A 72,089-nucleotide genomic window follows, 5' to 3' on the forward strand; every position below is an offset into this window, starting at 1 on the left:
GTTTCGGTTAGGGTAGCAAGCCGCCTCCGGATCAACATTTCGGCCGACGCCTTCGTTGTTAGACGTGCTTTTCCGTTCAAGGCATTGGTCATCCACCGATGCATACACGTGGAATCCGTGATGATGTGAAGGATTCTAGCCTGCCACTGAAGCGCTAGATTAACTCCTTTCAGTGTAGCATCGAGTTCAGCTAGGTTTATATGCTTGGCGTCATTCTCCGGCCGAAGCCAGCAGGCATCTTCTATTATCCTTCCGTCGACCGCCAGAGCAACGCCAAGGGCAAGTGAGCTGGCGTCTACCCAAACTGTAAATTCACTCCCATCGATGCACCAGCTCCCCCGTACAGGGTCATAGTTGGTCACTCTGGCCACAACTTCCACCAGCATGCTTCGCAGGGCAGGATCATGCACCTCATCGTCCCATCCAGTTGACATAGAAGTTGCCCGTCGCTTTATGGCCACTACAGCCACTCGGAGCCACCCACACACAGGGAAGTGACCCACCAATTTTCCGCGAATGGAAAACGTGCTCCGACGTGTGATGGTAGATGGGATTTCCGGGATTTCACCACTCCTTCCCCATTGAAGGCCATCTGCACTTCCGCTCACCTGCAGTCCGAGCACTTTCGCCCCATCCTGTGGCCGCTCCGGCTCCTTGCACGACAATCCGAAGTGCTCGAAGTGTTCTTTGACCGCCTGGGCAGACAGGAGGCTCTCATTGACAAAAATGTCGTCTATATACGACGATGTCGCATGTTGCACCGCTTCATCTTGACGCCGGATCGCCTGCATGATTGCTGTCATGATGTTAGGGGCTACATTCAGGCCGAATCCTAGCCTGGTCAAGCAATAGCGAGTTCCTTTGATCACCACCGTCTGGAACGGCCACAGCGATTTCTCAACACGTATTTGCAAGTACGCTCTTCACAAGTCCAGTATGGCTGCTTCAGCACCCTGCCGCCGCCACTCCCGTAGTTCATGAGCACAGACATCAGCCCCCGCAGTGTGTGGGTCAACGTATTCATTAAGTTCCCAGTAATCAAGAACAGGTCGAACTTTCTGCTTGTTCTCTTGTCTGACAGCCATCAGGGGAATTAGCCCCCGCGGGGGCCCGAGCTCATCCTCTGGGTATGGAGCTAACCAGCCATTATCCAGCCACACTTGAAGTTCTGCCTCATACTGCCCCCTAAGTCACGCAGGAGGGGGATACTCTGTAAGTCGATTCCGTAGTGACACTGGTGGCTGGTCGCCTGCCCATTTCCAGGACGCTGTCCAAGTGTTTGTGCCCTTATCGTATTCTGCATGGAAGTCGGGCTCATCGAGAGTGATTGCTGCACACATTTGTTTGTTTGGTCGAGAGAAGCTCACATCACCGGCGCCGTTCACAGTAATTCCGCCTAGCTGTGTGATAGCGTCCATTCCAAGGAGAAGGTCATATCCGAGCAGCTCCCCATCGACTACTAACACCGTCACAGCAACCGGAGAGCCATTGCCAATGCTGATATGAACAACGCTGACCCCACAACACACCAATGAGCCTTGGCCGACAGTAAGTACAGGGATCCTTCGTTTCTTCCATGTGGCGCAATATTCCTTTCGAAAAAGGGTTTGGGTACAGCCGGTGTCAACCAGCGCTGAACGTTCACATCCATCAACTTGAACTGTTACTGCAGGCAGCGCTTTGTTCAATGCCTTGAATGGAAAAGCACGTCTGACAACGAAGGCGTCGGCCGAAATGTTGATCCGGAGGCGGCTTGCTACCCTAACCGAAACCACTAAGGAATACGACTTGGTCATAGATGTGACACTGGTGCAGTCCTGTTTGAATCAGGCGGATCGTCTGACCAGAGTGCCACGCCGAGGTGTGTGCGGTTTTGAGTAAATCGAAACAGACAGAAAAAAAAAGTCTGATTACAAGCTATTTCGGCTTTGGTATGGAGAAATTTGACATCAGATTAATTCCGGAATTCGATGGCTCCCCCACTGGTCCCTCGGTGGCCGAAATAGCTTGTAATCAGAGTTTTTTTTTCTGTCTGTTTCGATTTACTCAAAACCGCACACACCTCGTCTTCTCATGTATCGTTCTCTTCTTCCTCTTCTACTTCTTGCTCTTTTTCTTCTTTTTTCTTCTCAATCGTCAGAAGCGTCGTCGTTGTCTTGACTACGTTTTTCCTTCTCCCTTCTTGCTCACAGTGACCCGTTTTTATGCTAAGCTGAACTCTCGTGTGTGCGAGAGCACGAGATTTTGCGTGATTACTTGGCAATATTAACCGGCCGCCGCCATCTTGCCATTTTTCTTTGGACGTGCCCGCTTTGCAGAGTGCACACCTCGAGCGTATGTCAGGTAAGCCCGTCTGGTCGCAATTTATTACACACTCCCCCCTGATCTCATTATCACAGAAAGAGCAGGGAGGCGGTGGCCTTTTTCTTCGAGTGCTTCTTCGGAAAGGGGGATTCGGGGCTTCATCATCGTCTGCGCTGTCTTCCGTGACACGAAGGTCGGCGAATCTAAAGCTGAGCATCGCAGTATCACTGTCCGGGTCTTCATCATCAGCAGGAGGGTCAGTACTTTGAAGGCTACCACTCTCAGTGTCGCTGTGCGTTGAAGCCGTCATGAGCCAGAATGATGGGTCGCTGGTGATGGATTCAATTTCACTATCTTCGTCAAGTGGCAGCTGCGTTTGGAATACTGATCTTAAGTCTTTAATATGACGAGGTACTCCATCAACTCGCACCGCCTGCGGGCTGAGCACTTCAGTGACATGACCGGTTCCGTAGTGAGTCGTGCACTGGCCTCGGGGTTTTTTAACCCAGACGACATCTCCCTCTTTTATGTTCTTTTGTGGTGGCTCCGGTTCGGGTAGTGAGCTGCTCTCCAAACCTCTCACCCTGACATGGTATGTATGTAGCGCGTTGGCTGGCATGGTGGAGGGTGAAACATCATCCTTAGGGGTGACGTTGTACCAATAGACTGCTTCAGGTACCGTACACCCCTTCCGCGCTGCGATTGTCTTAACAGTTCTGTGATTGCGCTTAATAATCCCGTTTCCACTGGGAACATGGGCACACCGAAAACGCAGATGGACACCCCAGCCATCTGCAAACTGTTTAAACGGCTCACTAACAAAAGCGGGGCCATTGTCGGTGAGTATCTTAGAAGGAGGGCCACGCTCGAGGAACACACCTTCCAACTCATGGATAATGGCAGTCGCGTCCTGCCGGCGAAGGGGCCGCCACAATGAAAACCTAGATGGTCCACAGTCGATAAGCGTCAAAAAATGCCTCCCGTTGTAGTGCGTTATGTCCATCGCAATCCTATCCCAATTACGCTTCACACTGAGTATTCCCTTCTTCCACCGGACAGGTGCTGGGTCGATCGATCGGCAGGTGTTGCAGCTTCCCACAACAGATTTCACAGCCCTCCGAGACACAGAGGGGTCAACCAATCTGGCGAAGTAAAGCGTTCGGTTTACACCGGGGTGCCCGCTTTGGCAATGGACATCATTAATATGCTCCGGGCTGAGTCTATGTCCCACTGCAGCGCAATTTACAGGTGCTGACTCGTTCACTTCTTTTGGCAGGTCTAGCCAACGGCGTGGCACTCTGGTCAGACGATCCACCTGATTCAAACAGGACTGCACCAGTGTCACATCTATGACCAAGTTGTATTCCTTAGTGGTTTCGGTTAGGGTAGCAAGCCGCCTCCGGATCAACATTTCGGCCGACGCCTTCGTTGTCAGACGTGCTTTTCCGTTCAAGGCATTGGTCATCCACCGATGCATACACGTGGAATCCGTGATGATGTGAAGGATTCTAGCCTGCCACTGAAGCGCTAGATTAACTCCTTTCAGTGTAGCATCGAGTTCAGCTAGGTTTATATGCAATATGTTATATGTAAGCCCGTCTGTTCGCAATTTATTACACAATTTCACTTATCAATTTTTGCCGTTTAAAAATATTCCACTCGATCAATTTTCCATTTTTTTTTATTCTCTTAAAGAAATACATGAGTTTTTGATTTAATATATTTTATTTCTTCTTTATGGAGTGATTTTTTTTTTTAATCTAAAAAAAAAAAAATATTGAATGACGCAGAAAAAATTGTTGTAGGTATTAAATCTTTTCAGGACAAAATTTTAAAAATGTGAGGTTTCACTTAAAAAAAAATCAACGTGTTTTTTTTTAAAAAAAAAGGTTTTAAACTTTTGACTTTACAGGTAAATTTGCAGAAAAGTATTCTTTTTTACAATTAGATTATCTTATTTATTGATCTTTTATTTTCAATTTGTGATTTATAAATCTGAGGTGAGAAAATTAATTATTTTCATTTTAATAGACATTTCAATATGGAGGGGGGTGAATAAAATAAACAACGTTTGTCTAGAATATTATATTCAGTTTATTAGAAAGAGTATAAAATTTAGCATTAAACTTGCAGATATTGTAACAATTCACTAAGCGAAAAATTTGATAGATTTTTACATTGAAAAATTTGAAAAAAATTTAACTCATAAAATTCAATTCATTTTATTACGTAGAAAAAATGGCTGCGTGAGCAGGCACTTTGTAAGCATTGTTTTTTAAAAAATGAAAAAATAATATTTCTATTATTTTTCAAAAAAACTTGAATAGTTTATTTTGGAAGTATATTACATAAAGAAATTAAACAAACCACTCTAAAAAGAGAAATGACGAGTTTTCTATATTTCATTCGCAGTTTTGTGTTAAGGGTGTCAAAAATTCCCCCAAAATTCTGACACACTTAGTCAGGCAGATATTAACGGTATTGATGATGGAAGATGGCGAAAGTCGTTTGTGATGGTTTTTAAATTCGATTTTTCAAATTTATAGGCCAAAATCTTGACTCCCCTTGAGGTACAATTGTTTGGTCGATTTTTGATCGACCAATCAATTTTCACCACGATCACTAAAAGGGAAATGGTGTAAGATGCCCGCGGGTGTGAGTATGCGAGAAAATAGAACAGAACACAAATTAAGTAACTCGCATTTTTCCCCCTTTCATATATCGTTTAAAGAGTAGGTAACTCTTTTGGGAATTATGTCCCTTTGATGGCAACATTAGAGGATGATGAGACTCAGCTGAACTCTTAACAAATTTCAACAAACAAAGCATAACTTTAAATTGCCGTGATAATAATTATACGAAACATCGTTGCTACGAGTACATTAATAAAAAAAAAACAAAAAAAAACATACTACACTTACATTTCAGAGTAAATATTTGTCTCAATATTAATAAACGTTTCTTAAAAACGTGTGCAAACTTTGACAATCAAGCTAATTTCAATTTAGTCTAAAATTTGGGGGGGGGAGTTGCGTCCCTTTAATCGCAACATCAGCGGTTGTGAACGCATGTGACTTAGTTGGACTCTAACAAATTTCAACAAGCAGAGCATGCCTTTTTATAACCGTGATAATGTGAAACATGGTTGCTATGAATACATAAATCAGAAACATATACTACTCTTGCATTTTACAGTACTGTCTTCGGATTCATAAACATTTCATGAAAACATGTGCAAACTTCGACATTCAAATAAACTAATTTGAAAACAATTGAAACACCAAGTTTATTTTACACACAAGTTTATTAACCATGAAAAAAGCTAAACCTAAAAAAAAACAAAAAAAAAACAGCAACCATAAACAAGTGGTTTTTACTAGATTATAATTTTCCGAAGGGTACTTCTACAGTTTATTGCCGAAAATGGAGACGTCATTAGAAACAGAGAAAAATCAGTAATTTTAAACTATGACCGAAGTAGGAAATAAGTAACATAATAATAATAATAATAATAATAATAATAATAATAATAATAATAATAATAATAAATAAATGAATAAATAAATAAATAAACTAGATTAAAGAGATTCGTTCATTTTTCCATAATTTTGGACGCTAAATGAATTTTATAGATTTTCGGTGGTGCTGAAAACGAATATCACATTGAAGTTTTGGGTAGATAAGTAATTTTCATATGAAGAAATTACTTCTTCAAAATGTGGAGGACACTTCCCTATATAAATTTAACGTAAAATGAGCACCCACTAAAATAGTTTTCATGATATGAAGAAATTTTACAAAAAGTGGGGGATCACTTTCTTATATAAATTCAATGTAAAATGAGCACCCACTTTCTGGCCAGCTAGTAATTTCTTCATATAATAAAACAAATTTAACTGTGATATTCGTTTTCAGCACCTTTGAAAACCGGCGCTGTTTTTTTGTTGTTTTTTTTTTACTAAGAGATTCATTCATCTCATAATTTATGATGCTAATTATGCTGTCAGTACGTTTACAAAAAAAACATATTTTTGTTTTTCGTTCTTTTTTTTATTATAGGACTTGTATAGTTGTTAACAGGTGCTTCTGCAGTTTAATATTTCACAAAAATTCTGTTTACATTGGGGGCGGTGAAGGGGCAGGTGGTGTTGTGGTGGTGGCATTCTCTCTACTGCCTAGGTGTATCAAAATTTTTTGGGACTTTTTTACACCCCTAACACGAAACTGCGAATAAAATATAAAAAAAACTCGTAATTTCTCTTTTAAAAGTGGGTTGTTTAATTTCTTTATTGAATATACTTCCAAAATAAACTATTAAAGTTGGTTAAAAAATAATAGAAAAATTATTTTTTATTTAAAAGAAAAAACAGTGTGTACAAAGTGCCTGCGCGCCTTCATGCAGCCATTTTTTTATGTAATGAAATCAATTGAATTTTACAAGTTAATTCTTTTTCAATTTTTAAACTTTAAAAATCTATCAAATTTTTCTATTTTCACGAGATTTTCAAGGTCAATGTGAAATTTTATACTCTTTCCAATAAACCGAATATAATAATTTAGACAAAAGTTTTTTTAATCCCCACATTTTAAAATCTCTTAATTTTTTTTCTATTTCATTCAATGTCTTCTTTTTTTAGATATTGAAAAAAAAATCACTCGATAAAGTAGAATTAAAATATATTAAATAAAAAATTTATGTATTTCTCTGAGAAAAGAAAAAAAATCCTCGAATGTTATTTTTTTAAGGCAAAAACTTATAAATAAAATTTGACTATTTTTCACCTATGGGAACACACATTTCTTCACGGCTAACGCGAACATGTGGGTTTTACTTCCTTCTGTCCATTCGTAGTTCTAAACAAGAACAAACCAGTACTTCTGTTGTTTCGATAAGAACGTAAAAATGCTTACGTACTGTCGCCTTTTTCAAATAGTCGTTTAAAAAATTATTTTATTTAAAACATAAATGGAATTTAAAATATAGATATGGATAAATTCTTAACAATGAAAAATGGAACTACACATTGAATAGTATTTTTATTTTGGGGAATTTATATCGATTTTTTTATAATCGAAGTAAGTAAAATTTCGTTGATTTTCTTCAAATCTTTTTTAAAGAAAACTGCTTTAAAAAAACAAATATTGCATAATTTGCTATTAAACCTGTTATGTTTTAAAATTTAGTCTTTGCTCCTTTAATTGAAAAAAAAATTAGGGTTTGAATTACATTTTTCAAGTAGTTATAAGCTTGTAAAGATAGGAGGTCGAATTACTCAATTTTTTTCACGCATTCTTAAGGTTGGTTTCTGACACTGCTATCTACCGCCCTCAATGTAAACAGAATTTTTGTGAAATATTAAACGATTCTTCTGCTCGGTTAGTGTTGGCATGTTGTTACTTACCGAAAACGGTTAATTAAACTACAGAAGCACCTGTTAAGAACTATACAAGTTCTATAATTGAATACCAACCTCTGGAACAAAAAAAAAGTATATTTTTGTTAATCGCTTGTATAAGCTTACTGACAGCATAATTAGCATCCTAAATAAGGAATAAATGAACGCATCTCTTAGTAAAAAAACAGCGCCGGTTTTCGGGGGTGGTGAAAACGAATATCACAGTTAAATTTGTTTTATGATATGAATAAATTACTGGGTGGTTCGAAAGTGAATGCTCATTTTACGTTAAATTTATATAGGAAAGTGACCCCCATATTTTGAAAAAGTAATTTCTTCATATCATAAAATTACTTATCTGCCCCAAATTTAAATGCGATATTCGTTTTCAGCACCATCGAAAAACTATAAAAGTCGTCATTTTAAAGTTTTTTTGAGTAGTTGGAAAGAAACTTGACATTAACCATATATTTCTATTATTAAAAACAGAAAATGACATATTCATTATTATTTGAACTGCACGAGCGCCATTTTGAAAACGAAAACATTTATTGTATAAAAATTGCATCAAAATATAATTGTAAAGACATTTATTGAAAAGTCTGTGTAAGAAAATATAATTTAAATAAAACAATTTTGTAATTTTTTTTTCATTTATTTCCTACTTTTTCATCGTTTAAAATACTGATTTCTCTCTGTGATTTTACCGACAGGTGTCCGAAAAAATGGCGTCTCTATTTTCGGCGATAAACTGTAGAAGTACCCTGCGAAGAATTTAACCATTTAACGTTTGATATGGAAAAACAGCTCGAAAGCGTCACTCTTTAGGTGTGTTCGAACATCTTTTTCCTCACATACACACACCCGCATGCACACATGCACACATACACACGTACATATATTCACGTTCACGTGCATACACACATACACACGCTAATGTACACACATGTACACACACATATGCACACATGGGCAACATCACTTCCCTTTAAAGGAAATCCAGACATGCGCAGTTAAAACACTGACCCCAGTATAAAAGTCAACAACAACGTTCAACTTCCTCTTTCTTCCCTTTTGCATTGGTTCGTCCACCAGACAAATTCGCGTCCACAGCTTGTGGCCTGAAGACACTTCCACGTGGACGATTGCTACCATGCACACGCGGTTTTACTGAGGTCAACACCCTCTCTCTTCCTTTTCTACATGCTGGACTGCCATTTCTCTTTCCCCTACTTTATTCCTCTTTTTTTCACACACGTAGTCGTCAACGACTGAACTAAACACGCGTTCCACCTAAATCATGTTTATCTTATCAATTGAGTTTTTTCCTTTCCTTCCATTCATTTCATTATTTTCTTTTGTAGCGAGTTAGGATTATTATATCCTGGTCTGCAACAAAAGATGGTGACCCCTTAATTTAAAATAAAATGAATGTGTTTTAACGAAACATGTGGTGTAAACTAAACTCTTCCACACAAATCCATGGCACGCACTAAAAATAATTTTTCTCTAAAAAAACGAAAAAAAAACAAACAAACTTGTCGACCACGTGGAGGAACATTTTCAAACTGCGCACAAAAAATTGAAATATAAAAATTTCAACAAGAAAACAAAGCAAAACAAAATGGAACTTCAACAGATGGACTCCTATAATGAAACGATGGCATTAAACATTCGGCAACCTGACCAAAGCCAAGACAAAGAATTAGCCAAATTAAAGTCTACGGTTGAAAAGCTTTCAAGGCAGCTAACCAACGTACTTCAAACACATTAACATTATTCAGAAACTACAACGACATGCAACAAAGTTACAGGCAAAGAAGTTTAAGCAGGAACCGGTCCGCGTCACGAGATAGACAAGATGTTTGCTTCTACCACAGGAGATTTGGCGTCGATGCGAGAAAATGCACTACACCCTGCACGTTAAAATAACCAGTGCCGGGAAACGAACCTTCCAGCCAATAACGACGACGACTGTAGCTGGAGCACAGAAAAAAGGTTGTCTGTTTTATATCCGTGACAAAATTCACGGATGTAACTTTTTAATAGACACCGGAGCGGAAATCAGCGTCATACCGACACCACATGGCCACCCAACAGGGACCCAATCTTTCAGTCTACAAGCCGCCAACAATACAAAAATACTCACTTTTGGCGAGAAAACTTTAAACTTAAACCTGGGAATGCGAAGGAATTTTTTCTGGAATTTCACCATAGCCAGCGTGACCACTCCAATTTTGGGGGCAGACTTTTTAGCCCATTTAACCTGTCTGTCGACATGACTCATCACACATTGACAGATAACGAAACGAAAATTTCGGTGAGAGGAACTACCTCGAAATTTTTAGCCACCAGAATCAGCGCTGCCCTACCCGAAGATTTACACGCCCGCCAGTTACTCCAAAAATTTCCTCAACTTTCCCAGCCGTTTAAAAACACGGACCCCATCAAACATAGCGCTAAGCAGTAAGCACTATATTAAGACCACAGGACCGCCCATCTATTCAACCCCCAGACGCTTGAAACCGGATAAATACAAATTGGCAAAATCCGAGTTTCAAAACCTACCCCACATGGGGATAATACGGCCCTCAAAAAGTGCTTGGTTATCACCACTCCACATGGTGCAGAAAGCTGACAACACCACATGGCGCCCGTGCGGAGATTTTAGATGCTTAAACACAAAAACAGTTCCGGATAGATATCCTATCCCCCATATCCATAACTTTTCCAATGGACTCCAAGGCGCCATAATTTTCTCCAAACTGGACCTCGTAAAGGCATATTTTCAAATTCCAGTTGCAGAAGAAGACATTCATAAAACTGCACTGACCACACCATTTGGCCTTTATGAGTTCCTAAGGATGCCTTTCGGGTTGAGAAACGCCTGTAAAACTTTCCAACGTTTGAGTGCCAAAGTTTTCAGAGGTCTGCCGTTCATATACGCATATGTGGACGACATTTTAATCGCCAGCAGAAACCTCAAAGAACACCGGCTACACCTGGAACAAATTTTGAAAGACTGTCACATTTTGGTCTGAAACTAAACACAGATAAATGTGTTTTTTGCCATCAGGAAGTTCAATTTCTCAGACATTTAATCAACAAGGATGGAATGTTCCCTTTGCCTAAAAAAGTAAGTGCCACTTCAAATTTCCTTCTACCGACATCTGTCAGACAAGTACGCCGTTTTGTAGGCATAATTAACTATTACCGACGCTTTTTGCCTAACTTTTCCGCGTTACTCACACCTTTAACGGACTTGTTCAAAAACCGAACCAAAAACCAACAGTTAGTTTTGGAAGGACCTGCACTACATGCCTTCGAACAATCGAAAACTACTTTGGCAAACTTCACCAAACTTATGTATATCAAAAATAGCGATACAACGGAACTTACACTTATGACGGATGCATCGGAAATAGCAGTAGGAGCTGTCATTCACCAAATTTCTGACAACAAAGTGATCCCTTTTTTATTCTTCTCTGCCAAGTTAAACAAAGCACAGACTAAATATAGCACTTTCTCGAGAGAGTTACTTGCAATTTACCTTGCAATTAAGCACTTTAAACATCTCCTTGAAGGCAGAAAATTTTCCATTTATACGGATCATAAACCTCTAACATTTGCTTTACACACACATGTCGACAAATACGGTCCATGAGAAATTCAACATCTTGACTATATAGCCTAATATTCTACCGATATACGGTACGTAAAAGGACAAGAAAACATTGCAGCTGATGCTTTATCTCGCGCAACAATTGCATCTTTAAATTCCACTCCACTAAGTATGGAATTAATAGCACAAGAGAAATTAGCCGATACCACGCTCCCAGCTATAATGGAGAAAACTTCACTGAAACTGAAAGAAATGCTGATACTATTTGGAACAATAAATTTCTATTGCGATGTTTCACAAACACACCCTCGCCCTTGTATTTCACCCAGTCTCAGACGACAAGTTTTCCAGCACTTCCACAATTTGTCTACCCAGGAAAACGTGCCACCGTGAAATTAATAGGGGAACGTTTTGTTTGGCCAAATATGAATACGGACATCCGTAATTGGACTAAAACTTGCATTCCTTGCCAAAAAAACAAAGTTCACAGGCACACAAAATCACCTTCAGGAACTTTCAGTGTACCAGACGCTAGGTTTACTCATGTTCATATCGACTTGGTTGGACCCTTGTCCACTTCAAAAGGACATACCCACATCCTTACCATACTCGATAGATTCAGCAGATGGCCGACAGCAATACCAGTGAAAGACATATCAGCCGCAACAATAGCCAGACCGATTTTACAAGATTGGATAGCAATTTTCGGAGTGCCTTCCGCAATAACAACGGACAGGGGCTCACAGTTCCAATCAACTCTTTTCGCTGAATTCAACCATTTGTTGGGAACAAAGCTCATTAAAGCTACTAGACAAGTTTTTTTTTTAATTCACCCCTCCTCCCATTTTGAAATATCTATTAAAATGAAAATAATTAATTTTCTCACCTCAAGTTTATATATCACAAATTGAAGATAACAGATCAATAAATAAAAGAAGCTAATTTAAAACAAAAAAAGAAGTTATTAGCAAATTTACCTGTAAAGTCGAAAGTTTAAAACCTATTTTTTTTAACCATGTTGATTTTTTTGTTTTTGTTTTTTTTTAAGTGAAACCTTATAATCTTGTTATATTACCCAGAAAATTTCGTAGAATTACGATGATTTTTTCTATTTCATTCAATGTTTTTTTTAGATATTAAAAAATAATTCACTCCATAAAGAAGAAATAAATGTATTCAATCAAAAACTCATGTATTTCTTTGAGAAAATAAAAAAAAATAAAAAATTCCTCGAGTGTTTTTTTTTTTCAAGCAAAAACAGATAAGTAAAATGTGATTATTTTTCATCTATGGTGACACATATTTTTCACGCACAAGGCTAGACGGCTAATGCAAACGTGCTGTTTGTACATCCTTCTATCCATTCGTATTTCAAAACAGGAAGAAACACCGATTCGGCGCTTTGCTAACACCGTAAAAATGCTTACATAATGGCGGTCATTTCAAATATTGTTTAAAAAATTCTTTTATTTAAAAAATACATGGAATATAAAATATAAATATGGATGAATTCTCATAAATGAAGAATGGAAGCATCCATTGATTAGCATTTAAGGTAAGTGATTTTGGGAATTTATATATATTTATTATTTTTAGATTAAGTTAAAATATGTTGAATTTCGTGAAATATTTCTTAAAGGAAACCGATTTAAGAAAATATTGTATATTTTTCAATAATTTTGTTATTATTTTAAAGTTTGGTCTTCGTTCCTTTTATTGAAAACAAAAATTAGGGTTTAACTTACATTATTCATATTGCTATAAGCTTCGAAAGATATGTAGTCTAATTAATCACTCTTTTTTTAATGGCGAATTCTGACTCTCCTTGTCACTCTTACCTGAAAAAATAAAAAAATGAAATAAAAATAAATGTTCGGGAAAGCCAAACTGGGATGACTTTGTGTCGGCGTCTCAGCCATTTTAAATTAAAATTAGTTACTTCCCTTTCAAAGGAGAAGTTAATGTCTTTTATTAGTTTAAGATTTCGCGAAGAGTTTAGCCAATGAACGTTAAATATGGAAACATGGATGATATGAATATAAAAGCCAGGAACAGCTACCGTAGTTTTATTGTTGTTCGCTGGGTGCTTACTGCTTGTTGGTACGGGTTTAGGTTCTTCCAAGTCCCAAAACTACCGACCAGCTTTAATAATTACTAAACGTACAACAAGTATAAACGACAAGAATTTATTAACAAACATGAAAACATGACAACACTGCAATTCAGAACATTAAGGTAAAAAGATTACTCACTTCAATAGTGGGGTTTACGGGAGGAGTGAGGACTGTATTCTAGAGTTGTACTCTGCCTGTCCAACATTGTCTTTTAGGAGAAGAACTTTTTGCGTCCGTGCCTCATGTGTACGGACTCTCCTCTGCTTTTCTCAAGGGACCTCACTCCTTACCCTACACCGGTAATCCGGTGCTCTTATTTATTCCCCTACATGCTGATTGTATGTGTAATAGGTCGGCTAATTAGCAAATTACGTCTGAAATATTTAGGAAAGGTCATCGTAAGTTTAATCAAATCTGTTTTGATAACAATAACTTACAAATTTCATCATTTAATCATATGTTTACAGTTTTATTTTCTTGGTTCAAATCTACTTTTTTTCATTTGACTGATTTCGTCGTTTGTGCAATTCCTTCCTCGACATTAATTTATTTATGTGAAATATTCAGTTTTACATTTTTTTTTATGAGGATTATTTGAATTATTCAGAATACTGTTCCCATCTTGGATGTTAACAGTAGTACTTCGACTTGGCCTTCGGGTCAAGATCAAAGTGTAGTATCTGTTCTTCAGATGCTGCACTTCAATTTCTTGTTCTCTGTCAGTGAAGGAGAAATCCTTCACGACTGAAACAATTTTTATTTTTGTTCCTTTTCTCCACATTAAAAAAACGACCCTGGTGTCTAACTCTGTCCCGTGGGGAGACATTGTAAAATAGGAACAGTAGTTCGACTAATCCAAATAATAATGAAATGTTTAGCCTTAAGCCCCCCTCCCCTCTGGTTTTTATATCTTTACGAATCTTATTTATTTTAATGAATTAGACATGAAAAGTAGCTGACATATAAAAAAGGAAAAAAGAGAATTTTTATCAAGAAATCCTTACAAACCACTGACAAATATAATCTAAATTTGATATGAAAACAATTTAGCACACTTCAACGGGGATTTTTACACAAGGAACGAAATAATGATTACACCGTGTTACGATGACCTTAAATTCATTGTTGCTTAGCAATTGATTTTCTCTATAAATAATTTCACGTTGTTCACGTCGTGTTGTTCATCTTTTCATTTTGATTCTTTTATATTTTCATATATTTTCTTTCTTACTGCATTGGACACATATCAAAAGTTGTAACGTTTTACTACAGAAATCCTAACAAAAAAAACAACAAATTTTCTATTTTTGAACACAAATTCATCCCGATCTTTTGTTTCTGTATTGAATTGCTGGAAAAAAGGTAAGTTTGTATTTTTTTTAAACAAAAATTCTGTTCAGTAAATTTAAAAATAATCTTAAATATTAAAATAAATTTATTTTATTGCAATCAAATAAAAAAAAAAATAATGATTCTGCCATAATTTATAACAAACTTGAGTTAAGAAAGTATGAAGACGCTCCGCTGGCGCTCCGCTCCGCTGGCGCTCCGCTCCGATTAAAAAAAAAAAAGAAGGTATTTTTTTAGATTAGGTCCACCTCCACAATGTTCTTTTAAATGACGACTTATATGAGTTTTCGACTATGCTGAATACGAAAATCACATTGAAATTTTGCAGAAATAAGTTGTTATCGAGATATAAAAAGTTGTATTATACATTGTGTTCTTTGGCGGCCATCTTTGTTATGCGTGCGCGCACGCACGCCACAAACAAATCTGAGACTGCCACCTACCTGAAACACTTTTCTGGAATTGACCCCCCCTCCCCCACTTAATGGAAAAATAAACTTTTCTGAAACTGAGAATGCCTCCCCTCTCCCCGTTAGGTATGTGTTACTAAATAATATTTCAGGTTCGCAAGGAAATAAAAATAAAAAAGATAAATAAATAAAAGAATAAAGTAACAAACAAAAAAATTGTTGGAGTTTAAACAACATTGAATTTTTATAAAAAATAACTTTTGTTTGTTTGTATTTTTTTTCGAACAAATAAATAATTAAAATGAAATATTGAAAATATAAATTTAATCAAAAAATGTTGGAGTTAAAACAACATTGAATTTTTATAAAAAATAACTTTTGTTTGTTTGTATTTTGTTTTCGAACAAATAAATAATTTAAATGAAATATTGAAAATATAAATTTAATCAAAAAATGTTGGAGTTAAAACAACATTGAATTTTTATAAAAAATAACTTTTGTTCGTTTGTATTTTTTTTTTTTCGAACAAATAAATAATTTAAATGAAATATTGAAAATATAAATTTAATAAAAAAATGTTGGAATTAAAACAACATTGGATTTTTATGAAATTGAACTGTTTTTGGGGATTTTTTCCTAAAAAATAAATAATTTAAATGATATATTGAAAATATAAATTTAATAAACTTTTGGAATTAAAGCAACATTGGATTTTTATGAAATTGAACTGTTTTTGGGAGGATTTTTTCCCAACAAATAATTTAAATGATATATTGAAAATATAAATTTAATAAAATTTTGGAATTAAAGCAACATCGGTATTTTATGAAATTGAACTGGTTGTGGGGGATCTTTTCCCAAACAAATAAATAATTTAAATGATATATTGAACATATAAATTTAATAAAATTTTGGAATTAAAGCAACATTGGATTTTTATGAAATTGAACTGTTTTGTGGGGATTTTTCCCCAATTTTTTGGATTTTTTCCCCCAACAAATAAATAATTTAAATGATATTTAATAAAATTTTGGAATTAAAGCAACATCGGATTTTTATGAAATCGAACTGTTTCTTGCTGATTTTGTGCCCAACAAATAAATATTTTAAAGGATATATTGAAAATATAAATTTAATAAAATTTTGGAATTAACGCAACATTGGATTTTTATGAAATTGAACTGTTTTGGGGGATTTATTTTCCAACAAATAAATAATTTAAATGATATATTGAAAATATAAATTTAATAAAATTTTGGAATTAAAGCAACATCAGATTTTTATAAAATCGAACTGTTTCTTGCGGATTTTGTTCCCAACAAATAAATATTTTAAATGATATATTGAAAATATAAATTTAATAAAATTTTGGAATTATAGCAACATCGGATTTTTATGAAATTGAACTGTTTTTGGGGGATTTTTTCCCAAACAAATAAATAATTTAAATGATATATTGAACATATAAGTTTAATAAAATTTTGGAATTAAAGCAACATCGGTATTTTATGAAATTGAACTGGTTGTGGGGGATCTTTTCCCAAACAAATAAATAATTTAAATGATATATTGAACATATAAATTTAATAAAATTTTGGAATTAAAGCAACATTGGATTTTTATGAAATTGAACTGTTTTTGGGTATTTATTTTCCAACAAATAAATAATTTAAATGATGTATTGAACATAAAAACTTAATAAAATTTTGGAATTAAAGCAACATTTGATGTTTTATAAATTGAACTTTTTTTTACCCCAAACAAATAAATAATTTAAATGAAAATCAACACTGACCTCATGCGGTTCTTTACTGCTCATGGTTCTCTGAACTATGTGTATACATTTTTGAAGCCTGACTGAAAAATTTATGTAGTAGCTTCGACTTATCACTTTCACTTCTTATAAAGAGGTACCTAGCCAAGTATTGATTAATAAATTTTGGTCGAATGCCAGGCCTTTTCACTCACTCTTTTAGATCTCGCCATAGCGGTTCAATATTCTGTGTGTGAATATTTGGGTGTTCTTGATCGACAACATTTTCTGAGTTATTAGCGATGTGATGGGTATAGTTCTGGCTGATGTGTCGCTGCAGTTTTTTCCAGGAGTTGCTGTAGAGGATCGATCCTGGCAGAACAAATTTTCGTATTAATCAACCAAGCATCTCCTCGTTTCTCCGGTCATTGGGGCCTATCAAAGCGACCACAAAACTCTGTTTCGAAATTCTTTCAATGCCCCCAAAAAGCCAAATTTGACTAAGGGTTCTACCTCGGTTGTATTTGCGTCTCATGATTAACGTTTCATCAATTTCAACTTCAATATCTTGGCCTCCTATTGGGTCTTGATTTTGCAGCCAGTTATCGCAAACTTCGGAGCAGAAAGATCTCAAGTCAACAGCGGAACAGCTAGAGATGTCAAGATTTTCCATGACAGTTTTGTGATCCCACAGGTTACTCAAAAAAGGGTTAACAAAAAGAATAATTTTCAAGCACTTCATGCGTGTTTGGTCCAGAAAAGTTCCTTTCGTATCGCTTATACTGAAGCCGCAGTATTTTCTTTTTTTTTCTATATGGCTCTATACAATAATTGGTGCACCGCCATAAACATTTATCCTCCCTATACAAACATGGTTGCGTACATTTAGGGCATGTTACACTTTTTGGTAACACACCATGTTGTCGGAGGAAATTTCTACTCTTTTCTTCCTGTAACATGAACCCATAAATTGTAAGAAAGTACTTGTTACAGCACATGTCACAAGTTTCTGTGGTAGAACTCATTGTCAGCGATTATTTTTATGAAAGAAAAAACAATTAAATCCTTATGATAAAATATGTGCAAAAAATTCTTATAAAATATGTGCAAAAAATGAACTTTTTATGATAAATTATGTGCAAAAAATATTCTGCGATTTTTTGAAGTGAAGAAAAGAAAAATGAAATTCTTATAAAAAAATGTGAAAAATGTTAGTGGTATTCCGTATGAAGCGATGTAACTGTTCAGGTGGAAAAATCGTTGAGTTGTAAATTTGTTTTTTGCGGGCTTGTTTACACACGCATGCATACGTAAACAAGCCGTATCAGATATTCGTGTGCACATGACCATCTGAAATTCTATAATACAGGTCTTTTTTATCTCGCAAACTACTTTTTTCTGTAAAATGTAAATGAGATTTTCGTCTTCAGCATAGTCGAAAATCCAATTAAGTCACAATTTTAAAGAAATTTGTGGATTGTTGGTCGTGGAAAAATACATTCGTTTGTAGTGCTCTTCAGTACCATGTGGTGCCAAAGCGTGTTTATTTTTTGGAGCCGTGTGTTGGCGAGCATTGAGAGGATTTCCAAACGAAATTTTGTGATCGCTCTGACAGGTCGCAAGGAATGGAGAAACGATCATCTACATGTGATATTCGTTTTCAGCATTCCCGAAACTAATGAAAGTATTTTTAAAGGTGAATGTTGAATTTGAATGTTCTTTTTTATTTACCAGAATTTTCTTTAAATGACGACTTTTATAGCTTTTCAACTATGCTGAATGCGAAAATCACACTGCAATTTTAGACACAGGTCGTTATCAAGATATAAAGACAAATAAAATGATCAATTCTTGAGGGGGAGGACAGTGTCAGTCTCAGAAAAGTGGATTTTTGGCGGACCTGTACAATATTGCCCACCACTTAAAAATCAGCATTTTTCACCTTTTTTCTAAGATTTTTTTTTTCTGACAATGATCATAGATTACAGACTTAAGTATCATCTTAACAGAAAAAATATTGAACAAAAATAAATTTAATGACTAATAAGAGTGGGTTCTAATTACGTGACACGTCAGTAAATAAATGGACCGTAAGGCAGAGAGTAATGAAGTAGAACTTCATAATGAGAAAAAGAACCTCCCCCCCTTAAAAGCCATTAAATTTATGCTTTCAAAAAATTTTTTAGTTTTGCGGGCACCAGTTTTTGGGGGGAAGAGTATTGTTTCATCATTAGTTTCAGAAAAGTAGATTTTTCCGCTAAGTGGAAGGGGGGGATCCCAGAAAAGTGTTTCAGGTAGGTGGCAGTCTCAGTAGATTTGTTTATGGCGCGCGCACATGCACGTAACAAAGATGGCCACCAAGGAACACAATGTATAATACAACTTTTTATATCTCGATAACTACTTATTTCTGCAAAATTTCAATGTGATTTTCGTATTCAGCATAGTCGAAAACCTTTAAAAGTCGTCATTTAAAAGAAAATTGTGGAGGTGGACCTAATGTGAAAAAATACCTTCTTTTTTTAAATCGGAGCTTCTTCATACTTTCTTAATTCAAGTTTGTTATAAATTATGGCAACATCATTATTTTTTTTTATTTGATTGCAATAAAATAAATAAAATAAATTTATTTTAATATTTAAGATTATTTTAAAATTTAAAAGAAAATTGTGGAGGTAGACCTAATCTGAAAATTTACCAAAAAAAAATCTCCTAAAAACATTATTCAATCTAAAATATAAATTTAAAAAAAATATGATTTGTCAGATTTTTAACCGACTAAAGTGGGAGGGGGAGAGGCAGACGTTTCTGCAACTCAACGTGTTAAACCTGAATTCGACAGAGAAGGAAAAAAACAATGAAACTCTTACCTTGCATGGTGAATCCTTCACGGTTTTTCTCGGTTAACTGGAGTAAACAAAAGGATCAACAACACATATCGACTATAAGGGTGTTTTTATAACTCACTAGTCGATTCTATGCAAATGTTAAGTCCGACCCACGTGAGTGGACAACAAACAATCACTATTATAAAATCAGTCGACCAAGCACTTTCAAACCTTTTGCTTGAACGACTGCCACACAGAATTCCATTGCTTCAGTGCTTCACTCCTCCACATTGAGTTTCGGTAAGTAAAAATTAGTATAGATTATTTTTGTAATTTTATCAAATTTGTGTGATTTCTGACAAAATAACAATGTTAACCATAAATACAATAATTTGATGAAGTTTATTGAATTGTTAACAACTGATCACAAAAACTACATTTTCGTATTTTATTATTTTAGATTCCAAAAAATATATTTTACTGTCTACACTTAGCTATTATATCGGCTGAGAATTCCGTTTGATTTCCGTTTGCTTTTGATTTCCGTTTGCTATCAGGCAGGTAATGTAGCCCAGATAATACGTTTACCTCCAGCACCCTTACTAGTGATATGACCACAAGGATAGACAAAGAAACAGAAAATTTCCGGCATCTCAGGCTACTGTTTACGAAGTACTACAAACCTGGAAAGCAGCTTTTTCTTCACTCTTTGTCAGAAAAATCACTCATTGGAAATGAGGACCGAGGGACAAAAAAGGAGAAGCGAGAATTACTGGATCTGCTGATAACACATCCACAGTGCATTATCTACTCTCCATTTGAAAAAAAATAGGTACGAGGAACTTATTAATATCTACTTCATATAAGTCCGTTGCTCCATTCACAATTTAGGACGATATTTGAAAATAGTCTCCCCTCCCATATTAATACCTGGATATTTTTGGCTTTATCTTACTCGAGTTAGAATGTTCAAGCTTCTTCTAGCTTTGCTTTATAATTAAAATACGATAATGGAACTTTTCTCAATTTCAAAACTTTTATTTAAAAAAATGAGTTCACGTAATTTGAGCTCGGTGAATACTCAGTGGATGGCAGCAATCAGGCTTGTTTTGATGTTGATAATGTTTCGGACGTATGACGAAAGGAAGTAGTCCATCAAGTTCAGGTCGGGATAGGAGGAGAGCCAGTGAGGAAAGGGTACAAACTCATAGCACTCTTTCTGAAGCCAAGCCTGTGTCTCTTTGAGTGTGGGCTGGCAAGAGATCACCACACCCTTCAGCACATCTAGGTACACTTTGCATGATGTGGACCTCACTTGAACCTACGCTAAAGACCATAACTGTGGGTCGTCCTATGCATTAAGGGTTTTGTAAATAGTCTTGTTGTCATTACATGAATCGGTAGACAGAAAGCGTTGTAGAGCAGAGCATCTCTGCTCTCGCTCATTGAACAGAGTGTCACTTTCAGACATGAGAAAAAGTTCTTATTTGTCTTGGAATTTGTACACAACTGGCCAACTAGTAGTTGGTGTGCAACAAGAAAAGGCACCTGGTTTTAATTAAACGGAAATAGAATCTTGTCCTATTTTCTAGGGCGACAGTTTTATCGTTCCATCCTGTATGGGTAAAAAAGATGCACTCTCCGAATTTAAAATTTAAAAATCATAAACCCATCCATTTTTTATGTAAAACACTTATTTTAAAATACCAAATATTAATTAGAATATAAGTATTTCAGAAATCCAACAACGCTATGTCTATGGTATCTTTTGTTTAGCAAATTATTAGGTAAAAGTATAGAATATTTCACGACATATAGACTCTTATCCCTCCTTAAAAATTCTAAAAAAGCAAAAACATATATGAGTTTCCCACCCAGCAATTGCTGAAAAAAAATGGGAAATACGGCCATTAACATGTCTGGTTGACCACTAATTCGCCTAAATTTATGCTAAATTTATATCGGAAAGTGATCCCCTACTCTAAAATCTTATATATATCGTGAACTATTGCAACCGCTAAATGTGTTTTATCTAGCTCAGACACAGACACAAAGCAAGCTATGCACAATAGCACTAGTAGTGTCAGAAATCGCCATTAAATCGCCATGTGGTAGACCCTGGAATATTTAGACTTACTGTCTTTCGAAACTTATAAATTCTTGAAAAATGTAATTGAAACCCTAATTTTTTTTAATTAAAGGAGCAAAGACCAAATTAAAAAAAAAATAACAGGTTTAATAGCAAATTATGCAATATTTGCTTTTTTAATCGGTTTTCTTTAAAAAAGATTAAAAAAAAAAACAACAAAATTTTACTTCCTTCAGTTATAAAAAATATATATAAATTCCAAAAAAATACTTACCCATAACAACTAGTATCCTATGGGTAGTTCAATTGTTCATTGTTAAGAATTCCGTGTCCTTTTTAAATAAAATACTTTTTTAAACAAGGATTAAAAACACGTGAACTCATTTTATTTAAACTGTTCAAATAAAGGAAGACAAGTCTGATTTTATTCGCCTTTATAATGCGGCGCATAGAAGCGACATAAATTATATGTCTTTTTAATGCATGCTGTAAACCAAATTTAGTATTTCGGTTTTCCGTACTTAAAAAACGGGAATTATTTACTTTTTATTATTAAACAAAAAAACAGTTGACCGATTTTTTAATTTTTTTTATTCTCTTAATGAAATACATGAGTTTTTGATTGATATATTTTAATACTTCTTTATCGACTCAGTTTTTTTATATCTAAAAAAAAGAACATTTTATAAAATAGAAAAAATTATTGTAAGCATCCCATATTTACTTGACATTCTAAGCATAACATAAGCTTCCACTTTAAAAAAAAAAATTCAATGTGGTTAAAAAAACAGTTTTACACTTTGGACTTTACAGGTAAATTTTCAAAAACTATTTTTTTTTGTTTTGTTTTAAATTACAATATATTATTTATTGATCTTTTATCTTCAATTTGTGTATATATATATAAAACTTTGGTACATAAATTAATTATTAAAATTTTAATAGACATTTATAAATGGGGGGGTAAAAAATAACGTCTGTCCAAAATATTATATTTGGTTTATTGGAAAGCGCATAAAATTTCACATTGACCTTGAAAATATTGTAAAAAATTGAACCAATAGAAAAATTTTGATAGAGTTTTTAAGTTTAAAAATTAAAAAAAAATATTTAACTCATAAAATTCAATTGATTTCCTTACGTAAAAAAAATGGCTGCATGAAAGCCACGCTAGCACTTTGTAAACACGTTTTTTTTTAAATCAAAAATAATATTTTCATAATTTTTTAAACAACTTTAATAGTTTATTTTGGAAGTATATTTTATAAAGGAAATAAACAACCCACTTTAAAAAGAGAACTTACGAGTTTTTTTATATTTTATTCGCAGTTTTGTGTAAGGGGTGTCAAAAATTCCCTCAAAATTTTGATACACCTAGTCCATTACATCCAAGTGGTGATATGCTAGGTGTGTCAGAAACCGACCTTACGAATGCATTACAAAATATTGAATAATTCGACCCCCTGTCTTTCCAAGCTTATAACTACTCGAAAAATGTAATTCCAACCCTATTCGTTTTCAATTAAAGGAGCAAGGACCAAGGTTTCATTAAAAAAAAAATGTGGTTTAAAAAAAAAGGTTTTAAACTTCGGATTTTACAGGTAATTTTCTAAAAAAAAAACACTACTTTTTTGTTTTAAATTTGAATATATTATTTATTGATCTTTTATCTTCAATTTGTGATATATAAAACTTTGGTGAGTAAATTAATTATTTACTTTTTAATAGACATTTCAAAATGAGGAGTGTGAATAAAAAACGTTTGTCTAAAGTATTATATTCTGTTTATTGGAAAGAGCATAAAATTTCACATTGACTCTGAAAATATCGTAAGAATTGAATCAATAGAAAAGTTTTGATAGATTTTTAAAGTTTAAAAATTGAAAAATACTTAACTCGTAAAATTCAATTGATTTCATTACTGTTTTTTTTAAAGTAAAAAATAATATTTCTATTACTTTTTATACAACTTTAATAGTTTATTTTGGAAGTATAATCCATAAAGAAACTCAACAACCCACTTTTAAAGAGAAATTACGAGTTTTTTATATTTTATTCACAGTTTCGTGTTTGGGGTGTCAAAAATTCCCCCAAAATTCTGATACACCTAGTAATGGACTACTATTTCAAACTATTACTTACAGGGATTAGCGAGATGTCTTTTCACATTACATTTAAACAACTGCATTTCAGTACAGTCAGAGAAACAAAAAAAAACAGGAGGGGAATTTCAAACTCTTGCAGACCGAGGGAGACAATCACTAGAATAAAAAACTTTCTGGCATATAGAAATATCAGAACAGAAGGGGTATGACTTTGCTGTTTGTTAGGTTATTAGTGATTATGTATGTCGAGGGTGTACAATTACTATAAGTTCATCAGAGCACATTCTAAATGCTTAAGATGACGATAGTTATGGCAGTTGCACCCGTTTATATATAGCTACGATACACTTCTAATATAAGCTTAGAATACGTTTAGGATACTCTTAGTAAAAATAATTTTCGAGCAGTGTTGGGAAAACCAATGTATTTATTAATTAGTATACAAATTGTAGCGATATTAAAAACAGACGAAACAGTAAAACACTGATTTGATATTCAGGTCAATGATCGGATATATTTCCTCAAATTTAAATAGGTGAATAGGATTGCTAAATTATTAAATATTTAACAAAAAATAAATAAAAATTTAAAATGTATGGCATTTTATTGTAGTTTTATTTAACCAAATTGGTCTCATTTTTGGCATTAAACAAACACATTAAGAAAATATTTCAATATTTTTTATAATTTTGCCTATTCAATTATGTTCTTGAGAAGGCAACAAGGTGTATGCAATAAATAATTTACTGATAGATGTTTTTTATTTTTGTAATTTACTGTGATTATTACATTAAGATACCTTATATATGTGTATATATATACATAATAATGTAATATTGTATATATATAATGTAATATTGTATATATATAATGTAATATTGTATATATATATTGTAATATTGTATATATATATATTGTAATATTGTATATATATATATATATTGTAATATTGTATATATATTGTAATATTGTATATATATATTGTAATATTGTATATATATATTGTAATATTGTATATATATATTGTAATATTGTATATATATATTAATATTGTATATATATATATTGTAATATTGTATATATATATATATTGTAATATTGTATATATATATATATATATATATTGTACTATCGTATATATATATATATATTGTAATAACGTATATATATATATTGTAACATCGTATATATATATATATATATTGTAACATCGTGTATATATATATTGTAATATTGTATATATATATATATATTGTAATATTGTATATATATTGTAATATTGTATATATATATATTAAATATTGTATATATATATTAAATATTGTATATATATATTAAATATTGTATATATATTGTAATATTGTATATATATGTTGTAATATTGTATATATATACATTGTAATATTGTATATATATTGTAATATTGTATATATATATAAATTGTAATATTGTATATATATTGTAATATTGTATATATATATATATTGTAATATTGTTATACATATATACTGTGCAATATTGTGTATATATATATATTGTAATATTGTATATACATATATATTGTGTAATATTGTATATAAATATATATATATTGTAATATTGTATATATATATTGTAATATTGTATATATATATTGTAATATTGTATATATATATATTGTAATATTGTATATATATTGTAATATTGTATATATATATCTATTGTAATATTGTATACATATCTATTGTAATATTGTATATATATACATTGTAATATTGTATATATATACATTGTAATAGTCTATATATATACATTGTAGTATTGTATATATATATATATATACATTGTAATATTGTATATATATATATACATTGTAATATTGTATATATATATGTATACATTGTAACATTGTATATATATACATTGTAATATTGTATATATATACATTGTAATAGTGTATATATACATTGCAATATTGTATATATATACATTGTAATATTGTATATATAAACATTGTAATATTGTATATATACATTGTAATATTGTGTATATACATTGTAATATTGTGTCTATACATTGTAATAGTGTATATATATAGATCGTAATATTGTATATATACATTGCAATATTGTATATATATACATTGTAATATTGCATATATACATTGTAATAGTATATATATTGTAATATTGTATATATATATTGTAATATTGTATATATATATTGTAATATTCTATATATATTGCAATATGGTATGTATACATTGTAATATTGTATATATATACAATATAATATTGTATATATACATACATTGTAATATGTTATATATACATTGTAATATGTTATATATACATTGTAATATTGTATATATAAAATGATATATATTGTATATATATATTGTAATATTGTATATATATTTATATATATTGTAATATTGTATATATATTCATATATATTTTAATATTGTATATATATTTATATATATTGTAATATTGTATATATATTTATATATACATTGTAATGTTGTATATATATTTATATATATATACATTTTAATATTGAATGTATATATATACATTGTAACATTGTATATATATATATATATATTGTATATATATATATTGCTATATTGTGTATATATATATATTTATACATATATATACATTGTAACATTGTATATATATTTATGCACATATATATACACACTGTATATTTGTATATATATATATATGTATATATTTGTGCATATATATATTTATGAACTGTATATATAAATGTGTCTTTTCTCATGATGATTAAAATAAAAAAAATCATGCAATATATAATTTTAACGAGATTATATCTTAAGCAACACCTGGATGAATTGGCTCTGCGCCAAGTTAGACAATATTTAGTTGTTTTTTTTAAAGTTGTCGTGTATGGCTTTTAGATTAAATTAGGTTGCGAGTTTAATGTAATAATATTGACTATAATAAACAGAATTTAAATATGTTAATGCAAATACTAAAATTATTGAATTTTTACAATTTTTTTTAGATTTTCCCGATTGAACTCTATTATTCGATTTCAATGGAGCAGGGGATTCATTTTTAAATGTTGCAATGTGAACAGTTATTACCTTATTCGAGAGACGACAGTGACATTTGTGGAAAGATTTCTAATATTGGACACTACTATTTTACGAATTTGGTGCAATAGTATCAAACCATAACACTTTTATGAAGGTTATATCATTTTTTGTTAAGTATTTTATTAATGTTCAAATAAATCAAAAGATAATTAGAGATCAAATTGCAGAAAAATAACTTTAGAAACTTTTGGAGCTTTTGAAACTATATATTTTCGACAGTACCAGAAATATAATAAAACATGCTATAATATAAATAATAAACACAATAAGAAAGGGACGGCTAGAAGCTTAACAATATATCTTGGCTGACCCTACTAAAATAGGGGTAAATGTCAGACATCTGGTTAGATGTCCCACCTCCTAGGAGAAAATGATGAGAAATGAAAGAAGGGAAAAGCCACATGCTTGTGAAATATGCGGGCATTCTTTTTATAAACAATCAAGGTTAGTGCTACATATGGGCACTCACACTGGGGAAAAAGCATACTCTTGTGATGTGTGTGGGCATTCCTTTACTAGAAAAACATCGTTAATAAGACATAATAAATCTCACACTGGGGAGAGGCCACATGCTTGTGAAGTGTGTGGGCATTCTTTTCTTGAAAAATCCCATTTAGTGACACATATGAGAACTCACACTGGGGAAAAACCACATTCTTGTCAACTGTGTGGATATTCTAGTTATAAAACTTCATCATTAATAAGACATAAGAAAACTCACACTGGGGAAAAGCCATATTCTTGTGAAGTGTGTGGGCGTTCATTTTCTGAAAATTCAAACTTAGTAAGACATATAAGAACTCACACTGGGGAAAAGCCACATGCTTGTGAAGTATGTGGGTATTCTTATTCTGAAAAATCAAACTTGGTAAAACATATGAGAAGTCACACTGGAGATAAGCCACATGTTTGTGAAGTGTGTGCTTATTCATTTTCTGAAAAGTCAACTTTAATGACACATATGAGAACTCACACAGGGGAAAAGCCACATTCTTGTGAAGTTTGTGGTCATTCTTTTTCTGACAAATCGAATTTAGTACAACATATGAAAACTCACACTGGGGAAAAGCTACATTCTTGTGAAGTGTGTGGATATTCTTCATCTCGAAAATCAAATTTACTGAGACATATGACAACTCATGCTTGAGGAAAAGTGATATTCCTGTGAAATATGTGGATATTCTTGTTCTACAAATCAATTTTGCAGTCTTATATTAGAATTACTGGAATAGAAATAGAATGGAATTGAGGAATATACTATGTTGAAGTAAAGAATTGTTTTAAAACGACATTGTCTCTGAAAGATATAAATAATGTACCGATTTTTCTCAGAGCAAAAAGACTAATGAAAACCATAAGAAATACTTGTACACAATTTATAGAAGAACAAGTTGTTGCCAAAAACTTTAAAAGCGTTATAAAAGCAACAACTTCTCTACTTACAAAACCGCACTGGTATATATTTTTATCTTAATGAAATTAAATATTAACTTGCAGAGGGAATCACTTGCTTTATTGAAACTGATATAAAATAAAGACGAAATGCTAAATTCTTACACATTATATCAATTTTCTGTTCACGTAAATCAACTATTATGAAAACAAACACTTGACAAAAGTCATATTCTTGAAAGCATGTAGTCTTGTTCTGAGAAATAAAGTTTAAATACACATATAAAAATTCACACTGAGAAAAAATGATTTGAAAACGACATGGTCTCTGAAAGGAATAAACATTATACCGGTTGTGATAGGAGCAACTGGGTTAATAAAAAGAATCTTCATAAATACTTAGAAGCGATCTCTGGAAAACCAAGCTGTAATGAAATACACATAGCAGCCATAAAGGGAACAGTATCTATTCTTAAAAGAGCCCTCGGATATACATTTAAATCATAATGGAATCAAGTGTTAGCTCCAGGAAGGAGCCCCTGATCTCTTAAAGTTTACTGAAGTAAAATACAAAAAAGAAAAGAAGAAAAAATGATCTAAAAGTGACATGGTCTCTGAAAGAAATAAACATTATACTGGTTGTGATAGGAGCAACTGGCTTAATTAAAAAGAATCTTCATAAATACTTAGAAACAATCCCTGGAAGACCAAGCTGTAATGAAATACAGATAGCAGCCATAAAAGGAACAGTATCTATTCTTAAAAGAGCCCTCGGATATAAATTTAAATCATTACATAATCAAGTGTTAGCTCCAGGAGGGAGCACCTTGATCTCTTAAAACTTACTGAAGTAAAATAAAAAGAAAAAAAGTAAAAAACTACTTGTAAATATACACTTTCAACCAAGTTACAGATACATTCAAAAATTGCGCTTAAAAATATTTCTCAGAATGTATAAGATAGCAAGTGATTGCTTGGCATTCGCTAGGTTATTCTATCTCAGCTAGAACAAAATGATCAAAAAATAAAAAAGAATATAAACAAAAGACCAAGTAGATATTGAATATACGTCAGTGTGACGAATAGCAGACTAAAATGCTAGAAACTGAAATGTTAACATTGAATGGATTTCCAGTATGACAAAATTCCTATATAGACACTCTACAAAATTTCTGGTTGAAAAAGATATCACTCTATGACAAGTATATTGGTTATTTAATTAACCTGTTGATTGATAAGGAACCCATAGAGTCATGGCTAATAAAAGGCTATACATTCTAATATGTATAACAGTGAAACATTTCGCCTTAGCAAATAAAGATAAATATAAAAGTTTTTCACATATTTAGTTACATTTATGAATAATTATTGTCTGGATGCAGGAGGAAATGGTTTTTGTACCAACAACAAATTGTTGAGCAGCAAATTCATGTGACAACTTGTCCGTTACCAGAGTCAATATTTGGATCTTCTGAGAGTATGTAGCCGTTTTCAGTTTTTCTCGCATCAATCATGCAGTCGATCCAACTCGGCAGCCTTCCACGGGACATCATTTTTCTTAAAATCAGAATCAGATGTATCGAGCATATCCCCTTCAACGTTGTAGGCTTCTCACAAGGCAGATTTGTACGTGTTCATCTCTTTCTTGAGTTTCTGTGGCACTGCTCACAGCAATACCACTTCTTAAATGGACAGGAATTCAAAATAAAATTCAGGATTTCCTGTTTATGGTGAAGTCAAGTGACTCCTTGTACACTGCTCTGTCTAGAAATGAGGCCCGTAAAACTGTCGATCTTTGAGGTTCGATTGTGAGCTAACAAGAAAAGAACCAAACACCTTTTTTGGAGGAATTTAAGTTCAGACTATCAAGAATGTCTAGGGAAAAAAAATTCAATTTACAATAATGCCACATGTTTTTTTTTTTTGTTTTTTTTTGTCGCTTTAGACCAATACTCAAATCTGGGCTTAAAACTGCAATAACTCAGGAACAGTTCATTTTCAGAGGTTTAAAACATGATTTTTGGATTCCTTTTATAGCTACCTATTATAGAAATTGATTTATGCCCAAAAACGTAATCTCATAATTTTGCGAATTTGCGCCTCGACATGATATACATAAAATACCAAAATTGCGATATTTCCGGAACCGCTTAGAGTTAAGATCTCAAATTTTCAGGATTCCCTAGTTTTTATGATACCAATATATGGTGAAAGTTTGAAAAAATCTGAGAGGTAAGGGTGTCATGGTCTGGATAATTAATGCAATAAATAAATTCTTCAGAAAAAGAACCAAAACAAAGAGTCAATCACCTACTCTTATGTCTTATTATTAACAAGTTGTATAATTAAAAGCGTTTTTTTATATTCAAGAGTCTTAGGATGTTATGTTTTAGCTTCTTATAGTCGATTGCAATCGGATTATTATATGATAGTGTCCCACCTGGATCTACTATTATGATTGGTAATAAAAAAATGTTTATATAAAGATGTGACAACGGAATATGTTATTAAACACCACAAATTGAACAATAAAAAAAAACCTGTTAATATAAATATTTGGCAAAGCAATATATTATTAAACAACAGGAATGGAACAAAAAAAACTTTATATGAATATTTGGCAAAGCAATATGTTATTAAACAACACAAATTCAACAATACTAAAAAAATAACTTTGTATAAGTATTTGGCAACGCAATATGTTATTAAACTACACGAATTAGACAATAAAAAACTGTTAATATAAATATTTGGCAAAGCAATATATTATTAAAACAAGAATTGAACAATAAAAAAAAACTTTACATAAATATTCGGCAAAGCAGTATGTTATTAAGCAACACAAAATAAACAACAATAAAAAAATATTTATAGAAATTTTTGGCAAAGCAATATAGTATTAAACAACGCAAATTGAATAATAATAATAAAAAATATAGAAATATTTGGTAATGCAATATATTATTAAACAACACGAATTAAAAATTAAAAACAACTATTTTTATTAATATTTGGCAAAGCAATATGTTATCAAGACAAATTGAACAATAATAAAAAAATATATAAATATTTGGTAATGCAATATATTATTAAACAACACGAATTAAAAATTAATTAAAAAAAAACTGTTTTTATTAATATTTGGCAAAGCAATATGTTATCAAGACAAATTGAACAATAATAAAAAAAACTCTATATAAATATTTTGCAACGCAATATATTATTACACAACACGAATTGAGCAATAAAAAAAACCGTTAATATAAATTTTTGGCAAACAATATGTTTTTAAACAACACGAATTGAACAATAAACAAACTGTTTGCATAAATATTTGACAAAGCAATATACTCTTAAACAAGACAAATTAAACAATAATCAAAAACTTTATAAAAACATTTGGCAAAGCAATATATTATCAAACTACACGAATTGAACAATAAAAAAACTTTACGTAAATATTTGGAAAAGCTCTGTATTATTAAACATACAAATTGAACTATAATAAAAAAAACTGTTTATACCAATATTTGACAACATTTGATAAAGCAATATGTTATTAGACAACACAAGTTGAACAATAATAAAAAATGTTTATATACATATTTGGAAAAGCAATACAACACAAAATGAACAATAAAAAACTGTTTATATAAATATTTGGAAAAGCAATATATTATTAAACAACAGGAATGGAACAAAAAAAACTTTATATGAATATTTGGCAAAGCAATATGTTATTAAACAACACAAATTCAACAATACTAAAAAAATAACTTTGTATAAGTATTTGGCAACGCAATATGTTATTAAACTACACGAATTAGACAATAAAAAACTGTTAATATAAATATTTGGCAAAGCAATATATTATTAAACAACAGGAATGGAACAAAAAAAACTTTATATGAATATTTGGCAAAGCAATATGTTATTAAACAACACAAATTCAACAATACTAAAAAAATAACTTTGTATAAGTATTTGGCAACGCAATATGTTATTAAACTACACGAATTAGACAATAAAAAACTGTTAATATAAATATTTGGCAAAGCAATATATTATTAAAACAAGAATTGAACAATAAAAAAAAACTTTACATAAATATTCGGCAAAGCAGTATGTTATTAAGCAACACAAAATAAACAACAATAAAAAAATATTTATAGAAATTTTTGGCAAAGCAATATAGTATTAAACAACGCAAATTGAATAATAATAATAAAAAATATAGAAATATTTGGTAATGCAATATATTATTAAACAACACGAATTAAAAATTAAAAACAACTATTTTTATTAATATTTGGCAAAGCAATATGTTATCAAGACAAATTGAACAATAATAAAAAAATATATAAATATTTGGTAATGCAATATATTATTAAACAACACGAATTAAAAATTAATTAAAAAAAAACTGTTTTTATTAATATTTGGCAAAGCAATATGTTATCAAGACAAATTGAACAATAATAAAAAAAACTCTATATAAATATTTTGCAACGCAATATATTATTACACAACACGAATTGAGCAATAAAAAAAACCGTTAATATAAATTTTTGGCAAACAATATGTTTTTAAACAACACGAATTGAACAATAAACAAACTGTTTGCATAAATATTTGACAAAGCAATATACTCTTAAACAAGACAAATTAAACAATAATCAAAAACTTTATAAAAACATTTGGCAAAGCAATATATTATCAAACTACACGAATTGAACAATAAAAAAACTTTACGTAAATATTTGGAAAAGCTCTGTATTATTAAACATACAAATTGAACTATAATAAAAAAAACTGTTTATACCAATATTTGACAACATTTGATAAAGCAATATGTTATTAGACAACACAAGTTGAACAATAATAAAAAATGTTTATATACATATTTGGAAAAGCAATACAACACAAAATGAACAATAAAAAACTGTTTATATAAATATTTGGAAAAGCAATATGTTAAGTTTTGAGACATTGTGTGGAACAAAGATGGCGGCGTAGTTCAGATCAGTAACAAAGATGGCGGCCAAGAATCAAATGCGGTCCGTGGCGTATATAACGGCGAACTGATTGAATCCAAAATTCGACAATTTTTATAATAATTTTTAAACGTTTTCATTGGTTGCTTAGCACAGTCGTTGGTTATAAAAATGATTGGCGAATCCATTCGTCTCATACCCCATTACCAGTCCTCTAGACTTGTGATGGGATGTGTTTCTTCGCAGCTTCGGCTGCAGGGAGACAGGGTAGTACATGTCAAGGATTCGTCACTTGACACTCAGCCCAACAGGTGAGGGGCCGGGAACCGGCCCAGCACCTGTTGGACTGAGGTCCACCCTCCCAGGCCTTGCCACTGGGCTTTCCGGTGGGGCAAGTTTATTGCTTGCTGCCTGAGGCGCCCCGATCGGGGAATGCCGACGGGGTTACTCAGGCAATTTTTTAAATTGCAGGAGTGCCCCTCCTTTAGAGGAGCCTGCGGGGTTCCCACTTTCCAGGCCTTGTGCCAAATAATGCTGAGGTGGGCAGCATTTAAATAACCCCACCAGTTCGTCTGATAGGGAAGGTCTCCTAGCGGCTTTGGCTGCAGGGAGACAGGGTAGTAGTACTCGTCAAGGATTCGTCACTTGACACGCAGCCCAACAAGTGAGGGGCCGGGAACCGGCCCAGCACCTGTTGGACTGAGATACGCCACCTGAGTAATACCTAGGAGGTCCACCCTCCCAGGCCTTGCCACTGGGCTTTCCGGTGGAGTAAGTTCATTGCTTACTACCTGAGACGCCCCTACCGGGAAATGCCGACAGGGTTACTCAGGCAATTTTTACAATTGCAAGAGTGCCCCTCCTTTAGGGCAGCGTACTGGATCCCCACTTTCTGGCCTTGTGCCATATTTTGCCGAGGTGGGCGGCAAATAAATAACTACCCCCATCAGGAGTCAAAAACATTTTACACAATATATTCTTAAACAAGACAAATTAAACAATAATATAAAATTATTTATATAAATATTTGACAATGCAATATATTATTAAACAACACAAATTGAACAATAATAAAAGTGTTTATATAAATATTTGGCAACTCAATATATTATTAAAAACAAATGGATCAATAATAAAAAAAAATTATATAAATATTTGGCAAAGCAATATATTATTAAACAAAACAAATTGAACAGTAATAAAAAAAAAAACTTTATATAAATAATTAGCAAAACAACATTTTATGAAACAACACGAATTGAACAATAATAAACTGTATATATAAATATTTGGAAAAGCAATATATTATTAAGCAAAACAAATTGAACAATACAAACAAAAGAACTTTATATAAATATTTGGCAATGTAATATGTTATTAGACAACGCAAATTGAACAATATTAAAAAAAACTTTATATGAATATTTGGCAACGCAATATATTATTAAACAACACGAATTAAACAATAATAAAAATGTTTTTATGAATATTTGGCAAAGCAATATGTTATTAAACAACGCAAATTGAACAATAATAAAAAAATGTTTATATAAATATTTGGCAACGTAATATGTTATTAAAAACACAAATTGGACAATAAAAAACTTTATATAAATATTTGGCAATGCAATATATTATTAAACACGAATTGAACAATAAAATAACTGGTTATATAAATAATTAGCAAAGCAATATATTATTAAAGAATACGAATTAAACAATAAAAAAACTGCTGCTATAAATATATGGCAATGCAACATTTTATTAAACAACATGAATTGAAGAATAATAATAAAAAAACTCTTTGCATAAATATTTGGCAGTGCAATATTTTATTAAACAACAAAAATTGAACAATAATAAAAAAAAAAAACTTTATAGAAATATTTCACAAAGCAATGTTATTAAACAACACAGATTCACAAGAGCAGTCCGTGATGTCAACATCATAAAATGAAAGGACAATGCAATACATATGGTAACGTGCTCCCGGGCTCCCCTCATGGCTGCTATTATGCTTTAAATTTTGTCTGGCGATAAATTAACTCTAGAGCGAGTGAACCAAATACATAAATCTACTATGACATCTATGAACAATTCTCGTCTGAGGAGTACATAAGTACAATACACGAACAAGTGTTTAGGCATCAAGCACCAGTTGCTGTTGTACTATTATTAGGGTTATATAAAAAATACAATGACATGAAAACATTGCTTGGATTACCAAAATGCGTATCATCATCACACACATGATCAAGTAGACATCCCATTTCCTTCTCTAAGTAAACAGAATATTCACCAATATACAATAATGACAGTCTGTGTTGACCATGGAGGTATTTCGTATCTAAAAGATGCCTTGGATATAAATTTATCTCAAGAAAACTAATGCTACAGGGGTTGTATTTATTTGCTTCCCCACTGAGCAAATTAGGCACAAGGCCGTTTTTTAATGTGGAGAGAGTGGGAGGGGGGAGGGAAAAGGGGGACCAGCTCCCGAGAGGTGGGAAATGGGAGCTGGATAAACTAATGCTACAGGGGAATTATTATATTGGAATGGCTTGTGTGTCATTATCGAGGATGTGAATAGATTGAATAAGACATAACAACCGATCAGCTTCTATATAAATGGCGTCTTTATTTACATATCTCAAACATGAGTACACCGGTAAGGGGGCGTAACTCCAGCCGGTGAAAACTCTTGTTCAGTCCCTCATGCAACATCTTCCCTTTTCTCAATAATAAAAACAGAAGATAAAGACAAACAAAACAAAACAAAAAAAAACAAACACAACAAAAAGTCTGATAAGAATTAAAACAGTCTACAAAACACAGTGATCTAGGCATTCCTTGGGCTGACTACCCTCCTACCTAACAGGGATTATTCTGCCCTTTCACTTATGTTGTGAAATCCTTGAATCTCACAGGATCTCTTATTATTCTTCCTGACCATGTTGTCCGCAACCTTTCCGGAGTTGGTTTTGTTGGGGATGGGGTCGGGTTGAGGTTTTCTCTTATTTCACCTTCATATTGAGGTGGTTCTGAGTTATATATCTCTTCTGTACTCTGCCCTGTATTCTTGGGTAACTCGCTCTGCACTTCATATGGCTGGTGTATTCCTGATGTGAGTGGAGGTGTCTCTGCAGTTTTCTTCAAATCTCCTCTATTCCGTCGATATAAGTCCCCATCCACTTTTACATGGTATGATCGCTCATCCAGTCTCCTCCATACAACAGCTTTTCTCCACTCCTTTTGACCATTTATGTGTGGTTTCATCCGTACTACATCTCCAGGATACAATGGTTTAAGTGGTTTTACTTTGTGGTTGAAAGCATGTTCTTGCCTCCTGCGGTCTTGCTTCACTGATTTTCTCAGATTTTTGGGCAATTCTGGCTTGAGTAAATCCTCCCTGGTTGGGAGAAGTGTTTTTGTTCTCCTTGACATCAGCTTCTGAGCTGGTGATAAGAGACCTTTGGCTGGCGTATTCCTGTGATCCAACATTGCTAGGTATGGATCAGCCTTATCGTCCATCGCTTTCCGGAAAAGGTTCTTTGCCATCTTTACTGCAGATTCCACTTTGCCATTTGCCTTGCTATTGTATGGACTGACAGGTGTATGTGTAAAACACCACTTTTTTGCAAAGGTAGAAAATTCCTGGCTACTAAACTGAGGCCCATTATCAGTTACGACCTGGTCTGGTATTCCATGTCGTGCAAAATGGTGTTTAAGTTTAGTTATCACTGTCTTTGCTTGTGTATTGAGAAGATGATCGATTTCCCAGAAGTTGCTCATATAATCAACTGTGCACAGATAGTCTCTATCTGCAAACTTAAAGAGATCTACTCCCACTTTCGCCCAGGGTCTGTCAGGAACTTCATGGACCATTAATGGTTCTGCCGGGTTGGCCACTTCATATTTTCTACATGTGGGGCACTTTGACACATAGTCTTTGATGTCACTGTTCATATTTGGCCAATACAAGCATTCTCTTGCTCTTCTGCAACATCCTTCTACTCCCAGGTGTGTGGAATGCAGCTTTTCTTTCAACACCGCCCTCTGTGTCAGTGGAACCACTACCCGGTTTCCTCTGAAAATTAAACCATCTTGCACCGTCATTTCATTCCGCATGTTAAAATATGGTCTCACCTCTGGGTCAAGATGTATTTTTTCTTCTGGCCATCCTTCCAGAATTACTTGCTGTAACTGCTGCATGCTTCTGTCTTCCTTCGTGGCTGAGCGCAGTTCAAGCAGCCTTCTCTCTGTTACAGGAATATATTCTGCTTCCTTGACATCATCTTCATCGTCCATATCTTCACTGCTCAATGCATAAATGTATGCTCTTGATAGCGTGTCTGCAAGGAACATTTTCTTACCTGGATGGTACAGAACTGTAGCATCGTAAGCCTGTAGTCGCATCAGCATGTTTTGAAGTCGTTTTGGGCATTTCACCAATTCTTTTTTCATAATCGCCTCCAGTGGCTTATGATCGGTTAGCACTGTTATCTGTCGACCAAACGTATATTGATGAAACCGTTCACATGCGTAGACTACTGCTAGTAGTTCCTTTTCAATCTGTGCATACCGAGTTTCTGTGTCGGTCAGTGCACGGCTGGTATAGGCTAGGGGTTGACTTTCTTGTAATAGTGCAGCCCCCATGCCCTTCTCACTTGCATCGCATTGGATGACCAAAGATTTGTTGGGGTCATAGTACCTCAACACTGGTGCCTCACTCACTAACTCTTTCATTTTCCCAAAAGCCTCTTCATGGATTTGGGACCATGTCCATGGCACATCTGCCTTCACTAAATTTCGAATTGGGGCCATCACATCAGATATGTGTGGTAGAAATTTTGCCAGGTAATTCACAAATCCAACCAATCGTTGCACTCCTTTCACATCTGTTGGACACGGCATCTCTTTTATGGCTCTTACCTTCCCAGGATCAGGAAGTAAACCATCACTGGTTATTATGTGTCCCAGGAAAGATATAGACGTTTGTCGTAAGTTCAATTTTCCAGCATTCAATCGCATCCCGCGATCACGACATCTCTGCAACAGTTTCCTGAGTTTTAGGTCATGATCAATTGTTGCTTCTTCCATCGTTTTACCCTTCCCAATCACCAGAAGATCATCCGCTTTGTTAACCACCCCCTCCAAATCGGACACATTGTTAAAAAGGGTCTTTTGAAATATCTCTGGAGCTGGAGAAATACCGAAAGGTAAAACCTTCCACCGGAACCTACCGTATGGTGTAGCAAATGTTGTTAAGCGACTGCTGACTTCGTCTAATTTTACATGCCAGAATCCATCTCGTAGATCTAGGGTAGAAAATACCTTGCTATCAGCCAGTTCTGGTAGTAAATCGTCCAGTGTAGGTAACTGAAAATGTTCCCTCTTCAGAGCCTTATTCAGTGGTCTTGGGTCTATACATATCCGCAGGCCTCCATTTTTCTTAGTTACCAGTGCTAACGCACTTACCCATGGTGTTGGGTCGCCCACTGGTTCAATAACATTCTTCTTAACCAGTTTTTCCAACTCGACTTTTAGCTTGTCTTTAAGTGCCACTGGTATTCTCCGTGTTGCTGCAACATTTGGTGTTACTCCTGGATCCACCTGCAAATGTACCTCTCCTGGTAATTGACCCAATTCTTCCTTGAATACATCTCTGAAGTCATTGATAATGCTGTCCGAGTACTGGGTGCTGGATTCATTCATTTGGGAAACTTTGGCGACCATTTTGAATTTGTCGTTATTGATTGTGACGAGTTCCATTTTCTGGATTGCATTTGCTCCCAGTAAAGGATGGAAATCCTCTTTCACAATGACAAACTTAACTGCATATTTCTGTCCAGTTTTGGGGTTTATCATTTTAACTCGACACTCTCCTAACGGCTTCACTTCTGCTCCATTCCACATGACAAGGGTCTTATTTGAATGTTCCAGTGTTTTTCCCATCACGTGTTTCACATTCAATATGTTCACGGACGCTCCACTATCGAGCTGAAAAGCAATTGGTTTTCCTTTCACCATCATTTCCGCCTTTATCACCTCTTGATTCACAGCATTCACCTTTTCCTTAATCGTTATGTTGTCTACCTGTCCATAGTCTGAACTACTACTGTCGTTTTCCTGGTCCTCATATTGGGTTTTGACAGCCTGCACCTTCTTTTTCCTTGATACTTTGCATTTCGCGGCAAAGTGGTTTTTCCCATTACATTGATAACAGGTCTTGCCAAATGCAGGACATAACTCTTTTCTCGGTCCATGCCGCAGTGCACACGCCCAGCAATCTCTGTCAGTTTGAGCCAATGTCTTTCTCCTCGGTTTAAAATCAACCTTATTCACTCCTTCAGGCCTTAGGATTCTGGACTGGACCGTGGCATTTTCAGACAGCTTACAAATGTCAATACATTTTTGTAAGTCTAACTGTCTTATTTTCAATAATTCAGCTTGTGTCTGTGGGTTGTGTATTCCCAGCACTACCTGATCTCTGACTACTGATGAAACGCAATTGTCACAAAAATTGCACGTTTTTACTAACGTCCGTAGTGCCGTAATAAAGGATTCCACAGTCTCTGATTCTCCTTGCTTTCTAGAATGAAATACGTAACGCTCGTAGGTTTCATTCGTTTCCCCTATAGCGTATTTATCGAATGCCTGCATAATTTCGGTGGGTGTTCTTTCATCCTCAGGTGTTAGAAATTGAAATCCGTAATAAACTTTCAATGCGTCATCTCCCAACGTGTGAAGCAAAAGTGCCGTTTGATACTGTAATGACTGTCTCGTCAAACACGTAATAATGGCGTAGTTATGCCATTTCAGTTTAAACAACTTCCAGTTCGCCGATAAATTATCTTCCATACATAAGGGCGCTGGTGGTCTTATGCCAGCCACTGGTCTGTTTGTTTCTTCCATGCTTCCATCCGACATTTTTTTTTTCTTCCACGTGACGTACGTACAAATTACAATTTTAAACAAGAACAATAAAGTTACTTATCTGTTTCTGCAAATAACTTTCCGCTTCTTATCCTTTTGTACATCTTACTTAGACATATCTTTATCCCACTCGCGGCCACCATGTGTCATTATCGAGGATGTGAATAGATTGAATAAGACATAACAACCGATCAGCTTCTATATAAATGGCGTCTTTATTTACATATCTCAAACATGAGTACACCGGTAAGGGGGCGTAACTCCAGCCGGTGAAAACTCTTGTTCAGTCCCTCATGCAACAGCTTGAAAACAAAGTAAGTGACAAGAAAGTAATATAATTGTTCCTATTTACAATGCCTCCCCACGGGAAGAGTTAGACACCAGGGTACTTTTTAACGTAGAGAAAAGGAACAAAAATAAAAATTGTCTCAGTCGTGAAGGATTTCTCCTCCACTGACAGAGAACAAGAAATTGAAATGCAGCATCCGAAGAACAGATGGTGTTTATTTGCTCCCCCACTGAGCAAATAAGGCACAAGGCCGTTTTTAATGTGAGGTAAAAACCAGCTCCCCTAAAAGTAGGCAAAAAGGGGGCACTCTGGTTACCAAAAATAATAATTGTCCCAGTATAGAGGGTTTCCCCTCCATTGACTGGCACAAATCATCTTAAGTGCAGCATCCGAAGAACAGATACTACACTTTGATCTTGTCCCGAAGGCAAAGAAAGTAATATAATTGTTGTGGCAGAGACAATTGTCCTAATTTTTCTAAAACTAACAAATGCAAAACTGATCTGTATCGAAACTATTTGAAAATAAACCATGCTATATATACTGTGTGTCGTTACTAAGTGAATTTATTAAGTGTTTACATGGATTTAATGGTTATTAATAAATTATTATTTATTAAGTGTTTACATGGATTTAATGGTTATTAATAAATTATTATTTATTAAGTGTTTACATATATTAAATGGTTATTAATAAATTATTATTTAATAAGTGTTTACATAGATTTAATGGTTATTAATAACTTATTATTTATTAAGTGTTTACATAGATTTAATGGTTATTAATAAATTATTATTTATTACGTGTTTACATAGATTTAATGGTTATTAATAAATTATCATTTATTATTTATTAAGTATTTATAGAAATTTAATAGTTATTAATAAATAATCATTTCTGTGTCAGTTTATTAAGTGTTCATAGAAATTTAATAGTTATTTATAAATAATCATTTTTGTGTTAGTTTACGAAGTGTTCATATAAATTTAATAGTTATTAAATAAATAATCATTTTATTTTAGTTTATGAAGTGTTTATAGAAATTTGATAGTTATTAATAAATAATAATTTTTATGTTAATTTATCAAGTCTTTATATATGTCACGCTGTGTTAGCTCGTGTTGTGTGGTTGGTTAATAGAGAGAAACGAAAAGACGCGTGTTGTTAGTTTTAAATATAAAACATGGAGGCCTTTATTTTCAGTGCGCATGCGTGGTTGTTACAAAACAAGGATTGTCATGAAACGAAATGATAACGTTGTTACAAAACTAGGATTGTAACGAAACGAAATGATAACATCGTTACATCCCCCCTTTACCAATATGAAGATTATGATATTGAGCATATTCAATATATGATAAAAGGTAAGGGCTAATTCAGGGTAGACTGCCTGAATAGCTACAGCGAAGCAGGGGATTATTCTGCCCCATGAATTGCTTGCTATACTTCTCTAGAAAATGTTCACAAGTTCATTTTTTGATGGTGGTCGTACCATCCTGCCACTGCGAGTGTATTGTTGGGAGTCTCTTTGTGGAGACTGAGTTGTACATGCAGGTGGTTCTGCAAATGTTATATGCTTTGGCGTTTGTGGTGGTGTTGGCCTTATTGGAGCACTCCTAATATGCTGCCGGTTTCTCCGTATCATATATCCGTTTGCAGTTTGTAGGAGATATGATCGGGGACCATCTGCTTGAGAAGCTACGGTTGCTAAGTCCTAGTTTCCGTGTGTAGGGTTTTGTGCTCTTACCCTCTGGCCAGGATATAAAGGTGGTAGGTCTTCCTTGAGCGCATGCTGGTCAAAATATTTCTTTTGCTTGTGTTGCCTTTGTTTAAAAGCATCATATATTTGATCCTGATCTTGGTGGTTGTTTTCTATTTTTGTTGCAATTGGGGATTGGATTCCTCTACCCATGAGTAGCTGTGCGGGGCTGGGTATGGCGTTTGAGATAGGTGTGCAACGCCAGTGCAATAATGCAATTTCGGGTGTTGTCCTAGATTGCTTGGCCTTTTTGAGGATGGTCTTGATGGTCCTTATCTGGCGCTCTATGAAACCATTTCCCTGTGGTCTTCGAGGTGAGGTGGTCTGATGGTTGAAACACCATTCTGTGGCAAATTCGTGGTAAAGGGCGCTTGAGAAGTGCGGCCCGTTGTCACTAACCACTTTTGACGGTATGCCAAACTCCGCGAAGGTTTGTTGCGTTATTTTTATGACAACACTGCTTGGTGAGTGGGCAGGTAACTGTTTGATAACAGGGTACTTGGAGTAGTAGTCTGCTATGATCAGCCATTGATGTCCATGGAGCTCGAAAAGGTCTGTTCCAACTACGTCCCATGGCTTTGTCGGAATGTCGTGCTGCAGAAGAGGCTCTGACATTTGTGATGGCTGATGTTGTTGACAGATACTACATGAGCTTGTGAATTGTTCGATGTCTCTGTTTATATTTTTCCAATAGACAGTGTCTTTGGCTAGGAGTTTGGTTTTCTCCTGTCCTAAGTGAGCGGTGTGGAGTTGCTTTAGGATATCTTCTTGGAGGGTCTGAGGAATGACAATTTGTTGTCCTTTAAGGATAAGGCCGTCATCAATTGATAGCTGATCTCTTAGGCTCCAGAATTCTCTGATATCGGTAGGCAGTTGCTTGATTGTCTCAGGCCATCCCATGACAATGGTATCTCTTAGCTGGTTAAGCAGAGGGTCAGCTGTTGTGCAGTCTCTCAGTTTTTCAATGCGGTCAGCAGAGAAACGAATGATGTCAACTCGAACATCCAGATCGATAGGGTCCGAATTACCAGGTGATGGCAGGCGTGATAACCCATCAGCCAATATGTTTTCGGATCCCTTGTTGTAGGATAATCTGAAATTATATCCCTGTAGCTGGATGAGCATCCGTTGTAGGCGAGCTGGAGCTGAGGTGAGAGGTTTGTCAATGATCATGACAAGAGGTTTGTGGTCAGTGACAATTTGGAAACCATGACCGTATAAATATGTGTGGAATCTATGTGTGCCAAACACGATTGCTAGTAGTTCCCGCTCGATACATGCGTATCGTTGTTCTGTTTGTGTCAGACTCTTGCTTGCGTATAAGACAGGCATTAAATTGCCAGCTGAGTCTGGTTGTAGAAGCGCTGCTCCTATTCCATGAAGACTTGCGTCACAGTGTAAGTAGATTGGGAGCTTGGAGTCAAAGTAGTGAAGCAGGGACGTTTCAGACACTTCACTCTTCAGGTTTTTGAAAACCGTCTGGTGGTGTGGCTCCCATTGGAATTCTGACTCTTTGTGAAGTAAGTCACGTAATACAGTGGTTTTGGAGCTGAAATCCTTAATAAAGCGGGATAGGTATGTCATTACACCTAGAAACTGTTGCAGTTCTGTTTTATTGCGTGGTTCTGGCATTTCCTGTAGGTCTCGTACCTTTGCTGGGTCAGGTTTTATTCCAGAATGGGTGTATATATTTCCGAAGAAGGAGATTTCCTGGCGTTTTATCTCGCATTTCTTGGAATTCATTGTGAGGCCCTCTAGTGTGGCGACTTCCATGAGGTGCCTTAGGTTGTTGTCATGTTCACGTTCTGTTGAGCCATATAGAACAATATCATCCGCTATACCGCATGCTCCTGTGCACTTCTCAAGTATTCTGTCCATCTCGAGCTAGTAGATGTCTTAGCTCACGTTTAAACCAAATGGAAGTCGTTGGAAGCAGTACCTTCCAAATGGTGTTTGAAAAGTGGTCAGGATCTGGCTTTCCTGGTCAAGCTTTATAGACCAGTATCCTGCCTTAGCATCCAGTTTTGAGAAGTATTTTGCACCTGCAAACCGGTGATTGAGTTCCTCAACTGTTGGGATTTAATGATACGGCCGCATTAGGGCTTTGTTTAGTGCCCTTGGGTCTAAGCAGACCCTTATTGTGTTGTCGCGTTTGGTTACATATGTAAGGGAGCTTACCCAGTCAGTTGGCTCCTCAATACGACGAATGACATTCTGTGACTCCATCTTGTCTAGTTCAGCTTTGATCTTCTCCCGCATGGCTATTGGCGTTCTTCTTGGTGCGTCTATGTGGCATGGAGTGTTAGGGTTGACAGTGAGCTTGTGTGTTTTCTTGAACTCGCCAATGCGGTCGAATCTGTCGGGGTATAAACGCATCAGATCATCTATGCTGTTGATAGGTTGTTGCTGAACGGATATGGCACAGTTCATTGTCACAACGTTGAAGGCTACAGATGTTGGCAGGCCCAGTATAGCTGGTCCTGGAGTGTTGACCACATAAAATTGAGTGTTGAGCCATGAAGAGTCCTTGTATTTGCACCTGATGTTTGTGGTGCCATGGCATTTTATTTCAGTGTTGTTGTATGCTGTCAGTACGCATTTCGTTGGGTTTAGTGATCCAGGTATTGGGTTTCCGTCTTCGTTTATGGCGGAGGGGCACATACTGCGGAATATGCGTAAAGGTAGTGTGTTTGCCTGTGCACCCGTGTCTACCTTCAGTTTGAGGCTGTGCGCACCTGGGTGGTCTGTCAATATAACGTTGATATTGACAAACGCTTCATTTTGTGTTGTTTTTTGTTTGTGCAGTGGATGTTCACTGTTAATAGTGCTGAATGTGAGGTGCTCCATCGCCGCATGTAGTTTTGTTGTGGCTCGGTCGTCATGTTCAGCAACGCTGTCGACTTTTCGGCCTGTTCCCTGTTGTCTGTGCCTTGGCTGGCTGCGGCTTTTGTGCCAGGGTTTTTCTTGTTTCCTGGGTCTGAGTCTCGCTGAGAAGCACAATTTGGCCCAATGGCCCATTTTCTCGCAGGAGCTGCATATGTCGTTCTTGGCAGGGCAATGCTCCTTGCCAAAACGGTGGTCCCGTCCACAATTTTTACACAAGTTGCTGGTATTTGTGTTACCTTCCTGGCGTTCGCGACCACCGCGATTTATGGTGTCTATCTGTGATAGGCCATGTAGTTGGTGTATTTTGTTTATATACACGGCTGAAGCCTCATATGTGCGTGCTAATTTCACAGCCTCTTCTATTGTGTAGCCCTTCGGCTTGTTCAACAGTTCTTTTTGTAAGTCCGATATGGGCGTGTTGGCTATCAGTATTTCTACTAGACGTTCGTTCATTTCATGGGCTGTGAAATCGCATTTCTTCGCCTGTAAGCGACACCTGTTTAGAAATATGTCTGTCGTCTCGGTAGGTTTTTGTTGGTATCTACTGAGTTCGAGCCTACATATACGGTGGTTGGTTGCCAGTTCCAGCTGCTCCAGAAATGCGTTGAAAATTTTGTTGGCGTCTCTCCGGTCTTCGTTTGACATAGACCAACTGTTGTATCTACGAATTCCTTCCTCGCCAGTTGCGAGTAGAATGATAGGCACTTTCTCTTCTTCTTTAGTTCCCTTCGCTGTGAAATAAAGTTCCAAACGTTGTTGGAATATCTTGAATGACTCTGCAGTGTTAGGCGAGTCCCAGTCGAGAATGGGAACTGGTATCGATACATTAGCCATAGTAGTAGTAGTGTTGTTGCGAGCTTCAACGAGCGTGTGTGTGTGTTTTACGAAGTTTTGGTTCGAAAAGAAAAGAGAAAAAAAAAAGATATAATGTCTTACTTTTATCGTTGTTTTATTTTATTTTTCCCTTTATCTCGCCGCTGTCACCATGTCACGCTGTGTTAGCTCGTGTTGTGTGGTTGGTTAATAGAGAGAAACGAAAAGACGCGTGTTGTTAGTTTTAAATATAAAACACGGAGGCCTTTATTTTCAGTGCGCATGTGTGGTTGTTACAAAACAAGGATTGTCATGAAACGAAATGATAACGTTGTTACAAAACTAGGATTGTAACGAAACGATAACATCGTTACAATATAAATATTATAGTTATTAATAAATAATCATTTTTATATTTATTAATCATTGGTATGTAAGTTTATTACTTGTTTATATAAATTTAATAGTTTTTTAATCATTTTTATGTTAGTTTATTAAGTGTTTTATAAATTTAATATTTATTAATAAATAATAATTTTTATGGTTATTAAGTGTTCATTTATATTTAATATTTATTAATAACTAATAATTTTTATGTCTATTCATTCATGTCTGTATTCTCTGGTGAACTTGCATTCATAAACCTTAAGCATCATTCCCTGAAGTCTTGCAGATAAGAAAAGTGATATTCTCAGTGGATTGTGACATATAATTAGGTGGAAATTACTGTCTTTAAAATCTCGACTCCAAAGCACACCCTTGTCATTGTTTGCATATCTGGTTCCGTATTGGTTTGGAGGAGTGGTTGTCATGTGCAAGATGCCTCCTGTTTAACTATTCTAAAATTATTTTCTGCAAACAACTCAAGGAAATAAGGTTAGTATCCATCCAGGTTTGTATTCTCTGATGAAGTTTGTTCCTTGAAGAATACGAATCATGCTTCAAAGTCTTGGAGGTACAGAAATTATATTCTTATTAAAAACCATTCGTGTCATCTGTAATGACATACACACTTCTGCTGTATAAGTTTGTATTGAATCACTTAACTCCAAAGCATACAGATAATATTTACATTTCAATGTGAGCACTCCTGTCAATGAATTAGTATTGATCTCTGTTCTCCCTTGTTTGTTTGTTTGGATGAGTACTGCTTCAAAAAAAAAAAAAAAAAAAAAAACTACATCGATTTGCAGGGTAACTTATGGAGGTGTATCACAACACTATAGCGTTGCATCATCATCATCATCATCATCATCATCATCATCATCATCATCATCATCATCATCGATCAGACTTTTCATTCAAGCTGTTCTGGTAGCTCTCATCCCACACAAATGGTTCATTCTGTTTTAGTAGTTATCAGAACGGTGCTGCATTTTTCTGTCTTCTTTGGTATAGATAGGGAAAGGTATTGGATTAGACCAAGATATTACTGAAGCATTTTTACTTCTTTAGATTAGAATCCTGTTGATGTCAAGTTTTGCTCTGGATCAAGATTTATGCCTTGCTCATCTTAAACCATTTCTAAGAAAGACATTTGCTTTTGTTTGAAGCGCTTTTTGCATTAAAATTGAATGTGAGATCATTTCTTTCTGCAATCCTCATTAGCTGTATCAGATTTTGATCATATTTCTGTTCAGTTCGTCCATAGACCACAATATCATCTGCGATGCCATCGGCTCCAATGCACAAATTCAATTCTCTGTTGGAACAGGTCTTGAAATATAGCCAGTCCATATGGAAGTCTCTCAAAGCAGTATTTCTAAAATAGTGTTCTTAATGTTATCAGTACTGAGCTTGCTGGATCATATATTAGACGTCAATGATCATCTTTTGTGGTTCAGACTGTTGAAAAGTTTTTCGGGGATCGCTTAAATGCTTGTTAATTTTTGCATTCTATAGACATATATTGCAAACTGCTATCTGTCTTGATTGATATTGCCAGAATTGGACACCAATCTGTGTCTTCTGTCACTTTCATTTTTATACCACTCTTTTCAATTCTGTTTAGCTTCTCTTGTAGTTTATCTCGTCTGTTAATGGAAACATTCGTGCTGTGTCGATGTATGGTACCACATCTTATAAGTGAAGTGTTACTGTAACCGGAAAGTTGTCAATTCTATGAAATTATCCCTGGAACAACTTGGTTAAATCATCGACACTGTTGATTATTGTTGTGTTTAGTGTCCATGTCGCCTTACTTCGTTCGTCTGCGTTATAGCACAATGCATTTTAACGGTTCTTGATTATCTAACTCCCATGACGGCTGGTCAAAGTTTATCGGTAACAGATTTTGGTTGGTTTATAATCATTCAACTTGTATCTGTACGGTATGTTGATATGAGTTTCATTACGAGCAATAAACTTAGTGTTTCTCTCTAATTCAATCTTGTCCAAGTTTGGAAATCCCTTTAATTCTAAACATCTGGCAAAATATGTTAACCAGTAAAGTATTACCATGGGCGCCTATGTCAACCATTTATTTTCAAGTTGCAGTCGTCCCTTATACAAGGTGCCCCAATAAAATGTATACACTCTATAAATGACAAAAAACACAACATTTATTATAAGAAAGAAAAGTTACATGCATCAAAATACTGTGAACAAATATAGAAACCAGCTAATTATCGAAAGTGTTCAAATTATTGGCCATTGTTGTCCATGAACAGCTTATAACGCTCTGTTGGTACGGGTTCAGGTTCTTCCAAGTCCCAAAACTACCGACCAGCTTTAATAATTACTAAACGTACAACAAGTATAAACGACAAGAATTTATTAACAAACATGAAAACATGACAACACTGCAATTCAGAACATTAAGGTAAAAAGATTACTCACTTCAATAGTGGGGTTTACGGGAGGAGTGAGGACTGTATTCTAGAGTTGTATTCTGCCTGTCCAACATTGTCTTTTAGGAGAAGAACTTTTTGCGTCCGTGCCTCATGTGTACGGACTCTCCTCTACTTTTCTCAAGGGACCTCACTCCTTACCCTACACCGGTAATCCGGTGCTCTTATTTATTCCCCTACAGCTCACTGATTGAATCGAAAACGTTCCTAATCAGTTCAATTGGCATGTTGAAACATCTTCTTTCAATGGTTGCTTTCAACTCACTCATTGTAGCTCGTTTTGTGGTGTGAACCCTGTGTTTTACATGCCCACACAACCAACCCTTAAAAAAGAGAAAAATCTATGAAGGGGTCAAATCTGCTGAGCGGGGATACAACTCGATATTTCCTCTTCGTCCTAACTGTTCCGCAGGTGACTATCAAGATATGCTCTTACGTCATGATTATAATGGGGAAGTGCTCTATCCTGCAGGAAGTGTCATTCTTTATTCTTAAACATCTCCTGCGAAAGTGGTATAGCGTATTCATGTAGCAAGTTAAGATAATTTAAAGAGTGTATACATTTTATTGGGACACCTTATATTTAAAATTTACAAATAAAATCTAACATCTAAAATAAATATTTTTAATCAATGTCTTAAGTAAAATATAAACATTCATTTCAGAATGTCATGAAATGAATCGAATATTTTTAATATAATTTTTTTCATGAAATATAATAGATTTTTGTGAAATATATATATATTTTTAGTCAGGGTAGCGTTTTCCATAATAGAAGCGTTGGTATAATTTGAATTTTAAATTTAAATAAGTATTAAATATGTTTTAAAGTCGAATAAAACGCAATAAAATAAACAATTATTTACTTGTTTAAAATTAATATTTCAGATTTATACTTTACTAGCGGGACCTCTGGAAATTCCACAGTGGACTCTTTCATATGTAATATATTGATGTTGGCATTTTTGTGGATGTTCACCGTAAATCGAGACACCATGATATTATTGTAGTTCTTTTGTTAAAACTGCAAAAGTATATATCTTAGCTAGCAGGGACGCCTGGTATAGCTTGGTTGTAAAATATGCATAAATATGATATTTTAATTGATGCAGATTTCGTATATATTACTATAAGAGTCAATTTTCGATCCATTTTTATATATTATAAACCTGTGATTTCAAAAATATCAAATATATCCATATGGTTTGGGTGCATTAGCTTGAATCGAAATCCAAACTTATGAAGAAAAAAAGAATGTATGTATATATAACTTGAATTCTTTCAGCTATAATCGAAACCGAAACCAAAACTGATGAAGAATTCTTGGTAAAATTATTTATTACAAGAAATGGAAAGGCATAACAATTAAACGATAGACACTCAGAAGAAAAAAAATAAATGTGATACAGAAAATAACACACACACTATCATATTAATATATATAGATTAAAATATGGAACTCATGCAAAGAGTGATCCAGACGTAACTCAGCGCACGAGCACGCCCGGCTTCCCTCAGAACATGAGGTCAACAGCCAGAGTAAGCCAAACGTCGCCGAGGAAATTAAGCTGTCTGACGTAGCATAAAACTGAGCCAATGACAATGTAACACGATGGTTTTCAATGCGACGTGCATTTGCGCGAGTTGAAAATTCAAAGCAACAGACGACAATTTGGAAGAGGAAGAAAAGAAAACAAATTAGTAAAAAAAAAAAAAGCAAAAAAATAAGCTCACTATTTCGTACTTTCATGTCAGAAAAAAAAAGCATGAATTTTACAGCTTTAAGTGAGTAGCTGAAAACACCAGCCGGAGTCCTCGATTTTATCAAGAAAAAATTTACTGGCACGGACAAAAACTTGTGCACCAAGTGGTTATAGGTGCAATCTTATAAGAGGAAAGGTAAGCGATGGCTATGCCTGAAGGTGTCAGGCTACCAAATGCCGAACCTTTACATCATCCGGACTGGTAACTTTTTTTGGCAAGTCCAGGCTGACAATTGCTATCATAATTAAAATCATCCACTTGTGGGCATTCGTGTGAGCAACACAGATAGACCTCCAGCGCGAATGCAGAATACGATCTACTATGCACACACATGATTAATAAAACAACGGTCTGAGGAAACAACAACAATATCTATTTTAATATGAAAAAAAAAAAACTATCCCACCCAGTTTTGTTTCAACTTTTCTAGTTCTCAGGTTTTTCCTTGAAAAAAAATAAAATAAATAATACCCAAAAACACAAAAATAAAAAAATTGTTTTAAATTTTTCTTTCAAGAAAAATTTAAAAAAATATTTCTTGAAAGCATTTATAAAAAATTCTTTACCGTTATTTATTTTAAAATAAATAAATAAATATATATATATATATATATATATATATATATATATATATATATATATATATAGTAAAAAAAAAGAAAAAATTGTTATAACATTTTCTTTACAGTTAATAAAACTTAAAATTTAAGGTAAGTTTTCTCACAAGATAAAGTGAATAAAATAAAGTGAAATGTTCAGTCTCACAAAATAAAAGTGGGTTTTGACTAACAAACATGTCTTTTCTAAATTCGTATTACTTATTCATTTAGCATTCACAAGCGAATTCGAACACTTAACTAATCCTAATGCATAAGCTTAATTTCTGATTTCGCCGTTTGTGCAATATCTTCCTCTATTTGAGTGGTTTATGTGAAATAATCAGATATCGACACTAGTTCAACTGATTCAAATAACAATGGCATTTTCAATCGTAAAAATTAGCATATATCTTTTTAAATTATATTTTGTAATGAATTGGTCATAGAAAGCGAAATTTACTAAAGAAATCGCAACAAGCCTTAAGCATTGACAAATCTTGATAGGAAAACAATTCGGCATGCTTAACTAATAAAGGGACATTTTTATACGAGGAACGAAATAAGGTTTACACCGTGTTACGATGATCTGAATTTATTGTCCTTTAGCGATTGATCTTCTCTTTAAATAATTTCACGTTTAAATCGTGTTTTTCATCTTTTAATTTTGATTCTTTTATATTTTCATATTTTTTTTTTTTTTTTCTTAATGAATTATTGAATTGGACACACGCAACAAAAATTGTATCAATTTACTAAAGAAATCAAAACAAATTTTCTGTTTGGAACACAAAGGAAAAACTAATTCATCCTGACTTTTTAGTTTGTTTTCTCGTATTGAATTCCAGTAATGAAAAGTAAGTGATTTTTATTATTTTCTTTTTTGGCAAGACTGTAGTTTAGGTGGGAAAATAATCTCGAACCCTTTATCGCATAAAAGGAACTAATTTCCCTTATCACCGGTAGGTTACTATGTCAATAATATGGTATTTCAGAAGTTGTTTTTGAAAACAACTTAAAGAAACCCAACTTTTTACTTATTTATTTTAAAACGTTTCACGATCTTTTTTTCACGATATCTTTCTTCTCTCATTTTTTACTTCTTTATTTTAAACAACAGGGTTTGTATTACTGTACACATAGATTCGAACAAGTTGTCAAAAAACAAATATATAACAAATAAATGTTATCAAAGGCAAGATAAGTTACTTTTCTACCAAACTGGATATAATTTTCGTGTTTTTATTCGATTTAACATGTTTATTCAGCTCGAAAAGCATACAGTGTTTACCGATGTATTGGAAAATTCAAGATGACGGCCGATTCTCTCTTAAACACGGTAAGTTTGGAAAAAGGTGTAATAAATAAAAAACCGGTTAAAATACTGTTAAAAACTCGCTCAATATATGTTACCGTGACAAGGCAATGCACCAAAACCTTTACCGTGTTGTGGAAGTGGTCCAGTGTTTAGCCACCACAAAAATTATACAATAGAGTTCCAGTATAACATTCCTGCAAAAGCCCACGGAGACTATGATATTGAGCTACTGGCCTAGATTAATAATAGATGGTTGGTTCCGTACCAAGAGAAGGAATTGATGCCCCCAAAGGGCCTGATCCCACTAATGGTGGTCATTCAGCAGAATTAACAAAAGGTAAGGTGGGGTGACTATCAGGAGTTGAATAAGCATGTAGACCCATTTACAGCCCATGCACGCATATGCACCAAAAAATTGGGAGAATGGCGGTGGCAAGGTGAAATGTATCAGTGTTGGACCTTCGCAAAGCATACGTTAGAGTAAGCATGCACAAATCACAGTGGCCAGTAATAATCAAAAGACAGGTATGGCCTGACCTGCATTGTTTGTATGAATATTTAAATATAGGCGAAGCATTTACACCCTACTAAGTTATAAATCTGTAATTACAAATATTTTTTTATTAAAAAGAATTAGAGGGTGAATGGATGTAATAATAAGATTAACAAATATAAAGAAAAAAGTATTAATAAATAAAAAATGTTAAATATAAAATTAAAGTGTTAGGTACACATGTATTAAAATAAATTCGATTTTCTTGATCATATAGCATGTTCATATATGATTAATATGCATGTGATTGAAGAAGGCAAACAAGGTAAACCTTTTATGGATTTTTGTAACATTCATATATACATGTATGTATATATAAATATATATATATAAATATAAAGATATATATATATAACTATTAAGATATATATATATATATTAAGATATATATATATAAATATAAATATTAAGATATATATATATAAGTATTGAGATATATATATATATATATATATGAATATTAAGATATATATATTTAAATATTAAGATATATATATATAAATATTAAGATATATATATATATATATAAATATTAAGATATATATATAAATATTAAGATACATATGTATATATATATAAATATTAAGATACATATGTATATATTTATATTAAGATATATATGTATATATATCTTAAATATTAAGATATATATATATATAAATATTAAGATATATATATATATAAATATTAAGATATATATATATAAATATTAAGATATATATAAATATTAATATATATATATAAATATTAAGATATATATATAAATAAATAAATATTAAGATATATATATATAGATATAAATATTAAGATATATATATATAAATATTAAGATATATATATATAAATATTAAGATATATATATATAAGTATTAAGATATATATATATAAATATTAAGATATATATATATAAATATTAAGATATATATATATAAATATTAAGATATATATATATAAATATTAAGATATATATATATATATAAATATTAATATATATATATAAATATTAAGATATATATATAAATATTAATATATATATAAATATTAAGATATATATATATATATACATAAATATTAAGATATATATATATATAAATATAAGGATATATATATATATAAATATTAAGATATATATATATATATATATAAATATCAAGATATATATATAAATATTAAGATATATATATATATAAATATTAAGATATATATATATAAATATTAAGATATATATATATATAAATATTAAGATATATGTTTATATATAAATATTAAGATATATATTTATATATAAATATTAAGATATATATATAAATATTTATATATATATATATAAATATTAAGATATATATATATATATATATATATATATATAAATATTAAGATATATATATATAAATATTAAGATATATATATAAATATTAAGATATATATATATAAATATTAAGATATATATATAAATATTAAGATATATATATATATAAATATTAAGATATATATATATATATATAAATATTAAGATATATATATATAAATATTAAGATATATATATAAATATTAAGATATGTATATAAATATTAAGATATATATATAAAAATATTAAGATATCTATATATATAAAAATGTAAATTTGGTTCGTTAAAAGTGAATAAAACCATATTTCTACATTACCAATCTATTTGACATTTTCAGACAACCCATCTTTAGAGTCGAGGGATGTTTTTATGTTATTAAAATAAATTTACCTCGCAGATTATTAAAATATTAAATAAAATAAATATATTTTTTAACCGTTAGTGCGAATCTGTTCTGCTGATAAAACTGAACTTCCGGTTTGATTCATTTCACAGCCACGAATTGACGAAAGATTTCATTTTCTGTTTACTCAATAAGTAAAAAAAAAACAACAAAAAAACATAATTCATTTATTTGTCTTCCAATTTTTTTAATTTACACATTTTTTCTTTATTATATAAGGCCCAAAAAAAGTTTATTGCTTGCTTTTTGAGCTTTTTTTTTTAGATATAAGATTGGTTGGTAAAGTACAGTTTTTTTGTCCGCGCTATTTTTTAAATCGTATTTCCATGTTTAATTACAGTGTTATTATATGTTTTTTTTATTCAATTGTAAGGTTAAAATCCACCCTCCCCATGTTAAGAATGGCTTTTTAAATAATAACGTTATTATTTCAACACGGATCACTCTCTGCATGAGTACTGTACTTTCACCTAACAATTTAATAAACAAAACATGGTACTTATGCAGAGAAAGTACCATAATAATAGAATAATAGAATAATAACGTTATTTAGAAAGCCATTCTTAACATGGGGAGGACGTTTTGTTACTATTCTATACTTTCACCTAACAATTTAATAAACAAACGATGGTACTTATGCAGAGAATGTACCGTGCTGAAATAACGCTATTAAGAAAGCCATTCTTAACATGGGAAAGGGAGAGTGTTCTTTTTATTTTATATTTTCACCTAACAATTTAATAAACAAAAGTTAGTACTTATGCAGAGAAGGTACCGTGCTGAAATAATACCGTTATTTAGAAAGCTATTCTTAACATGGGGAGGGAGTTTTGCATCTATTCTAAAATATGAATGCTTTTTCTTTATTAAAGAAATTGGGTACTCGTGCACTTATTGATCCGTGCTGAAATAATAACGTTATTATTTAAAAAGCCATTCTTAACATGGGGAGAAGAGGGTGTTTTGTAACTATTCTGGACTTTCAGCTAACAATTTAATAAACAAAAATTAAACTTAAGCAGACAAGGAACAGCACAGAAGCATTAACATTATTTAGAATACAATTGAATAAAAAAAAAACTTTAATTAAACTTGGAAATACGATTTAAAAAATAGCATGGATTGGTAAGTGCATTAGCACCATAAATTTGTCTAATTCTTAATTTCTTATGTTATTGGAAAAAAAAAAAAAGGTAAATATGAGGAATTACTCCACCCTCGAAAATTCCTTTAAAATTACCACTCGGATAGGTTTTCGGGGTCGCTGAAAACGAAAATAACCTTTATAATTAAGGCAAACGAGTAGTTTCCAAGATATGAAGAAATGTTAGTTTAAAAAGTGAAGGATCACTTTTCCATAATAATTTAACGTAAAATGATCACCCACTTTGTGGCCACGATTTTTGGGGTGGGGGCTTTCTTTCTACCCTTGGAAAATCCTTTAAAATTACCTGCTTAAATTGGTTGGAGGGGCGGGGGGTCGGCCGCCAAAACACCCACACACACACAGAAAATGCCACTCTCTCAGGTGGCCAGAAAGTGGGTGCTCATTCTAAGTTAAATTTAAATTGAAAAGTGATCACCCACTTTTCGGAAAAGTAATTTCTTCATATCATGAAAACTTTCTTTTTGCGACGGAAACGGTTTGCAGATTAGTTTTTAGTACACTGAAATCTACAATAAAATATTTCATTATATACGAACATGAGACGGGCCTTAAAGTAAAATAATACCGGATTTTGGGGGCAGATTTGCCATTTAGTTGTATAATATCCTCAAACCATATAATCACTAAAAGGGACTCTTAAAAATCGTTACCTGTATCGATCAAAATTTAAAACCACTGATTATATGTCAGCCTACATCACAGTAACATATATTGAGTGAGTTCCTAACAGTATTGTGTATAGTTTTTTTAGTTTAAACTCATTTTCCCAAAATTTCCCCAAACTTAACGTGTTCGATACAGTCTGCCGCCATTTGTATTTTTCAAATATACCGATAAACACTGCATGTTTTTGAACTGATTAAACATTATACATTACATAAAAACACTACAATCTTATCCAGTTAGGTAGAACATTTACTTTTCTTGCCTTTGATAACATTTATTTGTTATATATTCATTTTTTGACAACTTCTTTGTATCTGTTAATACAAACCCTTTTCATTTAATGTAACGTTTAGTCAGCTCGAAAAACAGTGTTTATCGGTGTATTTGAAAGATACAAATGGTGGCGGACACTGTTGATTATGTTAAGTTTGAGAAAGTGAGTTAAAACTGAAAAACTATACAAAATGCTGTCACAACCCCACCGATTATGTCAGCCTATGTCAAGGTAACATATTCGGTGGGTTTTTGACACTGTATTGTATAGTTTTTAGTTTTCAACTTAATTTCCCAAACTTAACGTATTCAGCAGTCTGCAACCATTTCTGTTTTTCTAGCCGATTAAACATTTTACCTTACATAAAAACACTAAACAATTATCCAGTTAGGTAGAAATGTAACTTACCTTACCTTTGCTTTCATTTGTAACCCCCCATAACCCAAATATTAATTACTAACTCACATTTTTGTATACAGAAAAAAAAACATTTAGCATTTCAACGTTAGCTTTATCCACTGATTGTTGGTCGAGCCCAAGCCATGATTGACGGTAATCCTGAGGATCAGGACCAATTCTGCAAGAGTACCATTTTTTTCATTTTTTTTTTTAGAGTGGATTGCTGTACTAAGAATATAAGAAACATGCATTTTCTCTTTTTATTAGAATTTTCCATTACACCAAATTGAGCCACAGCAACGCGTGGCAGGGTACAGCTAGTATATATATATATATATATATATATATATATATATATATATTAAGATATATATATATATATATTAAGATATATATATATATATATATTAAGATATATATATATATATTAAGATATATATAGATATATATATTAAGATATATATATATATATATATTAAGATATATATATATATATATATATATATTAAGATATATATATATATAAATATTAAGATATATATATAAATATTAAGATATATATAAATATTAAGATATATATAAATATTAAGATATATATATATATAAATATTAAGATATATATAAATATTAAGATATATATATATATAAATATTAAGATATATATATATACATATAAATCTTAAGATATATATATATACATATAAATATTAAGATATATATATATAAATATTAAGATATACATATATAAATATTAAGACATATATATATAAATATTAAGATATATATATATAAATATAAAGATATATATATATAAATATTAAGATATATATATAAATATTAAGATATATATATATATGTAAGTAAATTTTTGGTACAGCAAAATGGAAGGAGAAATTTCAGAGGAAACATAATTTAATTTAAATACCAAAAAACAAGAAATGGGCAGGTGAAATTAAAATTTCCTTAAGGCCTTATCGTCTGACCCTCTAAGAGGAAACGTCAGAATGATAAATTAAAAACTAAGAAAACGAATGAGGGAAGAGGGGAATTTTGGTTTCAGTTGGAAGAACAGTGGAGAAAAAAAAAAAAAAAAAAAAAATTCTCACTGTTCAGGTGGTTTTAAATCAATGAATATTTCCAACTGATGTTTCAGAATCTTTTGTCTACACAGGCTAGGTCGAGAGTTGTTAATAACTAACGCCTCAATGATATTGAGATGATAGTTCGACCTAGCACTGTATAAAACAGAAAACCACCCATCGGAATATTGATCGGCACACCTATTTATACTCAACAGGTGATTGCCAATGGCGGACTCATGAGCTTGGGAGTGCCCGGATGTTCTCGAAACCTGGTGTAGTCGAATATCCTGAGGGATATGTTGGGATATTCTCATTTCTAATCTTTGGGATGTTTTGCCAACGTAGTCAGCTCCACACTGACAAACGAATTTATAAACAACAGAGTTCTTTTGAATGGTTGGCAAAACATCTTTACGAAAAGAAGAGAAAAAGGTTCGAGTTGTGTAAACTACTCTAAGCATAGTAGCTGGAAAACAACGTTGAGTAGCAGAAGAAATCCTTTTAACAATATGAAGGCCATCAGGACCCAACCATGGTAATTTTAGATAAATGGGACAACGTGATGGACCAATATGTTTACCACTATTAAATGTAGTAATTTTACGTTCAATAGTAGATTTTATTATATTAATGGGATATCCATTATTAAGAAAAATATTTGTGATTTCACCAAGTTCCGTATCAAGACGGTTTGGTGAACAAATCATAAGTGCACGATGCGTAAGAGCGCTAATGAGGTTTATTTTTCTAGATTGAGGGGCAAAAGAAAACCAATTAAGATAGAGCCCTGTAAATGTAGGTTTTCTATAAACAGAGGTCTCAAACGTAGTACCAACTTTAGAAACACGAACGTCGAGGAATGGGAGAGAGCTACAGTCTTCAACCTCCATAGTAAATTGTAAAGATGGATGCAGGTTGCAAAGAAGACGAAGAAACTGTTCAGCTTCGCTCCGAGAGGGAAAGCATGCAAAAGTATCATCAACGTAGCGTGTGTAGAATGCTGGCTTAGTAATTTTGGAAAATAATTCGTTTTCCAAAAATCCAACGAAAATGTTGGCTAACGAAGGACCAAGAGGGCTACCCATAGATATCCCATCAATTTGACGGTACATAATGTTGTTGAAACTAAAGGAGACTGATTTAGTAGCAAGTTCCATTAGTTCAACGAAAATTCGTTCAGGAAATTGTGGAGATTTTAAGGGGCCACGGTATAGATAGTCAGCACAAATACCAATGGTTTCATCCAAAGGTATATTAGTAAAAAGACTATTAATGTCAAAGGAAGCCAAGAACTCGGTATTTTTAGATAAAGGTAATTTTTTGTATCTGAGATACGAATTGAAAAGAATCAGAGATACAATGGACCGAATAAAAAGAAAGCACAGGTTTAAGAAGATCAACCAGCCATTTACCAAGTTCGTGTTGTGCAGAACCCAACATAGATAAAATGGGTCGCAAAGGAATGTTGGGTTTATGGACCTTGGGTAAACCGTACATTCTAGGCCTTTGAGAACTGATGGGTCGGATTCTATCATAAATCTCCTTAGAAATAAATCCGCTTTTATGAAGTTGAAGAAATCTTTTCTGGATTTTTATTTCCATACGAAAAGTATCATCATGGCTTAAATCACCCAAACGGAGAAATTTACTTTTATCGTCCAAGATTTGTAACATTTTGGAGATATAATCCGTTTTGTTAAGTATAACAACGCCCGATCCTTTATCCGGGCGAGAAAGGTAAATGTCGGGATTAGACCTAATTAATTTTGCCGCTTCAAAATGATTTTTCTGCCAAACAAAATCACTAGATTTAGTATTTATGGCAGAAAACCTCCGACCTAATTCGCCCAACTGAATTTTAACACTAGTTAATTCATCAGTAGAGATAGGCGAATGGTGTTTTAATTGAGTATACAATAATTCAATTTCACTAAATACTGAGATTTTATCAACAGAAGGGGGAGGAATGCAAAATTGTAAGCCAGCAGCTAAAACAAATTCTTCTGTATTGGACAAAACATGAGAAGAATAATTAAATATATGTTTATCCAAATTTGTTATAATCCCAAACTTCTTAGTAATTAAATTTTTTAAATATTTATCATAAGAAGAAGTACATTTAATACGGGTAAAATTATCGCCGATGGATAAAAACCTAGAAAAACGGAACAGTGAGAATTTTTTTTTTTTCTCCACTGTTCTTCCAACTGAAACCAAAATTCCCCTCTTCCTTCATTCGTTTTCTTAGTTTTTAATTTATCATTCTGACGTTTCCTCTTAGAGGGTCAGACGATAAGGCCTTAAGGAAATTTTAATTTCACCTGCCCATTTCTTGTTTTTTGGTATTTAAATTAAATTATGTTTCCTCTGAATTATATATATGTATAAATATTAAGATACATGTGTATATATATATATATAAATATCAAGATACATGTGTATATATATATAAATATTAAGATACATGTGTATATATATATAAATATTAAGATACATGTGTATATATATATAAATATTAAGATACATGTGTATATATATATATAAATATTAAGATACATACATATATATATAAATATTAAGATACATGTATATATATATAAATATTAAGATACATACATACATATATATATATACATGTTTATTTCTTAAATAAAAAACTCTAGATATAATTTCAACTAGATTATATTCTAAACAATATCTTTATCGAATGGTTAGAAAATAGTTTTTAATGTGACGCCTGCGATGTTGAAAATGAAAGTAATCTGCAGGTTATGTGTTGAATTAAATAAACAGAATCCCAATATGTTAATGCAAATACTAAAATATTAATTTTCATTTTTTTGCAGATGTTCCTGATTGAGCCCTATTATTGAATTTTACTGAAATATGGTTTTCTTTAAATATGCTATAAACACTTATAACCTTATTTGGAAGAGTAAAATGACATCTGTGAGAAGATTTCTTTACTGGACACGACTATTTACGAGTTTTATAAAATGTTTGTGAAACTCTGAAGTTAATATTAGTCTGTGAAATTTGTGTTTAATTTTGAAATAAATCAAGGATAATAAAAGATTAAATAGCGAATTGAGAAAGAAAATTAGGAAAACGTAAATTCTTATTATAAAGAATTACATTTAGTGATATACCCTGGGAAAGAAACACATTTTGTGAAATGTGTGAATATTCTCTTTTCTGAAAAATATTGTTTAATAAGACAAACGTGAACACTGGAATGGAACTAAATCATACACTATGCACTATGACTACAAGATTCCTACTGCTACATACCTAAAAAATGAACTGGAATCTTAAGAAGATATCAATCATACCAGTCATTAAAGGAGCAACTGGGCTAATGAAAACAAATTCACAAACTATTTGGCTAACTTGGTGAACCAAGTGCAAGAGAAATACAAACAATTGCACCTAAAGGGACGGTCAGAATTTAAAAAAAAAACTCGCGGTTTGAGTTACTAAACTAATGGGAAGATGTTTGGCATCCTATAGAATGCTCCATCTCCAGCAAAAACAAAGTGATAAGAAAGTTGAAACAGCAAGGAAAAGCAATTGCATTTAAAGGTTTCTTTAAAAAAAATAAATTTTGAAAAAATCTTTAAATAAAGATTATATTTATTTCCTGTAAAATGTATAAACATTCTTATTTTGAAAAATCATGAGAACTTATACTGGGGAAAAGCAACACTCATGTGAAGTGTGTGGATATTCTTGTTCTGAAAAATCAAAGTTTGTGATACATATGAGAATTCACACTGGGGAAAAGCCATATTCTTGTGAAGTTTGTGGATATTCTTGTTCTAAAAAATCATCGTTAGTGAGACATATCAGAACTCACACTGGGGAAAAACCACATTCGTGTGAAGTGTGTGGGTATTCTTGTTCTAGAAAAGCAATGCTAGTGATACACATGAGAACTCACACGGGAGAAAAACCACATTCTTGTGACGTGTGTGGATATTCTTGTTCTAGAAAAGCAATGCTAGTGATACACATGAGAACTCACACTGGGGAAAAGCCACATTCTTGTGAAGTGTGTGGATACTCTTGCTCTCAAAGGTCAAATTTAGTGAAGCATATGAGAACTCACACTGGGGAAAAACCTCATGCTTGTGAAGTGTGTGGATATTCTTGTTCTCAAAAATCATCGTTAGTTAAACATATGAGAACTCATACAGGAGAAAAACCACATTCTTGTCAAGTGTGTGGATATTCCGGTTCCCACAAATCTAATTTAGTGAGACATATGAGAATTCACACTGGGGAAAAGCCACATTCTTGTGAAGTGTGTGGATATTCTTGTTCTCAAAGATCAGATTTAGTGAAGCATATCAGAATTCACACTAGGAAAAATATCAAGAGCTAGCAATGATCTAAAAACGATATGCTCGCTAAAAGAAATAAACATTGTACCGGTTGTCACGAGAGCAACTGGTCGAATAAAAAAGAGCCTTTATAAATACTTAGAAGCAATCCCTGAAAGACCAAGCTGTAAGCAAATACAGATAGCAGCCATAAAGGGAACAGCATCTATTCTTAAAAGAGTCTTTGGATATAAATTCAAACTGTAATGGGATCAAGTGTTAGCTCCAGGAGGGAGCCCCTTGATCTCTTCAAACTAACAAAAGTAAAATAAAAAATGGAAAAGTGACCGTGTTCTACAACAAAGACATACAAGCGGGCAGATACATAAAAGACAAGGCCATCAAGCCAGACATTGTTATATGGAATAATCCCGAAAGAACTGCGCTCATTATCAATGCCACAGTTCCAAATGACTTTGCCCCTTATAGAGCTGAACAGGGAACAATAACAAAATATTAAATGATCTAAAATGACATAGTTTCTGAAAATTATAAAATGATCTAAAAACGATATGGCCTCTGAAATAAGTTAACATTATACCGGTTGTAATACGAGCAACTGGCTTAATAAAAAGAATCTTCAGAAATCATAATGGAATCATGCTTCAGGTGATCTCTTAAAACTAAGCAAGTATAAAAATGGAAAACTTGAATTCCTCGAGTGTTGAGTATTTGTACAAGGTTTGTCAGAAAAACTTGGCATGGGGATAATTTTCCCTGGAAGTAAATCTTGACCAAATATTCAAAATCACATTTCATATTCGCAGCCCAAATAAGATTTCCTCCAGATCTGTTGCTATGGCTTACCAACAATAGCTTTTTACGAGGAATGGTACACCTTCTCCAAGTTATATTACCTCAAGTAATACCACGAAGCTGGATTCTCTACCAGACTAGATTAATTCTTATTCTGTAATCAAGTAAGAAAAAGAGACCAAAACGAATGATATAATACTACATATGAAAATTATGTTCTCAATATAGAGTTCAAGTGGTGTGGGTCCCTTTATTGTTGCGAACTTGACTTAAGTAAAATAAAACAAAAAGGAAAACCTCTTTTCTATATTATTGTTCTGTAAAATCGAGTTTAATTAAACATATGAGGACTCCAGAAATATACTGAAACCTTCCAAAGGATGCACCTTAAAGAGTGGGACCAACATCAGCGTGCAAAGTATTTTCTGGAGGAACTCTCTCAGGAATGCATAGACAGAGAAGGTTTCTTGAAATGGCTTAAGGGAGAGCCCTCCACCACGATCAGCAAATGACTGCTCAAGATCAGGGATTGATGACCAACGCATTCAAGAAGATGATATCAGTAATAACAACAAATGCAGATTCTGCCACACAGAATTTGAAAGTGTGAGTCATCTGGTATCAAGTTGCAAGGTTCTTTTGGGGGATGGCTACTTAACAGTGAGAAATGATGGAGTATGTAAATACCTCCACTGGACCATCTGTAAAGTATTAAAAATCCAGTGTAGCAGCAAGTCCTGGGAACATCAACCTGAAAGAACAGTTGGAAATGACTTCTATATCATATATTACGACCATGTAATATCTAGAGCCCTCTACCTTGAAAATGCTGCTGTGAATCCTGACATAGTTATATGGAATAAGTCATAGAGAGTTGCAACTTTGGTTGAAGTGAGTGGCCCTATTTATGGAGGTCTGGACAGAGCTGAAAGGAAGTAACAGATGTATGCTATGAAAAGAAACTGGAATCTGAAGGAGATATCAATCATACGAGTTATTATAGGTGCCACACGGCTTATGAAGAAGAACCTGAAGTCCTACCTAACTAATATTCCTGGTGAATCAAGGGTAAAAGAGATCCAGGCAATTGCACTTAAGAGAACAACGAGTATACTAAAAAGAGCTCTCGGTTGGTTTCAATAAAAAAGCAGAGCAATGTTGGAAGAAAATAGAAAAGGCATATTATTGTATGTTAAAAAATCAAATTCTTGTATGTTAAAAAATCAAATTTTTGTAAGTTAAAATATCAAACTCACAGTGGGAAGATCCATATTCTTGTGAAGTTTGTAGATATTTCTAGTCTGAAAAAAAAAACGAATTTATTGACTCCTATAAGATCTCAGATTGGGGAAAAGCAATATTTCTGCATAATATGTGAATATTGTTTTTTTTTTACATTCTCACCCCAATCAAGGCACGTTGCCACTTTGGTGTAGGGGGCTATCAGGGGCAGTAACTACTGGGGCACTATGTTGGGATTTGGGCAGCAAGATGTTGGTTCGCATTACACTTGAACTTCGGCATATCAGTACAGTTAGGGAAGCAGGGACCTGGAATGGAATTCCAGAGTCTAGTGGTTCTGGGGAAGAAACTACTGGAGTAGAAAGATTCTTAATCTCACAAATGATTTTTGGTGATATAAATATATTTGAACAATTGCATCATTAAAATCTTAAAAAATGACCACAATGAAATGCATCCAAACCAGAACAAAATTATGAGAAAATAAACAAGAAAATAAACAAGAAACCAAGTAGATATTAAATATCTTTAAGTGATGAAAAGAAAGGTGAAATAGTAAGAATAACATGTGTTGGACTGATTTCAAATATGACAAAATTTTTGAGTAGACAACTTTTCTAATTGAAGACGCTTACATCACTGTAGATGTTGCTTAATCAATTTTTTAATTGGTTAGACAGCCTCAAAAACATAGCTAATAAAAGATGACACAATCCTCATTTCCTCAAAACAGTAAAGCACTGCTCCCTTACAAATACAGAGGAATATAAAAGCTCTTTATTCAACTGGTTAAATGCAACATCCATAAGAGAGAGGCGCATTTCTTTGTATGTAATTTGGGCTTAATATCTTGCGTTTATTGGAATTTCCATCGACTGACAGTTTTAATTCTATCAATTTGCAGCCTTTTGGATTATACATCACGATCACACATGACTACATTTTCTTTCAAATTTTCACCATCATTTTTGTAACTGTTCTGACCCTCCATAAAGAGTTCTACACTTCCTGTACCACATGATGTTTACAAAGACTACTTCACATTTGCATGTACATTTCCGGTTTAAAGATTTTATTTATGCTTATATATATATATATATATATATATATATATAATTTCTGACTCCTCACTACATATATATATATATATATATATATATATATGATTGTTGAGCTGGATTAAATCCGATGATATGAAATAAAATGACCATCCCTCTTGAAGAAGCCCGCATAAATCGGGCGAAACGTTGAGTATCCAGGTCCTTCCACCTCCATTTTATTTCATATATATATATGTAGTGGGGAGTCAGAAATTTAAGTGAGATTAAATTTCTTCGCCCCAAACAAATAATAAAAAAAAGAATGAAACGAACGACACCTCCTTCTGATTCAAATGCACAGCATTTATTTTTTTAACAAAAACAATAAGGTGATCACAAAAGGTCCAACGGGTGAGAGTCCTTTCGACGTCATAGTAATTAGAAATGTTAGGTAAAATTCCTGCATGAAAGTAATTAAAGAAAAAGGAATTCAAATTTGTGTATCTGGCAAAGTTTGCCTTGCTTAAAAAGTCCCATGAGGAAAGAAATTTAAGAAGTGAGTGATTTTGTTGTTATTAACTTTAGTAGATGTTCGGGGTGAATGCGTGTGTGCACAAGCAGTTTTTGTGTCTGCATGGCATATGCGTGTGATGTTTATGATGTTGGCAGCAGCGAGGTCGTGAACAAGAGAAACATACTTTTTATAATTTTTTTTTTTAAATTTCATGAAATAATTTTCCATTTCTTATTTTTTAATTAATAACAAGAGAACTACATTATTTTTCCTAAAACCAGATTTTCCTATATTTTCCCAAATTTAGAAAAGAGATTGTAAATTTAACGGATTTAATATTTTATTCATTTTAATTTAATAATGGGAAGACGATCGCTTTTAGTCCACACTAAATGTTTGTTTTCGTATCATCATTTTATTGGTTGATTTGAGTCACGTGATATCAACAAACACGAAGACGTTTGTAGTTGACTGGTGGATATATTATATATATATCCCCCAGTCGTACAAAATAGGAAAAATGAATTGGTTTGAGAAAGAAACGAACATTGTCTTAAATTGAATTAAATGAACTAGGATTTATTTCATGAAGAAACAAATGAAAGAAAAAGGTACAGCACTTGTTTAGTTTGGCGTGCGTCTCTCGCTGTTAACTGGTGAGAAGGAAAGTCTATTGTTGAAGAGAGAGAGAGAGTGAGAGAGAAAGTCAATCCTGGCCATGGAGATAGAAAGCGTGTAAGGTGTACGTACTGTCTGTTGACTCTTGCCCCACACATAGTAGTAGGTGACATGAGGCGCGCGGACGTGTGCACCCCGAAAGGGAGCGGTTGGTCCATTGACCGTTCAGCTCAGAAGCCGAATCGAAAAAGGGAAGAAACAGCTTAGGTCTCTTGCTTTTATAGTTGTTTCTGGTGGTCTTTTGCGCATGTGTGGATTTCCTTCAAAGGGAAAGTGACGTTGTCCATGTGTGTATACGTGTGCACGTATGTGTACGTACATGTGTGTGCATTAGCGTGTGTGTATGCATGTGAATGTGGGTGTATGTACGTGAACGTGAATATATCTACGTGTGTATGTATGTTTGTGTATGCGTATGTGTATGACAAGAAAAATCGCTTGAGATGTGAACGCGTGTTTTGTGCGAAACTAGAAAGGGCTCGTACAATACTCCCCTTCCCAGGAAAAAAATATGCAGTGTATAATTTTTTTTTAGGTAATGTTTTGGGCAGTTGACGTTTCGTCCTGTTTTTTTTTTTTTGCTGTTCGTGTGGTTGTTTAAAAAACGTAAAAAAAACGTCAAAAACGGAGTGTGTCAGTAAAAAGTATTTACTTACAAGTGGAAAAGGCATTTACTCTTTTAGGCTGCCATTTGTTTGTTTGTTTTTTGTGCTGACATGTGCAACGAGTTGCTTGGATAGTAAAGTGAATTGTTCGTTTGGAAGAAAAACGTGGTGTGTCCAGTTGACAGTGTCTTCGCAAGTGAGTCTACGGTAGTGTGTGTATTGTCTGTATGAGCGCTAGTTGCGCATTCGTTTGTGTGGAACGGTGAGTGTCCAGTTGTCGGCTGTCAACGAAACTTCCATTTGTGAGTTTATCCATGTATGTGGTGCATCTCAACTCGTAATGTTGATTCAACATCTTCATATGCCTTAATAGGGATGTTCTGGTATTGTTACTTTGTTGTTGCCTCTGCTGTGCGGGAGAGAATGTGTATAGGCCTATGTGATTTTGCTCCTCGCGTTTGGTGCAGGGTAATGTCAGGAAACCATGAAAAATGTTTGTCGCGCTCAAATTTTTCTTTTTATTCAGTATGAAGTTGACAGCTCTGAGTTTATTTTTCTGCCGAATCCAACGAGGGGTTTCGTCATTGTAGTTCGTTGAGATTCTTGTCGGTAATAGTTCTCTTGTTTTTCTTTGTTGAAATGTTCGTTTTTTTTTTTGTTTATCAAATAAAACGCGCATCTAGCTCAAAACAATTCATGAAAAAAAGTAGTCAGCATGCGTGTTTGTTTCACGTCTCGTCGTGGTCGCCAGTTTATTGCAGGACTTGCGGTATAGAAGGAAATGTGTGTTCATTTCACGTTCAGGTGTTACCAATTTGTTGCGGGTTGGTGGTATAGAAGGAAATCCGTGTTCATCTCGCGTTCAGGTGTCACCAATTTGTAGTGGACTGGGGGATATCTATATCATAAATAAACAACCCACTTTAAAAAAAAGAAATTACGAGTTTTTTTATATTTTATTCGCAGTTTTGTGTTAAGGGTGTCAAAAATTCCCTAAAATTCTGATACACCTAGCACAGGGCCAATTGATTGATATTCCCTACATTATTCCACCACCTCCTGGACATCTTGCATTGTGATGTGTAGATTGACTTTCTCGCTAGATTTCGTTCCTTTCCAAAATGATGAATCTTATGCAAGTTTTTAGATGCTCTACTGCACAACATATCGGAGACATGTCTTTTTCTTTAGCCAGATTTTCTTCACTTTGATCAACTATCTGCTTTAATTTTTGGCGATGCAACCAAGGTTACAGTTGCCTTCAGTTTTATTTCTCGGATCAAGTCTGCAAGAGCTCCAAGCCGATGCTTAATAAGGGTCTCTGTTGTTCCCTTGATCTTGATCCGTTTATCACCAGACACTTTCGATTTAATCCATGATGCTACTTTTGCAGAGTCTGTTCTAACGTACGTCCACTATCTGTAACCCTTATTTTAAAGTTGGATTGATGCCCTTCATCATAGCATAGTTCTGCAATATTGATATGGGCACTATCATCCTTTTCTTCGTAGACAAGCAACATCATCAAGTCACTCCTCCTATTTACAATATCGCCCCTAATGGCAGGCTGCTAGCGTCACCCTTTTTTTTCCTCTTCATGGCCGCTTTTTATATGATAGAAAGTAAAGTCCTCAGAAAGAATTCCCAACCGTTATGTTCGTACAATTATTTATATCGAACCCCAACGCACATCAGAAATTTTTAAGTTAAGATAGAATTTAAGAATTGAAATCATTGTAAAAGAATTTAATAAGTATTTAATAATAGTATAAAAATAATGTAGACGCATTTTTAAAGAGTTAAATTCATTTAAGTAACAATTAATTCGATCGCTGATTTATAGTGAACTATTTTATTTTTATTTTAAATTAAAAACGTTAATTAGCTCTCCAGTTAAAAGAATTTTTTAAGGCCTTGAACACTTTTTGATCATGGTGTTTATGAACACGATAAAGTGATTCATGAGGATAACTTCGTTGATCACCATGATGAAACTATCACACAAACCATAGAAGGTTTGTGGTCACACGGAAAAAGGAAACTGCGTAGCCTCTTAGGAACTACGAAAGAAATGTTCAATTTACATTTGTTGGAATTTGTGTGGCAGAGAAGGAAATCGAGACCAATATTTTCGCGTATAATAATATGTATCAGAGAACAATATCAGTTATAATTATCTTTGGTTGGTTAAAAAAACAAACTGTTTTATACTAAATAAAATAAAGATACTTTTTTTATCATGCCTGTATTTATTTATGTCTAAAACTATCATTTATTAAAAAAAAAATTGTTTTCTAATACTGTCAATTTCAATATCGTATCTTTTTATCGTTTCTAATTAATTACAATTACGCGTAAAAAATTGCTAAAGAAATTGTTTATTTATGAAATGATGTTATAATTTCTCTATCCAATCAATGGCATTCTTTCAACCGGTGTCAAACAACTGCTGTTCCTTTTCTATTTTCCTAATTTCCATTTGCCTAAAGTGCAAGAGGGCCCATTTTTTTTTACCACACGTGATTTTTTTTACTTTGTATAACTTATGAGGAAGTTGTACTTTAATTTAATTTTGATATTTGAAACTTTATTTGAGTAAAAAAAAAGTATTAATTTTTAACGTAATTCTACACTTTATCGCAGAAACTGAAATAAAATTATGTCTCGAGATTCGATGATAAAGTAATGGGTTTGTAATGTACTCATAGATCCAAAGAAGTTGTCAAAAAAACAAATATATAACTAATAAATGTTATCAAAGGCAAGATAAGTTACTTTTCTACCAAACTGGATAATTTTCTAGTGTTTTTTGGTAATGTATCATGTTTATTCAGCTCGAAAAACATAGTGTTTACCGATGTAAAATTTAGGGTTTGTATTACTGTAAACCTAGATTCGAAAAGTTGTAAAAAAAAAAAAATTATATAACAAATAAATGTTATCAAAGGCAAGATAAGTTACTTTTCTACCAAACTAGGTATATTTTTGTGTTTTTATTCAATGTAACATGTTTATTCAGCTCGAAAAACATACAGTGTTTATCGATGTATTGGACAATTTAAAATGGCGGTCGAATCTCTCTTTAACACGGTAAGTTTGGGAAAAGGTGTTATAAATAAAAAAAACTAGACAAAATACTATTAAAAACCCAATGTCACGGTAACATATATTGAGCGAGTTTCTAACAGTATTTTGTATATTTTTTTATTTTTAACTCCTTTTCCCAAACTTACCGTGTGAAAGAGAGAGTCGGGCGCCATTTTGAATTTTCCAATACATCGTTCTGAATGAACATGTTACATTAATTAAAAACAATAGAAAATGATCTAGTTAGGTAGAATAGTAACTTATCTTTCCTTTAATAACATTTATTTGTTATATATTTGTTTTTTGACAACTTCTTCGAATCTATGTGTACAGTAATACATAACCCTAAAATGTAATAATTTTAATAACTATAATTTGTTTGTAGCATTTGCTTTTTGGGATTATTGAAATTGTTTCGATTTTCATAAATTTCATCCAATCTGAAAAATTAGGTTCCAAGTTTGAAAAGAATTCTTTTTCTATTATTTTCAGTCTAAAAAACCTACACTTTTTGGCATCCATTATAAAGGATTTTGAAAAAGTTGAAGGCAATGATCCAGTTTTGATTGGCCACATATTTTATATGTTACTTCAACATAAGTCATTTTGGAAGATATCAGAGTGGGCAACTGGAAAAAATGTAGCAAATGGTTTTCCTGTAGTTACATTTTCTAATGTCTTCAATGTTGCCAAAAGATTTAAGTACTACAGGAAATGTTTCTTGCATTCAAAGTCTGGAGAGTTCATTACTTTATGCAAGAAACCTGTGCATAAACTGTTTCACCATACGTCCTCTTCCTCTAGAACCACCACTACTACCAGTAACCTAAGTACCAGAACCACCACTGCCAGTAACCTAAGCACCACCACTACCAGTAACCTAAGCACCACCACCACTACCAGTAACCTAAGCACCAGAACAACCACTACCAGTAACCTAAGCACCAGAACAACCACTACCAGTAACCTAAGCACCAGAACCACCACTGCCAGTAACCTAAGCACCACCACTACCAGTAACCTAAGCACCACCACTACCAGTAACCTAAGTACCAGAACCACCACTACCAGTAACCTAAGCACCAGAACCACCACTACCAGTAACCTAAGCACCACCACTACCAGTAACCTAAGTACCAGCACCACCAGCACAACAAAAACCACATGCAATGCATCAACGCAGACAAATCTTTCAAGAATTATTTTCTACATATG

The sequence above is a fragment of the Euprymna scolopes genome, chromosome 19, assembly GCF_053919585.1.
Source record: "Euprymna scolopes isolate OS-2025 chromosome 19, ASM5391958v1, whole genome shotgun sequence".
Lineage (NCBI taxonomy): Eukaryota > Metazoa > Mollusca > Cephalopoda > Sepiida > Sepiolidae > Euprymna > Euprymna scolopes.